The 57,848-nt window shown below is 36.7% G+C and overlaps 3 protein-coding genes and 1 long non-coding RNA gene across 7 annotated transcripts; 3 read left to right on the top strand and 1 right to left on the bottom strand.

Annotated features, from left to right (window-relative positions):
• The first annotated feature begins 2,905 nt into the window (after positions 1–2,905).
• On the top strand, positions 2,906–4,848 carry LOC131438033 (uncharacterized). Its single transcript, XR_009230871.1, has 4 exons — positions 2,906–3,043; positions 3,178–3,212; positions 3,727–4,453; positions 4,529–4,848. It is a non-coding gene; the product is annotated as an uncharacterized LOC131438033 (long non-coding RNA).
• Positions 4,849–8,126: 3,278 nt separating this feature from the next.
• On the top strand, positions 8,127–11,026 carry LOC131436893 (FACT complex subunit Ssrp1). The gene is made up of 5 exons (XM_058605867.1): positions 8,127–8,364; positions 8,424–8,587; positions 8,645–9,424; positions 9,511–10,636; positions 10,698–11,026. Exons 1-5 carry the CDS (start codon positions 8,308–8,310, stop codon positions 10,794–10,796), a joined length of 2,226 nt encoding a protein of 741 aa, XP_058461850.1. The 5' UTR covers positions 8,127–8,307; the 3' UTR covers positions 10,797–11,026.
• Positions 11,027–18,347: 7,321 nt separating this feature from the next.
• Positions 18,348–26,387, top strand: LOC131436387 (mobility group protein 1A-like). Of its 3 annotated transcripts, none has more exons than XM_058605091.1 (3): positions 18,348–18,506; positions 24,749–24,948; positions 25,263–26,387. In XM_058605091.1, exons 2-3 carry the CDS (start codon positions 24,799–24,801, stop codon positions 25,449–25,451), a joined length of 339 nt encoding a protein of 112 aa, XP_058461074.1. In that variant the 5' UTR covers positions 18,348–18,506; positions 24,749–24,798; the 3' UTR covers positions 25,452–26,387. The 3 variants fall into 3 exon arrangements, with proteins under 3 accessions (XP_058461074.1, XP_058461073.1, XP_058461075.1); XM_058605090.1 differs by lacking the exon at positions 18,348–18,506 and adding an exon at positions 21,875–22,027; XM_058605092.1 differs by lacking the exon at positions 18,348–18,506 and adding an exon at positions 21,880–21,978.
• Positions 26,388–36,196: 9,809 nt separating this feature from the next.
• Positions 36,197–42,654, bottom strand: LOC131436755 (SET domain-containing protein SmydA-8). 2 transcript variants are annotated; one of them, XM_058605645.1, is made up of 4 exons: positions 42,395–42,654; positions 38,118–38,144; positions 37,129–37,882; positions 36,197–37,067 (listed from the first exon to the last, which is right to left on the bottom strand). In XM_058605645.1, the coding sequence occupies exons 1-4, from the start codon at positions 42,542–42,544 to the stop codon at positions 36,280–36,282; spliced, it is 1,719 nt and encodes a 572-aa protein (XP_058461628.1). In that variant the 5' UTR covers positions 42,545–42,654; the 3' UTR covers positions 36,197–36,279. The 2 variants fall into 2 exon arrangements, with proteins under 2 accessions (XP_058461628.1, XP_058461629.1); XM_058605646.1 differs by lacking the exon at positions 38,118–38,144.
• Between the last annotated feature and the right edge of the window lie 15,194 nt (positions 42,655–57,848).

Here is a 57,848-nt window from a genome sequence, read left to right as displayed (position 1 = left end):
GTCTGGCAACAATGCAACAACCGTTTCCGGCAGAGAATTTCGCCTAGCGGTTATTAACGGTTTTTGCTGTCGGAGTCTTGTTATACAAGATTGGCAGAACCGTTTTGAATCGGTTCTACATTTTAAGCGTCTTGGTTTTATTTTTTCAATAAAAAGTACATATGAAAGGCAACAAGTTATTGGCCTTCATATATATTGATCATGGGAAATGTTATTGCCAATAACATTGCATTCTCACTACCAAGCATACCAATATTTCAATCTCGTTTACCTCGGCTCAAGATTCGTTTTTTGTTTGTACGCGGGATTGACGAATATCAAATGAAGTCGAATTAAAAAAAAAAGAAGGAGGGAAATAAACAAGGCACGTACGGCGAGATAATGACGCAATTTCGCCTGGACAATTTTGACAGCAGCTGGAATGCTGCCAGCCTTCTGACGGTTGCCAGAATTGCTCACAAGCGGGAACCAGAGTGACGACATCTCTTCCGTAATGTAGTTATCAATTTAAAACATTTAATCCGAAATGTTGGTAGTTTCGTTAGCTTTACATTGTAGTTGACAGGTCGTATGCTCGTTTGGAACAAAGCTGTCATTTCAAACAAACAGCTATCGTCACTCTGGTTATAGACACTCTAGTTATAATAAGATTCCACACCACCAGTTGCTAAACTGGTTGTAAAATAAAACGAGTGGATCGATTATCAGCGGATTAACATATTTGGCAACGCTCTCTAATTGAATCAATCATTTCTATTTTGAAAGAGAGAATCAAAACAAAGACAAATTTCAAGTTCATGCAGCAACTTGTTTTTCTACGCGGATAAAGTTGACGTGGATAAATTGACAGTTCTCTGTTGATTTTTCATTAGGGCGTATAAGCAAATGACAGTCAACTTTTTGCATAAAATGATACCCGAAACTTTCGACTTACACTGTCATTTGCTTATACGCCCTAATGAAAAATCAATCGGGAACACGTTTCCATGAGAACCATTTAAATTTCATTCCACTTGTATGATTTCCATAACCAAAATTTAGAGTAGATCCCGAATAAAAAATATTGTTGAAAAACAATACGATTTGCTGTTACAAAACCTGCCACAATTTTGCTTTAAACCATTGAAAAATATTTTAATTTTAAAAATATTTTATTAATAATCAATTTTAAAAATATTTTATTAATAATCAATGCTTTTTACAATAGAATGTATAGGTTGTTAAGTATCGTAACAATTCAAATCATAAAGTTTTCTCATACATGTTTTCTTGGAAAACAATAAAATGTACAGTTTGCATATTGTTTGAAACACCACGTGTACAATAAATTCAATTGTAGAATCGTAGGAACAATATATTGAATCGTTGGAAATGAAAAAAATCTTGTCAAGATACAATAAAATTTATTGTAACCCATATATCTAATTGTGAATCAATTGTTTATGCTGTAAAATCAATGGTTTATTTTTTTACGGGATTGGACATGCGTATAAATTCCACTGAATCGCCTTATGATTGTTATATCGGTCACTAGTGTATAAAAAAAGGCAAATTTTCTAGTAATATAAAATATGTTTTACTTAGCGTTTTACTTGACGAACTTGTGCGTAATGCTGAGAAGATTACTCAGATAAGTTGTTGCACTCTACCTGGGTGTTTCAAAAGCTAATATCTGCTTTTAAGACTAGTAAAATATAAACGTTATATAATAATGTTATATAATGTTATAATAACAAAAAATTATTACCTCTTGGTGAAAAATTGGCGCGAACGGAATAATATTAAAATTCAAAACTAATTTTGCACATTATTACTGATATTTCTCTAGATCGCTGGATTTATTTAATAAGTTGTTGCCGAGCTTTTCCAATGCGGTACCGGTGATCCACAGATCTACGTTTTCTAAATCAATGAATATTTAACATCCCGATTATTTCATGTTTCATTTGATTCCGACTATTCATGAGAACAAATATTCAACAATTCATACGGAATTTTGCTCAAAATCTAAATGAGAAATGATACAATTTGTATAATTTAATGTTGATTTGCATAAATTCGATTTATTGAAAATTATTAGGTTATTTGTGAAATTTCATAATGCTATTTTATGAAAAAGATATGATAAAATATAATTCTGTTAAATTCTTAAAACAAATCAATGAAAAGCTTACCAATTCCTTGTAACTAAAAACCATAATGAATTTCGCTAGTTTTTGGTAGGGGACACATCTTTTTTTAATTTAATTATATATTTAATAAGGCACACTGCATTAGCTCAAAGACGCCGAGTGCAGAATACATCTTTGTTTTCGGTATAGGGGTGTAAATTAGAAATTCATGAGTAAATACATGTGGAAATGTGGCCACGTATTTTCAATTATATATGATTGAAATTTTGATTACTAGCGAGTAGTGTCCGAGAAGCCTGAAAGAAAGTTTTTCCAATTTGATACCGGTGAAACGGAAGACAGTTCTACCAAATATAAATTTGACATTTGTATTTGGTTCTACCGACGACACGACCTGCCACTCGTCTACCAAAATTGTATCGTAAATCTAACTACCCCTCAGTAACTGATAATGTCAAAACGACATAGCTTGGAAATTTATTGAAACTGGCAACAAATACCGAAAATTATTTATTCCGAATAACGGTTACCTTAGTTACCAATGTTATCAAATTGAAAAATATAAACAATTAAAAAGGAATAAAAATGTAATTTGTGTGAATCGGAAAAATGCTAGTATGCTCTTTGTAAAAGCAGAATGTTCCATCGAAAGAATTCGAAGGTTTATAAATTAACGATTTATCCAGATAGCAGAATTTTCACAAGAAAAAAATATCCCCGGCATGTTTCGGGAAACATTACCATCTAACATCAAACTGAATGAATCACAGGTGATCGCAGAAAAATTAATACCAGCCTCTAAAAAATTTTGCGACTGTCTCCGATTCAGTTTTTGTGCACAATTTCTAAATTAAAATGTGAAAGGAACAAATAAACATGTAAAATACATATTCATTACATGTTATGTTTAGGTAATAACATAATTAAACCAAATTTTATTTTTATTTCTTTTTTTCCATTTTGTTCCAAATTATCAATTTTAAGTACATATTTTTCTGTTTTCCTTACTTCTAACCTTTCCGAGTTATTCTTTGCTATTTCCCAGTGAAACATAACATGAATATGTCGTGAAATATGAAGGTATGATCATGCTGATTGTATATTTATAATGCGTCCTTTTCGAAATTACTTTATTAATTAGCATTTATAACTGATATCTACCCAAGTAACCATATGCATTATATCACTGCACATTTACAACTCTATTTTTACATTATTAATGTATAGTTACACTAATCCTACATACTTTAAAGCAATGTGCATTAAATTTGCATTCAAAATGTAACTGAGCATTATTTTACAACAACCTTCTGCCGTGTTGTATATCGACATTCGATGCTATATTTTGGAGCAACGATACTTTAATAATAACTATAAGAGTAATAATCCTCTAAGAGTCTAATAATCGCCCTTTTCAGCTTTATAATAGCATTGTAAAAACATGTGTAACTCCGCTGCTTTTATTCAAATTTTACGCGAATTTTTGAAGCCGAATTAATGTAAAGTTATAATGCGTCGTGGTTACTTGGGTATGCAGTTTATATTGATACTCCATAATATTCAGAACCACACATTCCTTGTATTTGTCTTTCAGGCAACTAGTATTTTAAAGATCTGCCTCGGAATTATTTTCTCAAATTCAACAGTTTGCACACAATTTCTACAACACCGTGTTTTTGTCCAGTGCTCAATCGAAACCTTCGTTAGAATACCATCCAAACCAACTGAATGGATTAAAGTTGTAGCCATACTAATCCCTTACAAAATCTTTCTGCTTGTCACGGAACTGGAAAAGTCAATATTTTAATCCATGATTATCGAAATATTAATAATATTTAACAACTTAATTCAAATCGTTTGGACAAACGGTTCCTGTTTTCGGAAAAAGCACTTACGCTTTTTACGCTCCCTCTGATCGGTAATGTTTTGTTTGATCATATTATAGAGGTTCCTTGGTAACCTGTTCATAGAAACCAGAACAGTGTTGCTCGAAAAGATTATTTTTATCATGAGCAAGGGGTCTTTCGATATTCGATAACTGATGGTAATTCATTAACAGACAGTTTTAATACCGATTTACCGACGACACGAACTGCCACTCGACTATCAAAACTGTATCGCAAATCTAACTACCCCTCAGTAACTGGTAATGTCAAAACGAAATCGCTTGAAAAAATGTTGGAACTGGCAACACAAGTTGGAAAATTATTGATTTTGAAAAACAGTTACCAGTAGCCTTGGTAACTACATATGGAATGTAAACAAAAACAAAAGATTCTCACTTAAAACCAAACCACTGAATGTAGTTGGCCCGCTGGCAGGTATTAAATTTATTCTTTCAGAGTTTTGAGTCATTTTTGCACAATTTTGATTTAATTTGTTTTCTTCGTTTCTAGTTTTTTCCATAAGGTTTGTAATCAACTGTGAAAAAGAAGCACCCACTGATTAACTTGTTGGTGTCATCTGTATTTGGATGTGATAAAGGACAGTTTGTTATATACATTAAAACAGAAAATGACATTGACCTAGATATTGGCAATCATTCAAAGCTGTTTGGTGCCTCTGCAGTACTCAAAATGAAGGTGGCGCGTGGCTGTTTATGAAGATTGATGGTGTTATACTTTGCATGTAATATTTTAACACATAATTTTCATATACATATTCAACAGATTGAACAGTTTATCGAATGTGTGAATAAAGTTTATGAATAAATAGATGACAGAAAAAATGGTCAAGTACAATTTTCGACTTTAATTATTCCATCATAATTATAAAATATGATGACTGTAATAATTCAGTTGAAAAAAAAATTAAAATATAAGTATTGAATAAATCTTTTACTGTAGACTACGATTTAACCGATATAATCAACTGCGCAACCGGTTGAATGTATTACATGAAATTGAGTATATAAAGGTTAAATGTGATAGCTTATTAAATTCTACACAATAAACGGAGCGATCGTATTTTCCGTTCGGATGATACAGTTAATGCTAACTGTTTTATTTAATAATGCACATGAGCAAGAGTGTATGATTTGTTTTAAGATTTTCCAGTTTCTCACCCTTTAGAAGTGTTTAATGGATCCCTAAAGTAATTCCGGCAGAAATGAGGTGAACAAATCCGTTTGGTATGAGCTTCAGTGATCGCACAAAAAAGAATTGAATTAATCTGAAATTAACTAAATTATGTATTTTATTATTATTATATCGTTTAATCGACGACACGACCAGGCACTCCGAAGAAAAATCGAAATAAAACGTGTCTGTTAGCGATTCACCACCAGTTACCACAAATATAGCGACCCCTTGATAATGATAAAAATATTCTTCTCGAGCAACACTGTTTAAGTTGCTACGAACTAGTTACCTAGGAACCCCGAATAAATAAACAAAACTAAGTTGAGGAACAGTTAAAATTATTTAACTTTTGGTCCCTCATTACCACTTTATAAGAGCAACTTAAGAAAGTAGAACGTGCAAATGTTACAGCCATCATGAGTGCAAGCGGTAATAAAAGTGAGTGCTTGAAATTTTATTTGTGAGCTTTCAATATAGGTATGTTGTGGTATATAAACATACCATGATTACGTTCCAAAAGGTATTTTGATATTACATCATTTTCATTCAGCTAACACAGATTTTACTCTTTGCAGCTCATCGTATTCGGAAATGATCTTAGAGTTGGACATGTACGGCACAAGGGCGATATACTAGAAAAGGGCGATTTTCCCTAGAAAAACATTTGCCAAAGTTCATTTGTCTGATAAAATTTTGCCAATACAATGAATAAATGAGAATTGAAGGATTCGCTTAAAAATCATTCACTATTTTTATTTCATACTATTACGTACATTAAACTATCTGAGGAGAATGACAACAAAATGACGAATAAAAACAAAAAGATTTTCCCTAGTGAGTCCAAGCTTCTGCAAAACATTCGATCATTTTAAGATCAGCTTAGTTTTTGGTATGTCCGTTTCCTTCAAGTAGATTTTATTTCAGGTATCATTATTTATCGTTAGTACCATGGCATAATTATTTTGAATGCCGAATCCGTGTATTCTTTTCAAATACAGTAGTACTTCGTAGTCCTATCCAAAGGCTAATTTCAAACCACAAATGTGGCTAAAATTACTACACCAAGACCGACTAATTGATCCACTGCTCTAACAGTAACTGCATAAAACGGATCTTCCACTTGAACCGATGAATCCATTCTAATTTTTTCGTAAAAATATACCCGTTTTGCAGTTTCATTTGTTTACATTTCATAAGTCTTCAATATACAGTAACCAAGGTTATGGTAACTGTTATTCAAAATCAATAAAATATCAACTTATGTTGCCAGTTTGAATATTTCTCCAAGCGATTTCGTTTTGACATTACGAGTTACTGAGGGGTAGTTAAATTTGCGATACAGTTTTAATAGACGAGTAGCAGGTCGTGTCGTCGGTTTAATCATACTCGGTTTTAACCTAGTTACGGTCGTTCACCGGGTTTGTATCGAGTTTGGGAAGGGGGGGGGGGTAGGTTTAGGGGGGAGGGGGGGTGCAAATGCTGGTTATGTTGGGGGGAGTAGGGTGTTTACAGTGGTACATTACAATTTACAATTTTGTATACATTTCATGAGGGGTATTCTTGTAGTTCGGTCCTGGTCGGTTTCCGCTTCGGCCGCGGGGAGGTCCTGGTCGGCATTCCAGTAGGACATCAGCTGACGGATGGTTCGTAAGGGTGGTGTCCTGTATCGGATGGGTGTAGATCGGTCGCCGGGTTCCGGTTGGCGAGGCTGTATTGTTGGAGGGTGGTGCCGTGGTCAACATCCTGGGGGGTCCTCCCCCGCGGATGGCACACAGTGATGCGCTGAATCTCGGGCGATTGTGGCTGTCAGTGCTGTGGTTGTTGGTGAAGAGCCGCGGGTGCTCGCGGGACGATAACATCGTTCTGTTGATGGTGAGGCGGCTGCCGGAAGGTCCGATGAAACGAAGACCGGCGGGCAGTGAGGCCGTGGCCGTGCATTGGTAACCTAAATTATGTATATCTAAACTATTTATCTACCATCTGGTTTAAATTTACAAATAACTGTTCTTAGGAAACGATTAGAAAGATGTTGTATCTCCTTCTTCAGAAGCATTTTCGAAGGCGGCGAAAGAGTGTTAACTGCAAATAATAGAAAAATAATATTTAATAATAAAATTCAAGCACTCACCTGCACTCAACTTTATCATAATTTTCATTGATGATGATCCACATTATTTAATATCTCTCCGGAGTTCACTTAATTAGAGGAGAAGACACAAAAATTCAAAACGGTGGAATTACTATTTCAAACTGTTTGTTTATTTATTGTGTTGCTCCTTGGTAACTAGAGCATAGCAACTTAAACAGTGTTGCTCGAATAGTTAGTTTTTGTCATTTTCAAGGGGTCGCTATATTTATGGTAACTGGTGGTAAATCGCTCACGAACACTTTTTATTCCGATTTTTCTTCGGAGTGTCTGGTCGTGTCGTCGGATTTACTTTCGGAGTGTCTGGTCGTGTCGTCGGTTCTACCGTCTACGTTTTCAGAACCAATCAAAGACTGTGCTGAAAATTAAATGTTCCGATTATTCAGTGTATTATTTGCTTTCGATTTTCTTTCAATTCATCACGATAATAAATGTTCAACAATTCATGAACAATTTTGTTTAAAACCTAAATGAGAAATGATATACTTTGTATTTGGTAAAAGTAGAGTGACTATAATCAGAGTGGCGACAGCTGTTCGTTTGGAATGACAGCTCCCAGTTCCAAACGAGCAAACGACCTGTCAATTTAATGTAAAGCTAATGGAATGTTTTGAATTGTTGCCAAAATTACGGATGAGATGTCGTCACTCTGGTTATAGGCACTCTAGGAAAAGTCTGTATAATACAGATAATTCTGTATAAATGGCATCTCTGCCTACAAATGAAGTTTCCGTATTTATTTCACACCGGGTGTTGTCATCAGGCTGTCATATTGGAAACAAAGCATCACAATTTTGTGCGCGTCCTGTTATGTCTGCAGCTGGTTTTGAGTTGGCGTGATCCGCATTTTGCTATTCTTACAAAATATATTAAACATTTTGCAGCTTGATAGACGCGTAAATCTGCGGGTGTTTTCATACACTCCCACATCGAGATATTCGATACGAAAATGGCGAAAGATTTTCTTGAATATTCCTCTATTAGCTCAGAGGTTCGGGGTGCTATGGTATGTACCGGTACTAACTTTTACATTCGGGAAATACATGTTTCTACTTGAATTTGCAGTGTCCCGGTAAGCTTAAGATGACAGAATCTGCTATCGTTTTCAAAAACGATAAAACCGGTAAGGTGGAACAGATAAACTCGGGTGATATCGATCTGTTGAATTATCAACGTTGCGTTGGAAGTTTCGGTTTGCGAGTCTTTATGAAAAATGGCTCATTACATAGGTAATATGATGGCGGAATATGATTCGAGTTTTTTTTTACAATTGGGTTATATTCCAGATTTTTGGGGTTTACCGGGGATGAACAGAAGATTGCCGATTTCGTCAAAAAGAACTATAAGATGGATGTACTGGAGAAAGAATTGTCGACGCGAGGTTGGAATTGGGGAACAGTTCACTTCAAAGGTAGTGTTCTTTCATTTGACGTGGAAGGCAAAACTAGTTTCGAGATTCCGCTGAATCATGTTTCTCAGTGCAACTCGGGCAAAAATGAGGTGACGGTCGAATTCCACCGCAACGATGAAGCACCAGTTAGTTTGATGGAAATGCGATTCCACATTCCAACGACGGAATCTGCAGAAATTGATCCTGTCGAGGCATTCCAGGAACAGGTAATGAAGCAAGCATCCGTGATTTCCGCTTCCGGCGATGCAATCGCTATATTCCGAGAGATTCATTGCCTCACACCACGCGGTCGCTACGATATCAAGGTGTTCCAGAGTTTCTTCCAGTTGCACGGAAAGACTTACGACTTTAAAATTCCAACGTCGTCTGTACTGCGATTGTTCCTTTTACCACACCAGGATAACCGACAAATGTTTTTCGTTATTTCCTTGGATCCACCGATCAAGCAGGGCCAAACTCGGTACCACTTTCTGGTGCTAATGTTTCAGATGGACGAAGAAACCAATATTGAATTACCCTTCACCGAAGAGGAGCTTAAGGAAAAGTATGAGGACAAACTGACCAAGGAGGTCTCTGGACCAGTCTACGAGGTACTCGGAAAGATTATGAAGGTTATCATCAATCGGAAACTGACGGGACCGGGAACTTTCATTGGGTGAGTTACAGTTTTTATCTATGGCACTTTTTTGTTGTTGAATGTCTATCGATATAAAAAACTGAAATATGCTCTTCCATTTCCAGTCACTCAGGAACTCCTGCAATCCAATGTTCGTACAAAGCAGCCGCTGGCGTTATTTATCCGTTGGAAAGAGGATTTATTTATGTGCATAAGCCTCCGGTTCATATTCGCTTCGAGGAAATCGCTTCGGTGAATTTTGCTCGCAGCGGTGGATCAACTCGGAGCTTTGATTTTGAAATTGAACTCAAAACTGGAACCATCTACACGTTCAGTAGCATCGAAAAAGAAGAGTACGGAAAACTGTTCGATTTCATTTCATCGAAAAAATTACACGTGAAAAACACTGGAAAAGATGGCAAGAACAACTACAAGGAAGACTTTGATGATTCGGATAACGAGGGAGAACCGGATGCTTATCTTGCAAGGGTAAAGGCCGAGGCCAAGGAACGTGACGACGACGATGATGATGACTCGGAGGAATCGACCGATGAGGATTTCAATCCGAACCAGGCGGAGTCGGATGTAGCGGACGAGTTCGACTCGAATGTAGAATCTACGTCCGACGATGACTCGGAAGGAGCTGGCAGTGGCGGAGGTTCGGATGATAGTAGCAAGAAAAAGAAGAAGGAAAAGAAAGAGAAAAAGGAGAAAAGGGTGCGCAAAGAACGCAAGGAAAAGAGATCGAAAAAGGCAAAATCAGGTGGACCGAAGCGACCGGCAACGGCCTTTATGATGTGGCTTAACGCAAGTCGGGATAAAATCAAGAAAGATAATCCTGGTATTTCCATCACAGAAATTGCCAAAAAGGGTGGTGAGTTATGGAAAGAATTGAAAGACAAACAGGAATGGGAGCAAAAAGCAGCCAAGGCAAAAGAAGAGTACGCGGAAGCGTTGAAAGCCTATAAGGAGGCAGGAGGTGGTGGAACCGACGACGAGGGCGGCAAATCAGGCAAGAAACGCAAGAAAGAATCGATTTCTCCTAAGAAACCCGTTTCGGCTGCTGCGATGAAGGGAAGTGGTTTTAAGAGCAAGGAGTACATTTCCGGAGACGATTCGAGCAGTAGCGGCGACGGTGACAAGAAAGACGCTAAAAAGGCGAAAAAATCCGCGTCGGGATCAGATGTGAATAAATCAGACACAAAAGAAGATAAGAAGAATGACAAGAAAGACGACAAAAAGAAAGAAAAGGTAAGTTTGGATTCTGAAAAAAAGTGCAAAATTTTATCAACACTCTATCTTCGTTCAACAGAAATCTACAAAGTCCGACTCGGAACCAGCATCAGAGGCTTCGGCTAGTGATTCAGGCGAAGAGGAAGAAGAAGATGAGGATGAAGCGGCCAGCGACTAAAGGAAGTGAATGTAGCATCTATGTGTTTTATTCGATCTATTGTAGCGTCTTCTCGGTGTCATCAACCAACTAAAAACCCAACCGAACTTCCTATTCTCACGTTGTACGATTTATTTTTGAGCAGCGAAAGTTCCCTCGAACTACAAACTAACTAGTATTGGCAAACCTATTTGTTTTATTATTACCTCTAAGGTTATGAAGCAAACAGATTAATTTGTACAAGAATCCAACATTGTTTAATTGTTTTCAACTTCGAAAGTCTCATTTTTCAAGTGTTTGTGTTTAATTTTTCGATACGATTCGTCATGGATGTTTCGTGTATATATCATGTCTTACTTTACTACTTCTTAGGCTCGGACGACGGTTTTGATGTAGTGTTTCATCTACAAGCTAGCTATACAAAGTAAAAATTTGATACGTTTCATTTATTCTAGCCTGTGCAGTTGGCAGTACGATTCAACCCGTGCACTATAAGCACACAATTTAAGTCTATACAGGTCCAAGTTGAGTATTCAGTTCCAGTTCCCGCATTTTGTTTTAGAATGTAGATGCAGAAATAAATTCCATGGGTTTCGGAAGAGGTTGAACTTAGTCAGACCATACCGAGACCGTTCGTTTAGTTTTTAATTGAACTCAGGATGTATTAATGTGTTTTACAATCAATCAACAGACACAATGTGGTCCTAATGATAATTCTTATGTCGTTTTCACTTTATACCAAGCTTAACCCATTTTTCACCCTAACTGCTTTCGAACCGAACCGTTTGTTAGAAGCCAGCTTCGAACCTATTTTCAACGTTAATGATATGAAATTTAAGTCAATTTCAAACCTGATTCTTCTATCGGGTACTCTAGGTCTAGGTCGTTACTGTCGGATAATTTTCGTAATTTTGATGAACTAGGTCCACAATTGAAAAATGCAGATGCACTTACTTGACTTGACATGGTGAGCCAGTTGTCGACAAAGTTCGATCGTTAAGTTTCTTGGAAAATGCTACCTTTATGCAGAGGTTGAATTCAAGAAATCTGCTTGTACCAAGGCGAAAATTCGCTCTGGTCTGACTCAGATTGCAAAAGATCTAATAGATAAATAAATTGATCTAGTTTCCGGATTGTATACAATCAGTAAGAAATCTTATGGGTGCGATCAGTCAATGAATTTTAAGAAATCCACGATCGAGATGATCCGTTCCATAAAGTCCGCGCTGAAGATGATGAGATACTTACAGTAACCAAGGAAATGAATCGTTGAAGGCAAGCTATACGTCAAAGGACATCGATATACGTTCACTTCCATTCTGAATATCGATCGAATCGGAATATTGCATTCTGTATCTCGATCGAGTTCGAATTTTTAATACAATGTCATCACTCAATCGAAATACAGAATGCAAATTTTAACATTCGATCGAAATACAGAATAGGGGTTGTCATTCGGACATGTACTATTTGTCAAAAGATGTCTTTGGTAAGAATGCAGAAAACGGGAGTGCAGGTGCAATGTTCATTGAAGGATAGTGAAACCATCGGCATTGCCAGTTCGAAGAGCAATTTGTTCTATGAATGAATGCAAAGTGTTTTCATTATAGCCAAAATGATTTTTAGTGTCCATACAGAATTTCATTATTACGGGTGAAAAACAATTTATCCAGTTAAATTTCAACCAAGTATTGACATACACCCCAAAAACACTCCGAAAGAGTTATTAAACATAGTCGGTCAGTTGTGTTAACCATTCGTCGAAAATATCGTGACAGTACGGCGCCCAACAGCGAGACAATACGTCGTTTTGTCTTAATTTTTGGGAGCACTAGCCAGTGGCAGATCGCAGACCACAGTCATAATCCTGTTCAAGCACAAATGAAATGTTTCGGCTGGTCTTTGAACCGTTCATTGTCATAACTGGAGGATCGGTTACCGGAAATGGAGAACTAGAAAATTTTTTTTTTCATTAAGCTAACACAACATAACATACAGTGTACGCAACAGTAGACTATTTATATGGGAAATGTTGACAACACTGTAATTTTTACGTTTTGTTGGTTACGTCACATATAATATCATATCTCCGGAACCAGAAGTCACAGTCATTTGATCTTTGAACTTGACCAATGACCTGGCAGTAGCTTTCGAACAGTAGCTAAGTTTGTCAAAATCGGTTCAGCCATCTCTTAGAAAATTGAACGGAAAAAATATTTTTGAAAAGTGCACACACATCCACACACACAAAGACATTTTCCGATCTCGTCGAACTGAGTCGAATGGTATATAACGCTATGGGTCTTTTAGGCTCCGTTCGAAAGTCGGTTTTTCCATCAATTCTAATACCTTTCTATAGAGAAAGGCAAAAATCGGTTTTAGTCGACTCTTTGAGAGTTTCAAAAATTTTCTTTCGTGATAACACCAGATCTTGACGTTTCAATCATTTCTATAACATCTGGCATAAAAAAAAGAATCGTTTCTTTTCAAAACAAAATTTTTCGAAAAAACGCCAGATCTCGACGTTTCATGATATTTTAATACATCTTTGCTTTAGATTTGCTTAGGTCCTTCTCAAAAGTAAGACTAGAATCAAAATTTTGAACTATATCATCGAAAAAATAATTTATAATTCCATAAGTTGTGACTTATGAATCAGCACAATTTCGATTTCATTGAAGACTTATGCATTCAGTAAGCACACATATGAACGGCTGAAAGCAAAAATCGGTTAAGTGCAACTGAGTTTGGAAAATCCGTTTAAGTATTTTTGAATGCTAAAATCGGATAAAAACATTGAGAGCAAAAACCGGACATGGATTTTGCAATGCAAGAATCGTTTGAAAATATCTTTTCTGCAAGAACCGGACAAAATAACTTTGAATGCAAAAACCGGACAAAAACTTAGCCCTGTTCTTCCAAAACAAATGTATTTATCCGGTTTTTGCATTCGAAGTTCTTTGTTTTGGAAGAACCGGTTAAGTTTTTGTCCGGTTTTTGCATTCAAAATTATTTTGTCCGGTTCTTGCAGAAAATATGTTTTTAAACGATACTTGCATTGCAAAATCCAGGTCCGGTTTTTGCTCTCAATATTTTTATCCGATTTTTGCATTCAAAAATACAAGTTTTCCAAACTAAGTTGCACTTATCCGATTTTTGCTTTCAGCAGTTCATATGAACTTCATAAGCATGACTTATGAAGTTCATATCAATGACATGTGCATTCCTTAAAACACAATTTATGATTTTTATAACAGTCTACCTTGTGAAAATGTCATATAATTATTCCTTATAAAAACAGTCGAACCATAAAAAAGGAAAACGAAGACTCCGTTCTTTTAAATGAGCAAATTTTACTTCAAAACTTTATGCAAAGCACATCATATGGAGCGTGCAAAACACTTTTTCAAAATTCTCAATTATAATTGATAGAATTGATCGCCTGTGGAAATGAAGAAATAAATTTGTTGGTTTCAAAATATTCTGTTCTTTCAGGATTTTTTTGGAATTAGATTGCGGATTGGAGGAAAAGACATACACTGAAGTCTTTTTTTATGCGAATTTACGTACCGCATAAAAAACCGCATAACTCTGAAAATTCGCATAAAAAAAATCGCATAACTCTGAAACTTCGCATAAAAAAAACCGCATAACTCTGAAACTTCGCATAAAAAAAGACCGCAGAAGGGTAAACCGCATAACTCTGAAAATTCGCATAAAAAAAACCGCATAACTCTGAAACTTCGCATAAAAAAAAAACGCATAACTCTGAAAATTCGCATAAAAAAAGTCGCGTAAAAAACCGCATAAAAAAATACCGCATAAGAAAAGACCTCAGTATATAGGTCTTTATTCATTATTTTATTTCATGATAGTTACAGCAAATACAAATAATTTGATCGGAAGCTCTTGTTAATCCGGACTCGTTTTCACATGATTATATCCTTTGGAACTGGATAGTTTTCTATAAAATGCACGCATTGTATGAAATACACTAAGGTATTTTTAATGCGGTTTTTTATGCGAATTTTCAGATTTATGCGGTTTTTTTTTTTATGCGAAGTTTTAGAGTTATGCGATTTTTTATGTGAATATTCAGAGTTATGCGGTTTTCTTATGTAAAATTTCAGAGTAATGCGGGTTTTTTTATGCGAAGTTTCACAGTTATGCGGTTTTCATGCGAATTTTCAGAGTTTTGCGGTTTTTTTTATGCGGTACCTAAACTCGCATAAAAAAGACTTCAGTGTATGTAGAAATAGGAAATCGTTATCTATTCAGACCAAATGAAAATTTTTTGTAGTAGGTAGGTGCTTTTTACCTTTTTTTATAACTATAAAAAATAGGTATTGAATTCGCTCAAACTTTAGAAAAATTTTCCGAATGTTATATACCAATCGATTCATCTCGACGAACTAAGCAAATGTCCGTGTGTGTATGTGTGTGTGTGTGCCTGTATGTGTGTTGTCAACTAAGAGGTCGAGATCTCAGAGATGGCTAGACCGATTTTGATCAAACTAGTCGCAAATGAAAGGTCTCCCCGTCACCCTGAACGCTATTGAATGGTTTTGAGATCGGATGTTTACTTTCTAAGTTATACAAAGTTTTATGTCAAAATTTTCAGTTTTTTGACAGTATCTGTCACAATTGACCTTGAAAACAGAATATATTTTCAGACTTAGATTCCGCACGGTAATACCTATCCAACAAGCCATAGATTGTTAAAATCCGTTCATTTTTAACGGAGATATCGAAATTTTTGTGTAAGCGACTTTTTCCCCTACTCCAGCAGTAGAAGTTTTGAGCGCTGTCTGGCAAAGAAATGCTTGGGAGCAACATAAAACACGTTTTTTTAGACTGTCACATACATTTGTTTCTAAGTACCCAAAAGACTGTGTACAGCATGATATTTTGCCCCGGACCGATTTTAGCACTGTTCGTTTTTGGCAACATAATCGTTCGAATATGCCAAATGTAAACCAGATGATGACAGAATTTTAGAGTTGAAAGCAATTCCATTATTATATTGATTTAAACTACTTACACCTATAAATGCTGGAAGAACATAACACCCATATACCATTCGAATCAGTTCGTCGAGATCAGCAAATGCGTGTGTGACTCAACCGTTTTCTACAAACTCAGATTCATATGAAAAGTCGTATACTCCCAAACAAGGTTCCTGAATTATGTTTGGTTCCGACCTCTGGTTCCGGAACTACAGGATGTTATGTGAAACGAAATTAAAACTATGTAACTCGTTTTTCAAGTAGATGGCTAAACCGTTCTAAGATTCAAATGAAATATAACCATCATCTAAGATTCAGATGAAAAGTATTCTATAAAACATTATGTTTTTCAGTCAGATCCAACTTCCGGTTTCGGAGATACAGGGTGATTAGTATAAAAATGTCTATTTCACATAAATTAATCGGGTTAGTAGATTTGGATAGTGGATAACTAAATAAACTTATTTCATTTTTTATTGTATTCAGTTTTCGTTTCGGAAGGCACCCAAAAATATAATTCGCACTACGATTCCTCAAAGATGTCTACATTGATTTTCAAACATTTTGAAACAAATGTAAACTATACTCAGGTGAATTTGTCTGACTTCGGCTACACCAAATTTCTAATTCCGGTTCCAGTATTGAATCGTTTCTCAAAGCTCAATCGTCTTTTCAAAAAAAAGCCAAATCGAATTTCAGAAACAAAAGTTCAAATTAAAATAAATCCAATTTTATCCAATTCTTATTTCCGATTCTGGAATTGTAGGATGATGAATTTTTAAAATTCAAAGCGATATAGAAGATGACAATCCCGAAAAGCTTTAAAGTTGGACTCAAAAATATTGCAATTTATTCGTCATATGGCCATACGAATCGGTTTGGGTTATACTGGTTCCTGAATACCGGCTCTGGAAGTACCTTAAATTATCCAAAACTCTAAAATGGAAATTACTTCGACATATCATGGAATGTTTAATCGAACACTTTTAGATTCAAATTCGATCCGATTTGCAGTTTCGACATTACAGAGTAAAGTGTGATTAAAATGTCAAATTGCCACTTAAAACGACGGACATTAGAATAATGTCATGAAAACTGAAACACCGAAGAATATTCATGCAAAAAACACATGCGGATTGATAAAAAAAAGGTATCATCTCACTGCTAGGTGGATTAAGCACGTTTTAACTAATAAACAATGTAAAGAATAAATTCTGTACTATAAAATAAAGTTTTTTAGTTATGTATATATATATATATATATATATATATATATATATATATATATATATATATATATATATATATATATATATATATATATATATATATATATATATATATATATATATATATATATATATATATATATATATATATATATATATATATATATATATAGAAATCAGTAGCAATCGTCATTAAAATCATTAGAAAGTAGTAAGGAATCTCATAAATAGGGGTTATGAAATATGTAAATAACTTATTACATTCATATCTACACTTCTACATTAATCAAAAGTCTACCTCACAAACTTCGTAGGTATGATTTATGAAATCCATAGGTAAGTCGATGACAATTTTTTCTGAAGATCATAAGATATGATTTCCATATGCGAAACTTGTAGCGCAATATCATAAGTATTTATTATGAATTTCAACAGCTTTTTTGCATCCTTGTAATTATGCATATTTCCCTGTTTGATTATGAAGTATGCCTATATGCAATATTTGAGCCAAATAAAAAAGTACGGCGGGTCGGCGTGTTTCGATTCAAAATGCAAATGCAAAAATGTTGAAGGGTCGAATTTTGTACAAAGTGTCATATGTTTATAGTTCTGCTGAAAATTGTGCGAATATTACGATATGAAATATATGAATATCAATATATGTAGATCTAAATCTCGGTGTAAAAGCCAAACACGAAATGGCATCCTAAGCAAACTTCCGTGTTGGGTTGATATTGTTTTCGTTTTATTGAATACTATTAGATGTTTTAACCACAAAAAGCAACTAACGAAAACATGCATAACAGATCAATCCAATTCAATTAATGCACATAAATTATTTTCGTTTACTTTTGCCGTTAAAACTATTAGTATCGAAATGCTTGCCGAAACAATTCTCATTCTAGCTCCAGGAGGAAATATACCTGAAAAGAACTATGATGCTGTTTATTTACAACTCTGGAAAGAGTCTGGAGGATTCTCGTTTGAAATTAGATCGAGTTGGTGCAATATATTACATCTGGACTATATTCCCATAAACAATAATATCCCTCGCATTTGAATGAAAAGCATCAACACGGCGCGCTTCTCTGACAGCAGCTGTCAATTTCTTGACGCTTCAATATATCACATTCATTCAATCGAGCACTTACACATCAACATATGGAATATACACTCTGATATGTTCATTGACTGGTTCAATACATATACGGAAATATTTCTGAACGATGAACCTCCCCGGCATGAAGCAAGGGAAAACAAACGCGCCACGCACAAAAAGCTTATCGGTTTCGAATGTGTGCGTGTGAGGGCCGTAACGAGTCGAATAACCTGCCCAGTACAAGCCAGGCCAATCCAATTCCATTGCCTCGTTCGAGCTTCTCTTCTGTTCATACTAGCCTGAGTAAGCAGTTCTGTTCGAAGTGTTCCTCCATAGGAAAAAAGTGATCATAAATTAGTGAGTTTTGAACAGTGAAATTCTCTAGGAACTTGCTCCGGTAAGTCGATTTTCACATTCTAGGTCCTGCGGCCACATCTTTCAAAGGGTTTTTTCTGCGCTAGTTCCAAAAATCTGGCACGATTTTCAAGGGTAAAATGGCCATTTCCGAGTGGTTTGTTAGCGTGGGTCCCCGAACAAATTTCTTCTATGGCCGCCATAGAGATTTGTTCGCAGCCGAGCCGCACTCGGAAAATGTATTTTTTTGATGGAAATACGGTTCAACCGATTTGGGAACTTGACCAGGGCGTTTTAATAACCCTCTACTACGAGCTGGGATACTATTCGAGAGCCACTTCTATTTTCGGCCGAACAAAAAAAATCACCTAAAAGCAAAATGGCTCGACCTGCGAACAAATGTCTGCCACTCTAGTACTAGCCATCGAACAAATTACAAGGGGTGAAATTTAAAAAATAAATTTCTTCAACCAACTAGCTTGGATTCGAGAACCGTATTCCACGATCGTCCTAATTTTTCGAGCCCTATCGATTGGTACCATTGTTCCAGGGTCTCCGGAGGAAATTTTCGGAGTTTGACCCATTTCGCGCCAAAATAAATTTCCTTCGCAAAAAGATGAATACTGTTCTTCGGTAGCCATATAGTAAAAAATTTTGTTCGAAGCAGTCAGCGGTCTCCTTGTACGCGACCGATGAGTATGGTGGCAACCGAATTTCATTCATTACGTGTGCACGCTCACACATAAAGGACCTGGCTCTTACATCACGAGTTCACCGATGAAGGGAACTCTGACTGTATGCGTGGGGTGGGTCGTCTGATATCGCAAGCACATATTCAACAACAGGAAACCCGTCGTCGCACATTCACGAATGCGAAATGAATGGATGATGTTCAAGAGATTTTGGGGTGTTCATTTTATGTTAGCTGTTTTCGGTTGGAATGGCGCTTGTGCTTGGAACAACGGATCGATTTAAGTTTATAATAAACGACTTGTCTGTTTTTTTTACAAGCGATTTCTTGCTACCTCCACGCATAAATAAATGTCTGCTTGTGTTTTGGTTTGGAATCTTGAAATTATATACGGGGTAGCGCAAAGGACCTGACACATGTTCTCCGGTTATACTGGAACAACCAATTGATTGACATACTGATAGAGTAACGGTACACATGTCCGTAGTAGAAGCCGCTTGATTTATCCCACGCGTCCTGAATCCATTAGTCCAAGTGAGAAAAGCATAAGTTCAATGCGTTGGCTTGAGAATACTAGACTATATGATTTACGATTTTTGTGCATTTTAATGCTATTTTTACTGTAATGTTGCTTCATGATCTTCTCCATATTATGAAAGAGAAACATATTGTAGAAGTAACAAAAATTTGAATTTACGCAATGATCTATTTTGAAATAGTGACAAAAGCAAATTTGTTTGATGTAGCAAATGTTGCTTGAATCTACAAAACTAGATATTTGATTTTTCTCAAAAACTTCTAAACTTTTTAGTTAAAATAAATGATAAGATATAAACCTGAAGTGATTAGTATTTCAACATAAGTTTTTGTTTGGTAAAATCATACATTTTTGTTTGTCTGTAAGATATTTAAAAGATTTCTATCAAACTAATGTTCAAGGTCATCCATGAAACTAATTTCATTTCGATTTTTATTCTTGTTATAAATGTAAAACATGATTGAACCAACAAATACATTACCAATAACATCAAGTCAAGTTTTGTTGACATTTAAAAAAAGAGTAAATTTATTTCAACAATAAAATCAGCCGAAACAAATCATTTTTTCATTAGCCAGGATCAGCATTTTGCTTCAAATCAAACAGATGTAATTGTTGATGTAGAAGGGAGAAATTGCTTCAAAACAATCATATTCCAGCTTGAAATTAACAGAAATCATATTGAAAAATTTACTGACTGCTTTGTTATTTTAAACAAGATCAATTTCTCTGCGTGTATCAATAAAATACTGCATTGTCTTATAAGATCTGAATTGGAACAATTGAATATGTTGTCTACTGCGATTCAACTTTTTTGTTTCTACTTAGAGCGTCTGATTTGAATTTTCAGGAAGCACGGTTGAATAGCCTTAACAGATCCGCTGACTGAAAAGTTTATGATGCTGTATAGTTCTATTTAAAAAAAAATGCAACTGGTTTTCAAATATAACATCATTTGTATTTTATCGAAAAGATATTTTTGCTTGGATTTCAGCTTTCCTTTTCATAAACTAAACAAACAGAGACAATCAAGTATGAAATTTAAACTGATACTGATGCTTAATGACAGTTTTTGTACCTATATTTTTAGAACACTTAAGACCGTTGGTTAGTACATTAAAAATACGAATAACGTTGAAATGGATCAAAAAAGTTTCATATTGTACAATCCATCGATTTATGAACTAAATGAACTCTAACATTCATCCCATCATTCACCAAGTTGATATCCTGATTGTAAATTCAGAAGCATCACGGTGCGAGAAAAGCGCGCTTGGATGCCTTTCGCATCGTCGCATTTTACTATACGTACAAAATGCATGAAGAAAATCGCTTCTCGGTCGATGCTTCTCCTCTGACTACCCGGAGAAGCGGTCCAAACCCATCGAGAAAAGTTGAAAAGCACTTTTGAATGAGGCTACCAACCAGCCGAAAGATCTGGCTGTGTCTCGTTCGTACGCAGGAGTGGCGACTTTTTGAATTGAGCTGCACTGGTATAATTTTGCCGCTACATGATGATAGCGTTGGCAGAATGGCGGTTATGAAAAAAGACCCGATAGCGATTGATTTTTCACATTTTTTCTTATTTTACATATTACTAATCGGCTGTAGGTACTACAAAAGTTGGCTGGCTATGTGGTCTATCTGATGGAGTATATCTCGACCTTCATTTAAATGTTCTATCGTCACAGTTTGAGTTTTTCATTTTTGCTTGAATATGTGGGTTTTCTCTCGTTTAAAGATTAATTAGCGTTAAAAGCCTATAGCAACCCAAGCTTAGCTTTCTTTTGTGTTGACTGAATCATATTTCATACGATTGCTACCTATTTTCTGTTGTTAGTTTGAAAAAATAACATTTCCCGCTTCTCAAATAATAATTCAAGCACTTCGACTCAAGCACACACGAGGAGGGCTCACGAGTTCAACGTTAGTTCGCCGCTCAAATGGCTACTGACGCCTCCGGTCGGTTGGGATACTGGCGAAAAATTCATTCCACACTGTCACACAACCGGCCACTTTTGCTAGATATTCATCCGTACACATGCGGCTTACCGTGCTGGTGTGTGTGACGGAGGGAGAGCTTTCACGTAAACCGCATACGACCGAAGGCTGTGTGAGAAGGAATTGATGTAAAATTTACCTAAGCGATTCAACTACCAGTCGACCGGTGGACTCGATTCGCACTGAGCATTCAGTCGTAGCTTCATTCGTCGATCCAGTCGGTTGTGTTTTGATAATTGCTCCTCGGGTTTTCCGGCCAACAAGAAAAATAGTACAAGTCCCGTGGTAAATTGGTGTTAGTGTTAGAAGCTTTCTCTACTGTTTGTAGAAAAAGGTGCGTTTTTAATTCGTTTGTGTTGGTGGTGTTTACGTTTTTATAACCGGCAACTGTTTGTCAATTGTTGAGTTTACTATTGAAACAAGTACACACGATAGTACTGTACTAATTGTGTTAGGAATTGGAACGGATTTAAACCGTATTTTTTACATCGTTAAAAATCGATTTTGCCTTCAGCAGCAGGCGTACATCGAGCGTCCTTTTCCCGGATATGGCTGTTGAAGAAAGAAGAGTATAATAACGCCACTGGTAGTGGTAGGCGTTGAGCGTATATCAGAGGTGACCCTCTTGCTTCAGACAGTGAATTGAATTGAAAGGATGAAAACGCGCGCTTGCTTCATACAAATTTGGTCGTCCATTTTGTGTATGAAACAACGGCTATGAGAAGCAAGCTTGAAAGCACGCGCGTCAGCATGTTATTGCACGACGGAAGAAGGAAAAATAAAAAATTGATCATGTAACGGACAGCGTTTGTCACCTAGTGATGCCTGCAGCGGCATGTTCTGAAATGGAAGGGGGATTATCAAGAATCTAATGACAATGAGCGGTTTTTGTCGTTTCCATATAAAGCTTAAACTCTTCGTTTTCAACCCTATGGTTTAGCAATCATATAATGGTTGTAATGTCTAGCGTTTCGGACGGGTTATTTCATTCTGAACCGAAAACGTTCTCGGGGGCTGCACAGGGCACCGGCGTTGGTTCTGTGACGATTCTTGGTGAAGTTGAAAAGATCAGAACAACCCAAAAAATAATTTATTGTGAATGATTCTGTAGTTGCAATAATCGCGCCTATAGAGAGAAATAGAGCTTAAATCATCTTTAATGTTAATGTTAGTTTAAGCGCATTTTTCATAATTTGATTTAGAATACTGGTTAGCAGTTTTCCGTTAAATTCACACCCGTTTGTTCATGCCAATATCAGGCTTGTTCTGAACTGCTCGATTTTAATTGCAGCAGTTAGACGATAAGGCGCGAAATCGATAATCTATTTGCGTTGAACACCATACTTTTCAAACGAATTTAAAGTTTGGTCTAACCTGAAATAGCAGTTTCATATTTGTGGGAAACATTAATGGTTGTGGTTTGATTTTTGAAATTACTGCTTTTTGGATGTTGGTTGAGAATAGAGTGTGAGTTAGAAGTGAGCAATCCGTTTGCGAACGGTTTGAATGATTGATCAAATGTTTTTTTTTTTTGTTGAAGAACGGTATTTCTCTAATAAAAGTGCGACATTACGAAACCTTATTCGAGTGGCCTTTTTCTTTGTTTTTTTTGCTCGCTAAACCTAAGCTCTCGTGTAGTCTTTGCAAAACATACAAAGAACGAACGAAAGAACTAGTTCTTTTGATTGAGCTTTCTAGTTCTGAACGGTTCTTTCAAAATGAACGGTTTTGCCCATCACTACATCAATCCTTACAATGGTCCTGTGATGTTTTGGCGTGTCTGGCAAGCTGTCACTACATAGGAGAAGTACTAGAATGGCTGAACGGTTTTTTAAAAAATGAACGGTTGTACCCATCACTAGTATGAATGGAATATTAGTGCATCAATTACCCTAGAAATCCCTCAAAAATTTGTTTCGTTTAAAGTGGCCATCAATTAGAGCTAATTCAAGATCTATTTTGTTTCAAATAAATGAAGTAGAGCCACACTGTGATAATACATACATACTTTGGTTACGACACCTATGAGCACCTTTATGCTTGGTTTTGACATTCAGAAATTGATATTTTCATTTTTACAAAATCTGTTCATCAGTAACAATCTGTTGTTGACCATTTTATAACTTCGTCTACTGTATTGGCCTTGAAGTTGAATTTTTAAGAACTCAACATCAAGATCGTGGCGAAAGAACTTACAAACTGAAAAACAAGACAACATAATTTCGTCCTTCAATATTGTGGTTGAGATTACAATCGTCAAAGCTGCTACTACACTTCTACTGAGATCATTGTGTAGTTGAAAAAGCTGGTGTACTTCAAAGGCAGTGAAATAGACAAACCAAAAAATTTCAAAATCAGTATCCAGATGAATTGAACCTGTAATGCGCTACTCAATTGGTTGAACGACTACCACAAATAGGAAAATACGTACTCGAATAACGCCCCTGCGCTATCTTTTCGCAAAATCATCAACGTATCTGTTGTTTCATTTGTCAGCCTTTTTCCAATCTGTTTTCTTCGTTAGCAGGCCCGTACCCAGGATTTCTTTTCGGGAGGGGCACAAAGATTAAAAAATAATGTTACTGAAGATGGCTTATGTACCTAATTCTCGGTGTGCCTTTTACGGGTGTTTTTATCAGACAAAAAGGAATGTTTTGTAAAATTTGGCCTTTCTGTTTCAACAGGCTTCGCATCCGATTTTTAGCGTACAGAATCATTACATGGCTATCACTACGATCCTACTGACACTATGAATCCTTCCAGTTCGGGGCTCGAACATATGACAACCCGGGGTTTTAACAGACACTAAACTTTTCCACTGGAACTGATATTGTATTACATTTCATTACGTTTACTGTCTCGTAATTTGTGTAACACATGTCTAAGACCTTCTAAAAAATAATATATCTGTTTTTGACTTCGGCAGAAGCCAGGGCCAGGGCTCGTTAGGTATAGATGAAAACTATTTAGTCGCAGATATAGAACTTGAAAGCGTTCCCATCGAAAATTTCATCAATATTCTAATTCAGTATTCGATTTCGTTTTGCTCCTGCAGATCCTACTTTCGTATCGACAACTCTGTGTAAACACCTAACAAACAGCACAATGGCCGAAAAACCAAAGCGTCCTCTGTCTGCCTACATGTTGTGGCTGAACTCTGCCCGCGAACAGATCAAGAAGGAGAATCCCGGCATCAAGGTGACGGAGATCGCCAAGAAGGGCGGTGAGCTGTGGAGAGCAATGAAGGACAAGAGCGTAAGTACTATTTTCAGTTATTTGAAACACTTTTCCGCTTCCGATTTCATTTTTCATTTCGTCTTGGAATGATCAGAGCGTTAGCAGGTTTAATATGGAATATATAAAACTCAGCAGTTCAATATAGCCCGATGTAAATTTAATGCTATTTGCAAAACATTTTTTGCTATAGCAGCAAAATACAATGCCTAAACCGAAGTTTCAAATGAAATTTTTTTCAACTTTGAAAAATCTTCGCAAGCTCAATTTGTCTTATTTTTTGTTTAATTCGGTTGTCATCTAAATATTTAATTTTAATTTTTTTCCGTGCATAGGAATGGGAGAACAAGGCCGCTAAGCAGAAGGATGAGTACAACAAACTTGTTCAGGAGTTCGAGCGAAATGGTGGTAGCAAGGACGCCGGAAAGAAAAAGAGCAAGGGTGCAAAGAAGGCTGCGCCAAAGAAGAGCAAAAAGAAGGACTCCGATGATGACGACGATGAGTCCGGCGAAGAAAGCGACTGAACTAATCACCCTAAAGTAAAATAAACAAAAAAAAAACTGACAACAGTAAAAAAACGTAAAAAAAAACGATTATTTTTAATTTATTGTATACATGTTCGGGGCCTTACTTCTCAAGAACAGCAGCAGCAGGATCGGACTAAAACTGAGTCATCAGATACAAAATTCTCATCAGGTACATAATCTAGATCAGCACAATTCAAATTCATACAAAAAGCAGATGAAACACGATCATCAGACTTTCGGAATGCTTTCGAAATGGTGATATCGTCTGGCTCAAAAATAACTGAAATTGAATAACAAAAAATAGGCAGCATCTCCCGACGTTTGTTTTCTTGTAATACATTTCACATGAAGATACATACATCCCCTTTATTTTTTTAAGGAAGGCCATGTAATATTAACGCAGGAGAAATAAGAAAAATTTTAAAACTCGAAAAAAAAACAAAAAGCATACTTTTAAGTTAATTAAATGTGTATGAAGAAAAAAAAACAAAAAATGTAATCTTAGCTGAAAAATCGTAAGACGTAAGTGTGTACTCACAACAAAATACACAAAACAAAGCGTTAAAATTGCTTAGGAAATGGAGAAGTTAATCGCAGTGACAAGTAAACAAATATTTTTTCAACAAATAAACGCTAAACAGTCTGGAAAATATTTTCTCTTTGCGTTTTCTCTCTCAATCGTGTCGATTGATTACAGATACAAATCTATTGAATTAATCACACACGCACTAAATTGAGTTTTTTTTAGCAACTTGATGAATGTAATAGATTTCTCTCTCAATTTGTGTAGTAGCAAGTGTTTTTTTTTCTCTCGTCTGTTTGAAAACATTTTTATCTATTAACCCTTCGTGTACCGTGCTTTTAGCGGTTCATGGAATTTCATGGAAACACTATGGAGTTAGTTGAAATAAAAACTAAGATTGTAAAAATTAAGTCACGATATTTATTTCTTAAGTCGAGTCCGATCATTCTGTTCTGGAGAGGCTTGGTCACGCACAAGTTCAAAGAAACTGTCCCTGTCCTAGCAGCCTAGAAACGTTGGGTTATATCCAAACAAAAGGAGGTGAAAAATTTTGGGTTTTGTTTTCGGTTTGGCAACCATTAGGAGCCACTTTTTTCATAATAGTTATAAATTTCGTTTATGCCCCGTTTACACTTCTGCTGGCTGCCAGCATGCTGGTGTCAGTGTACTGCCCTCTTAGGAAAAAACGTTCAACTGTGGTCCAATGATCCAAAGTATTAGACCAACGAAGGACCACCGTTGAACGTTTTGTTCCTAAGAGGGCAGTACACTGACACCAGCATGCTGGCAGCCAGCAGAAATGTAAACGGGGCATTAGGTTTCACTACGAGTGCCGAGTGAAAAATAGAAAAAAATGCTGATGAGGATTGCAGGCGCACGTTGACTCGGTGGTAATTCATGGTCGTCGGTAAGAAAAATCAAACAAGTCAACATTATTTTGGGATATACATTCTTGGTTAAATTGCACTACCAAGTAGTTAAATAATATAAAGTTCAAATTGAAGAGCTACGCAGTAATAAAGCTTTAAATCTACTCAAGTGGTAGCTTTATATCACCCTCATTCTTGTTTATGTCCGTATCGACCATACGACAAACGGATACTTTCGAACGAATACGAATAAATTATTCTTGTTTTTACTCGAATGAATGTTAACGCGACTCTTTTGTCACGTGATTTTTAAATAACAGTAAACTTTTTCGAATAAATGCTAAGCCATGATGAGATCACTCAAATTCCCTGGATTACCCATATGTAAAACGCTAGAATGTCTGCCAGTTTAGTTTCGAACAATACGTGAATTCGAACATCATTCGTACGAATGAAAAGTCTTTCGTGTTTACAGACGAATAGCCGAAATGCAGTGGTTTAAATTCGTCAGTCCAATGTTGCGAATCATCCATACGAATATATTAAAAACAGTTTTACCGATTTACAACAATCTTCCTTTAGAATGTGAAGGTGATTTGCAATCAAATGATAATGATAAAGTTTTTTTTCTGGTGAGCCTTCAAATATATGCGCGGTTCCAAGTTTTTCACATTAAATTTTACCATATGGATTAGGTTAGGTACTTTATAAAAAATACATGCTTTATTTTATATTCAATATTCAATGTATTATTTTACCAATGTAATAAGACTATGTAGACTATCAAAAGTATGAACATATTATTTGCATATACTACTGGGGTGGAATCATGTAAGGTGATTATCACTTTTGAAAATTTGGAATCATGTAAGGTGATAATCACCAAGTTCTGTCACCACTGCTGAAAGGCTAACATCACTATCAAATGTTGGCATTACGTAAGGTGATAGTCACCACGATTTAATCACCTTCATGTCAAAATGGAGGTGATAGCAATTTAGTTATCACTTTTAGTAGTGATTTGATTTTTTGAGAAGTGGCTTTATAAATTATTGTCCGTTAGGTAAATTTTAAGCCACTGAAATAAACTACCAAAATTGGTCGGAGAGGATAATTTTTTAATAAAATTCGTGCTGATATTGTGTCAAAATTAAACACCAAAATTAAAAGTAACTTAGTTTGTATAGTTTAAAGAATTCATAGAATGAACAGTAGTATTCATCAATTAAATCAATTCATGTATGTTGTAATTATTATTTGAAGGAATATAATTGGGGTATTCGTAGAGTCAAAGATAAATTGCTTTCTGGAAAAGTGGTAAGTTTATGAATGTAGACATCTCCTGTTGCGCATAACGTTACAACATAAAAAATCTATGCTAACATTTTCAGTAGAATTAGATGGTCGTGACTTAGTGAGCGACATATCAGTCTCGTTCAACTGAACGAGTAAAAAAGATTAAACTGTGTTCTTAATTTTCTTCTTGTGAGTTGAACTAAATAAGGCAATATTTTTTGACAATTGATTGCTATTCATAGTGGATATTCGTAGTACCGGTGGGTAAAATTTCCAAAATGGAACTAGCATTCGAAAGCTCTGTGAAATGCCATAATCGTAAAGTGAATGAAACTATACACAAAATTATTTAACGGATCTTTCTCATTCGAGATGAATGCCACCCGTTGTGAAACATCAAGAAGATCTAACAATTCGTGTCATTTCAAAGCTAGCAAATTTATCCCAAAGAACTGACTGTGACATTGATTTCCATTGAAAAATAAAAATCGGCACTAAATTAAACCAACAAGTGAATTTTTTATTTGTTTGTGCGCAGTTTGCCATACTCGGGAGGCAATTTTTTTCAACGTTGTTCTTCGATCCATACAAATCATCATTGATAAACATGACTCGAATTAATGGAAAGGATTGAAAAATATAGAAATAAAAATTTAGATTTTCAAATATTATATGGGTATACTTATCACAAAATCTGCGAATAAACAAGTCAAATAACAAATGATATCAAATATTTTTGATTACAACTTAAGTCTGTAACAGAACTGATGGTTTAACGACTGAGGCCAGTAGGTCGCGTATAACCACGTGGCTCGCTCTGCGTATTGCATTTCCCTCCATGCTTCCATGCTCTCTCGCAAATGTCCAAAATGACTGTCGATGTGGCCGGGTGGCTAAGAAAGTTTTGATATTTTCGGTTTGACTACATCACATAAAATCCAATAAAGCTACCGCTTGTTTGGTAGCCTTGCTGAGCCGATTTTTTGTCTCTCTTGTTTCGTTACGTTACCAGGTAACAAGAGCAGAAAAAATGGTGCGTCTATAGAAATCGACTTACCTTCACAAAAATAACATTCACTTCATTTTTATCGCGACATTCCCTATGACATTTCAATGATAAAAGTGACCAAAACATACATGTTTTGAGCTGTAATTCGTATTTACACTGTGAACCATTTCGCAAATTATTTTAGCTTTTGGTTGATATTTTACATTTCGGTAGTTATTTTTTTATCGAATAGTTGACTATGACTATAACGGCGATCTAGTTTAATTGATTACACGGTAAATATAATATCAAGTTGTATAAACATTGTAATGCAGAGTTGACACAGGCCTGTGCCCCTCCATGGAAGATTTGTCAACATTAAGTTCCATGAACAATAGAGTACTTATTATATAAAAGTGCAAATAACTTGACAATTCATACTTCGTTCTAAGAACTTGTAAACAGTGTCAATATTGGGGATGACGCACTTTTCTTTCAAATTTTGCGCCTTCTCCACCTAATTTGAATCATGAATTGTGAAAATCAATTTAATCGTTGCTGAGGAATCGAAGTGAGTTCCGTTTTTGGAGCTTCTCTTAACTATTATCGGTGCTTTCGGAAGCGAAAACCGGGGCTAGTAGCACAGACTAACAGACAGGACACTCAAATTAGATTCTTCAATCATTTTAACGGTCATTTCGAATATTCCTTTATTTGGGACAGTACTCACATGTGTCATGATGGCGCCACGTTAACCTATCAAAAACATCCTGTCTGTCATCTAGACTGTGTTTATTTTTTTCATTTACCAACAGAGTTGCCATTCATGCAGAATTACCTGTAATGTATTGATTTGTATACGTCCATGCGAATTTCATGCAGGATACAGATTTAATACATATTCACTTGCTTCTGGTCTGCCGCCACTTAATTTCGGATGAAAACTACCAACACAATAAAAAATAGTCTAGATGAACAACGTTGAGTCAAATAAATGGTTACCTTCCAACATCGCGAAAAAGTTAAATATATTATCAACGTAATCCAATAATTTATTGTGACGATTCATTTTCAAAAATTTTGATGAAATCAGGCATCCCTGCAAGCAGCTGATCGGTGCTGACAAACGAGGGGAAACCAACTAGTAAAAAAACTTTTACGTAACACAAGGGGTGTACCGATAGTAAATAGTTCGCGCAGTACAATATAGGTGGAACTAGTGCATCACGAAAAATTATTTTTATAAGAATTTACTCATACTGTCATGTCTGTTAGTCTGTGCTAGTAGTCCCATAGTAGATTTAAATATCTACTTACTAACAAGATCTCCCAACTAGATGTATTTACCAGTCAGTTTTATAAAAAATTTCAACTCGTTTCGTCATCGCTTGTGGAAAAATACTCATGAAATTGAAAATTTTCCACTTATTGCACATTAATATCGGAACCGTATTTTTAAATACTTTTTAAAGTCTTCCCGCATTTGAAAAGATTCAAATTCATCCACCATCTTCACACGTATACGTTCTCTACTAGTAAAAAACACGTTTGATCGGTAATGAATTGACTGCTTTTTACAATTTATAATGTATCTCAATAGAGCAAAAAAGTAAAGAAGTAAAAAAAGCACGACGATTACCCGATGCTCTATAGCTCACTATTTTGACGGCATCGACCTGATAATGTCGATTCTTTTTAAGATTACCACGATTGTTTGATATGGCGCAAAAATTTGCCAGATGGCGTCCGGATCACATCGCTACGATTAAATGATTTTCGAATACTTCTACTTTCGACCAGCACTTTAAAATTCATTAAAATCTTTATAATCGTGTATAGTCGAAAGAGCAAATAAACAAAGACAACTGTCATGTGAAGCCGATTATTGGTTTGTGATTTATACATAGCTGTAATATTTCTTTTTTTTAGTTTGTTTCTTCGCACGGAATGTTTAAGAAGTTCATTATCGGGTTCGATGTAAAATGAACTTGTAGTCATCCAGACTATTTTTGATTGTGTTGGTAATTTTCACATGATGGATAACAAGTAGGCACAACTCTGTATTTAGTTTTGGCAATATGCATTAAAGGGCACTCCGCATTCGGCCGATCCGAGCTCGCCGACGTTGACTTTTTCTCTCTTCGGCTATGGCTGAGCACAGGCGTGCGCATGTATAGGTACGCCGGACCCGACACAGTGGCTACGGTGCGAAAAGCTCGGTGAGGAATATCGTTGCCAAAGATATGAATTTTATGTCGGGTCCGGCGTACCTATACATGCCCACGCCGGCAGCTCAGTCATAACCGAAGAGCGAAAAAAGATCGGCGATGGAAATGTCGGCCGAATGCGGTTTGACCTTAAATCGGTATAATGCATAAAATCCGCATGGACGTATACAAATCAATACATTACAGATAAATTTGAAACTCTGTTGGTACATGAAAAAAAACGCAGTCTAGATGATTGACTGGATGTTTTCGATAGAGTAACGTGGCGCCATCAAGACATATGCGAGTACTGCCCTAACTGAAGAAATATTCCAAATGACTGTTAAAATGTTAAATGAATCTAATTTGAGTGTCCTGTTTGTTAGTCTGTGATATAAGCTTAGCGAGCAGAGTTCTCAATAAAAAGGTCCAGACCGACCGATTCGGCTCGACAAAATTGACTGGGTGTTGGTTTGTCACCAAGCGGAGACAAGAACCTTTTCAGAAATCCGCTACTCTTGCGTTACCTAGTCGTGAAAATCTAAATCTGTCGTTCGTGCACGATGATGGTTGTAATCAGCGTTGCCAGGTCATTTTTCCAAAAATCTGTATCATATCGGTATCAGAATCTCGTCAACATAAGTTCATGGAAATGTCACCAAAGCTAATTTTGGTGAGCAAAAAAAAGTTCTCGTTGCCAATCTTTTCTCCTGTCTATCCATGCTATCAACAAAAATCGGTATTTATCTGTACGATCCGTGAATTATCGGTATTTTGGGAGTACATATCTGTATTGCGGTGTAGAGGTCGAATATCTGTATAAATACCGATAAATCGGTATACCTGGCAACGTTGGTTGTAATTTCATCTGACAAAAGACAAGCGAAAAATAATTTCATTATATTTCGCATTTTAAACATGATTAGAATCTTGCGGGAAAGTTATTTGCATAGTCCGTTACACTCACTACATATATACAAATAATCTCAATACACTGTAGTCTTTTTTATGCAAATTTACGTACCACATAAAAAACCGTATAACTCTGAAAATTCGCATAAGAAAAAACGCATAACTCTGAAACATCGCATAAAAAAAACACAGAAAGGAAACCGCATAACTCTGAAAATTCGCATTAAAAACCGCATAACTTTGAAACTTCGCATAAAAAAAACCGCATAACTCTGAAAACTCGCATAAAAAAGTCGCTTAAAAAAAACTGCATAAAAAAAGACCGCACAAAAAAAGACATCAGTGTATATGAAACCAAGCGAACCCGAATTTGCAGATTTATCTCTAAATTAACAGAGTTCCAATGAACGCTGCAGATATTCATTGACCCGCACTTTCACTTATTTTTAAATGTTAAATGAACAAAAAACGATATAATAAATTAACCAAAATTTAAAATGATTTTAATTTGTGCTGGCTAAAAACTTTCTTTTCTACTGCCATTGAGGCAGTTTTATTGCACAAACTGCTTAAAATTGGCACATTGTCGCAAAGTTGATTTACCGACAGCGACACCTGCCAATGAAAAATGGAACCAAGAAAAGGAGGATTCTTTCGAAAATTTTCATATCGGCAGTAGTGATTTGCAACATTTTTATCGTTTATTCAAGAGTACAGATAGATGTCAGCAATAAAAGTACACTCGGAGTAGAAGAAAATCGATTTCAAAGTGATTACTACTACTTTTTTTTAATGTAAACTACGATTAAACATGGAAAATATTCAGAAATGTGTGAAATTGGGTAAGGTTAGGTTTTTTCGGATCAACATTTTTTTAAACAGAAACCAGTGTAATGTTGATTTCTCGAGTACTAGAATGTATAGCGATCGAGTAAATTTTACTTTGGATACTTTATTTGTTATTTCCAGGCATTTGAAAAATGCTATCAACCCAAGTTTAATGCTCTATTCTGAATAACCGATAGATTTGGCACAATGAACTAAGATCAACATTACCACCTCAGAGCAAAAACTTTTTCTTCAACTTCTACTATGATTTTTAAAATGAATTTACCCGTTTTCATAAGAAATCTTTGAAAAGGTGGAGTAATTAGAAATTTTCTTACCGATTTGACAGCTCTTGCTGAAAGTATCATCTCTAAACAAACAGCGCCTCTACATTTCAGTTTTGCGACAATATGCCAATTAGCTTGAAAATTTAACCTGACATGCCTGATGTGAACGACATGTGACTGTTATACTAATATCAGTATGCGGGGTAAATTTGCTGTCTAAATTTTAGGCGCTACAGTTTAAGAATTCACAGCATTTGCAATTGGCACATTGTCGCAAAGCTGATTTACCGGTAGCGACACCTGCCAATGAAAAATGGAACCAAGACAAGGAGGATTCTTTCGGAAATTTTCATATCGGCAGTAGTGATTTGCAACATTTTTATCGTTTATTCAAGAATACAAATAGATATCAACAATAAAAGTACATTCGTAGTAGAAGAAAATCGATTTCAAAGTGATTACTACTACTTTTTTTAGTGTAAACTACGATTAAACATTTTTTTAATCAGAAACCAGTGTAATGTTGATTTTTCGAGTACTAGAATGTATAGCGATCGAGTACTATTTATTTTGGATACTTTATTTGTTATTTCCAAGCATTTGAAAAATGGTATCAAACCAAGTTTAATGCTCTATTCTCAATAAACGGTAGATTTCGCACAATGAACTAAGATCAACATTACCACCTCAGAGTAGAAACTTTTTCTTCAACTTCTACTATGATTTTTCAAATGAATTTTCCCGTCTTCATAAGAAATCGTTGAAAAGGTGGAGTAATTAGAAAATTTCCTACCGATTTGACAGCTCTTGCTGAAAGTATCATTTCATAAATCAATGGACGATCTGACGTGTTTCACAACTAGAGGTGTTCGTGTGCGAGGATGATGATGGCATGTTTTTTTTGTCAAAATGCAAGGGAAAACAAAATTCCACTTATAAAATCATTTATAAATTATCACAACATCATTTGTTTATGCGAAATATAATTTTCGTGTTAGGAAAATCATTTTCTACCTCTGTTATTTTTGCAGTACACAATATGCTGCTTCATACAATGAACATTTTCAGTTCCGATTAAAATATGTGAGAAAATTTTATGTTTTTTCACGCACATTATGAAATGTCACTATGGACGAACCGTACACTCGCGCAAACTTAAATAATATGCAATATTATGATTGAAAATAACCTTTTACAGCCGTTTGATTCCATTCGCGAACAGTTCAAATGAGTGATCAATAGTTCTTTGTTGAAGAACGGTATTTCTCTAATAAAAGTGCGACATTACGAAACCTCAGCCGTGACCTTTTTCTTTGGTTTTTGCTCGCTAAACCTAAGCTTTCGTGTAGTCTTTGCAGAAACATACAAAGAATGAACGAACGAACGGATGAAATAACTAGTTCTTTTTATTGAACTTTCTAGTTCTGAACGGTTCTTTCAAAATGAACGGTTTTGTCCATCACTACATTAATCCTAACAATGGTCCTGTCAAGTTTTGGCCTGTTTGACAAGCTGTCACTACAGAGGAGAAGTGCTACAGGGGCTGAACGGCCATTGTAGCAGGCACCATTTTTTGTTAGTGGGATTTTTATTCAGCTGTTCATCTGTAGGAGAAAAGATGAATTTTTTACGCAAATTTGAAATGTGTGAAAAAGGATTTCACTCAAAATTTGAATATGTACATGTACAAAAAAAAGTATTACTTAGTAAATGAGTAGATTTTACCCAAACATCGTTTCCATTGTAAGAATTCAAATTTGAGTAACTAAGGAGATACTCTAAATTAGAGTTGTTTAACTTTTTCTGTTGATGAGTGTGATCTTACTCATTTTTAAGCGTGTAGATGGCCAATTGGCATCAACGTTGCCAGGTATACCGATTTCTCGGTATTTATACAGATATTTGACCTCTAAACCGCAATACAGATATGCACTCCCAAAATACCGATAATTCACGGATCATACAGATAAATACTGATTTTGATTTTTAGTTGCAATAGACTGAGAAAAGGTTTTCGTGGGACCTTTTTTTGTCACCTTAATGGACCTTGGTGACACTTTACTGGTACCTACACTCAGGCAAAAAATATATGGAATTTCATAATGATGTCGTATGGTTTTTAGCCACAAGAATATTGTATGCGAATCATAAGATTGCCTTATGAAGTCACGAAAATTGGAATTCCAATAAAACGCCTTATGAAATTCATACGAAATTTTTAGGATCATTGTGCGAAATTTCAATGACAAACATAACTTCTCTCATATACTGTGGAATTCATAAGTTGTTCGTATGAAAACTATAACAGTGATAGATGAGATGTATACTGCAGAGGTATATTTTTCATATTAATCTTCTGAAACGGTGATTTTAGTGATTTTTGATGCATCATAAGATTTGCCTTATGATTTTCACTACTCAATTTGCCTGAGTGTATATTGAAGAGATTTTAATACCGATATGGTACAGATAATTTTTTGCGCCGAATACAGATTTTTGGAAAAATGACCTGGCAACGCTGATTGGCATGTTGTCGCAAAATGCATTTACCGGTAGAGACCTTTGCGTACGAAAAATGAAACTATGAAAAGGATGATATTGGTAGAAGTATAGTCATCCTGAAGAACTGTTCACACCCTTCAAAATCTGGTTCAGAGCCGGCATGGCACCGTGCACGGACACTGATATTATTTCATTTGTTTTCTATGCGCTGATCCGCTGATCTCTGATTGAAGGGGGATCATTACGGCAAACAATATCTGCAGGTCATGGTAGAAAGTCGGTAAAAAATTGGGAATTAGAGAAAAAAAGTTCATCTTAGCACGCAACGTGTTTATGTTTAAAAATAATGAATATTTTCCAAACTTTATAACATTCATGCAAAACCAAGTGATTAAAAATCATTATTCATTGAATCAACACAGGATCATTGCTTCTAACCGCTCCGTTGCTTTCTGCACCTCCTCCGAAAGCTTCTTGCCCTGCCGTGTGCCCATTTCATAGGCAAGGACCTCTTTGGCGCGTTTTAAACAGTTCAACGCGTCGTTATAATTTTTCTGAACTGAAGAGTCCTCTTTTGGAACATTCGATCGCAGCTTCCGCTCGTTGATTTCGATCAGGGCCGACTGTTGCTCGAAGAAGATTACGGCGGCGTACAAACTGAGCCGAAAAGAGTCCGGATCTAGAATGTCAATAACCTTCATCATTTCCCGACAAATTTCGACTTTGCGGGCCAGTATGGCATCAGAGAGTTGACTAGTTAAGTAGCCATTAAGGTGTCCGTACATTTGAATCAACGAGTGTTTAAGCGTAAGCAGAAAGTAATGATTTGGATGCAGAAACGTTGATAGTTTGGATACCAAGTCATCCATCTGTTTAATGGACGATTTGCGGTCCATGGCAAAATCAACTTCCTCGCCTATTTTCGACAGCAGGAAGTTGACTTGATCGGCCTGAACGTCGATCGCGCATTGATTGCACTTCCAATTGCTGGTATCATCCAGTGGGTATATCGGAAGCTGAAATCCATTGCAAGCATTATCATCTACTCCCATACATCTTAGAGCGCTCAGGTAGGTTCCAAGTTCAGTTGGATCCGAGCAACGAAGGCAGCTACAGGCAAAGTATTTGTTACTTTTTAGGTGATCGCGTCGCTGCTGGGTTCCCCACAGGGAGTGTGTGTAGGTTGTACATAGATGCTCACCTAGCAAATGATCAACATATCGTTAACAATTTCTTAGATGAAGAAGTAGTGAACAACTCACCCCTTTTGATAGTTTTTCCTGCCTTGAAATTTAGCTTCATTCCCTTACTGCAGTCAAAGGTGTAGTAACAATTTGGCATGCAACAGTGTTCCAACATACAACCGTTCGGATATAACCCACAGATCTCTCGTCCATTACTCAGCGGAATTATCATTGCATTGACCTCGAGAATTCCGCAGATCTTATGCAAAGCCTTGGTGTCGCAAACCGGCAGTACAACTTTACCCTGCTTTTGTTCCAATTTCTTTAGCGGTTCAACGAAATTTTTCAACAAGTACTTTACAGTCCGTTCGTCAGCTTCCTTGTAGAACTGAGAACCCATGCGTGCTTCGTAGTGGCTTTCAAGCTGCATCATTTGCTCGAACCGTTTCCTATCGATCATCTGTAGAGCCAAACATTTGAGCGCAAGTAACGAGTCATACCGGTAGTAGTCAAACATGGCATTCGGATCATCCCGTGGCTTGGGTCCTGGCCCAAGCCGTAACATACCGCATTCGAGGACGTGCAGGTTGGCATTCTCTAATCCGGGACAGTCAGGTTTACATGTTGGCCAGTGGCAATTTTCGCATCGGTACAAACCCAACTGACAGTCGGTAAAACAGCCTACACACGGAACGATCGTCGATCGCAGCTCGTACTCGGCCAGATTCCATTTGGGTCCGATAACCAGTGGGCTTTCGATGAAAAGAGTTGTCCCCTTCGGAATGTTTTCCGTTGCTCGATAGTAACGACCCACTTCCTCGTTGCGATTAAGCTGATCATGGTTTGGTGAAGGAAAGTAAACAGATGAATTAGAAACGTGACGAATTCGAGAATAAGAAAAGCCAACATTCATGTTAGTAGCTAAAGTGGAATATAATGACGTTCACATCGAGTTTTAACAACAACTAGTTGATACTGTACATCACACGAAACGAACATGGACAGGAACAGACTATAACAAAATACACGGAAATCTCGATCAAATAAAAACAAAAATAAAAAAATACCTTGTTCTTTTCAGAGTGTTGCACAATCTGCAATCGATTAGGTTTATTTATATATATTCATGTACTGAGCAAGTTTTTTTTTTGTTCGAAACAAGCTAATCAAGTAATTGTGTATCTCTCACTGGTGTACTAAAAATGAGTCGGTAAATTTTCCCTGGAAATTGTTTTTCTAGATATTCTTAGAATTTTCGAAACTTTTTATTGATAATTATTATTTAAAAATGTTCAAATTATACGATATGTAAAAAATTATGTTAAGCCCACTCAGATTCAGTTTGATTGCTTTTAAGGTGACTGTGAGCGAGCCACGAATGGCAACCAAGAAACCGCCTGCCCTCCCACTCCACCTTCCGTTATTTTGCCATGCTCTTGATGTAAACAAACCATTAAACAATTTTTTTCTACGTGTAGGGATAAATACCTTGCGTGAAATTGCTACTGCAAAATGTGTGTGTGTGTGTGTGTGTGTGTGTGTGTGTGTGTGTGTGTGTGTGTGTGTGTGTGTGTGTGTGTGTGTGTGTGTGTGTGTGTGTGTGTATGTAACGTTTTTTTGCACTAACTTTTCTCGGAGATGGCTGAACCGATTTTCACAAACTTAGGTTCAAATGAAAGGTCCTGTGGTCCCATACGTAATTCCTGAATTTCATGCGGATCCGACTTCCGGATCCGGAAACATAGGGTAAAGTGGGTTAAAAATTGTATACCATCACTGAAAATGAGGAAAAACCGTAAAAAGTTTTCTAAATCGACCTCAAATCTTTTCCAATTGATAGTTTTTATCAGTAGACGGTCAAACAAACCGATTTCGGTTATTCTTTTAAGAATCGAAGAAAATTATTATGAAGATATGAGAAAGGCATCATTACACCACTAGGTGGATTAAAACAGGTTTTTTTATCCGTTCATTCAATTCTCAACATGGAAAAAAATCAAAATCAGACAAAATATCAAATCTGTAACGTAATGCAGGCTAATGACGCTGGATACTACATTACCATCATAACATAATTTATTAGTGAGAAGTGATACATTTTTTCAGAAAGAATGGTTTCCCTTCTTCAAGAGCAACTTGGAGAATTGATAGCAAAGTGAAACTATGGTTACGATAATTTTATGTCTTAATGAAAGAAAAAGAAATATATCAACTCAGACAAAACTAGAACAAAACTAAACCACAAAAGGGTGTAGTATCACGAAGACAACCCGATTTTTAGTTCTATAAGTCAATTCAGCTACAGATCTATGGTCTAACTTGGATTCAAGTAGAACGATTGTTAACAGTTAGTTAAGAAGCGGAATTAGCTTTTCTTTCGTGCGAAAACGATACGGCTCGAAATGCCCGAAATGCTGAATAAAGTTTGGAAGCATGAACAGTTTTTGGTTGTGGCAGGGGAAGTAAAAACGAAATGATGTTATATCACAGACTAACAGACAGGACACTCAAATTTGATTCTTCAATCATTTTAACGGTCATTTCGAATATTCCATTATTTGGGACAGTACTCACATGTGTCATGATGGCGCCACGTTACCCTATCAAAAACATCATGTCTGTCATCTAGACTGTCTTTATTTTTTTCATTTACCAACAGAGTTGCCATTCATACAGAATTACCTGTAATGTATTGTTTTGTATACGTCCATGCGAATTTCATGCAGGATACAGATTTAATACATATTGCCAAAGATAAACTGAAGATTACAATGTTCCATACGTTTCATTGAAAAATGTTGGGTCAGTAATCGTGAACCAGTTGGTTCAGTAATAATGTAATTTTATTGACCCTCCGTTAACAAGCGTCGACTAGTTCCGACAAAATGCCATGGAAACAATACAAGTTAGAAAGGAAGCACACATATGTTTACATTCAGCATATAATGATTTCTTGCCACAACTGATGCTTCATGGGATGAGGCTATAACAAACTAAATAAATTCTAGACAATGGTTCTAAGTAGTTTTCACTTTCTTATTCTAAGAATCACTGATATAAAGCGAAATTTCTCAATATCGTTCATACTGTAACTTGATATTTTTCCAAACATAAACAATCATTGTCATAGTTACGACGCATCTAGTGATCAGACACTTGTTGTTTTGCTTCAAAATACTCAAATTGACAGTGAACCGAGCTCATCGAGGGGTCCTATTCAAATGATACCTAAGAAATCGCAGACTACTCTATCTTGAGTTTATCTTTGATATTGCCTAAACTATATACATAATTGCGCCTACTTCTCATCCTCCAACTCAATAAAAAATCGAACCCGTTTTGTTACAATATTTACTTGCTTCTGGTCTGCCGCCACTTAATTTCGGGTGAAAACTACCAACACAATAAAAAATAGTCTAGATGAACAAATTTGAGTCGAATAAATGGTTACCCTCCAACATCAAGAAAAAGTTAAATATATTATCAACGTAATCCAATAAATCATTGTGACGATTCATTTTCAAATATTTTGATGAAATCAGGCATCCCTGCAAGCAGCTGATCGGTGTTGACAAACGAGGGGAAACCAACTAGTAAAAAAACTTTTACATAACACAAGGGGTGTACAGATAGTAAATAGTTCGCGCAGTACAATATAGGTGGAACTAGTGCATCACGAAAAATAATTTGTATTAGAATTTACTCATACTGTCATGTCTGTTAGTCTGTGGTTATATCATTCATACTCTCTTCCGAGAGATACACGGTCTGGCATTACAATCAACTGACAGTATTCGATATTGTTAAATATTGTTAAAATTTAGAAACTTTTATTTCAGTGCGCTTGCGACATGGGATATATAAATTTTTTGATGACGCATTTTCTGTTTTTTATTTTTCAAATTATGCCAAATATTTTACAACCGCACCACCACTACAAACGCAAATACTCACATCCAGGGTTGCCACACATAAATCTGCATTTTTCAGAAGAAAAATCTGTAAATCTGTATCTGGAGCTCAAAAACCAGTATTGAAAATCTGTATATAGAAGTGATAAGAAATCGAAGCACAACGGAATGAAAAAGTCTTTAGACCCCAAATGTAAAAAAAACCAAAACTTAGTCTTAGTCTGATTTTGTAGTTGAAAATACGCTGGAAGTTGTTTTTGCGTTGGAGCCTCTCGAAATAATGATTTGACGAAAAGCTTTCAAAATCCAATCTGAAAGTGAAACTTAATCTGATTGATCAATTGGCAATCTTTCTTCTTTACTACCTTACGTTATGGCCGAGGCCATCATCTTTTCATCTTATCAGAAGCAATTTTTGAAAGCGTAAGCAACACGTAAGCTACACTAGTTGTAAATAAAACTAAGCATAAACAAATCTGTATTAGCAGATAGAACATTTGTGTTTACTGTCCTTAACATACTCTTTTATATTTAATTTTATCCTCTTTTTAAAATTAACACACAATCAGGATAATGTTTTCACTTTGAAAAAATAATCAATACCATTATTTAATATATTTTAACTTGATCTTAATTCAATTTTTAATCCACGCTATCAAAAATCTGTACAAATCTGTATTTTTTGCCAAAAATCTGTAATCTGCATATACAGAATCTTGATCACAAATTTATCTGAAAAATCTGTAAAATGCAGATTAATCTGTATATGTGGCAACCCTGCTCACATCCTTTATCCATCATACTTGACGTAAATTCAAATCCTCATAAAGTACGATTCAGACGGTCCGCCACTGTCAACCTCCGTCATCGTCACTGTCAAACTTATTTGAATGTATTCTTATGGAAACATATACACACACAACGCCACCATCACGGAACGTCTTGATGACCGGCACGTGTGAACGTTCCGGTAAAGAAAGTATTAAACTAATTTCAATTAACTTTGACGTTCCGGAGACGGTGAGGGAAGGAGTCGGACCGTCTGAATCGTACACGAGGGATCTCAACAGGTGTTAATTTGTCTGCCCATTAAACACCAACGGATCAGTGAATGCGCCGAGCACAATACAATGCCACAAATCATGCCGGCATACTAAGTTCATTCAGATTCTTGCAATTCGGTTCATTTTCAGTGCAACTCATCTACGCTTCTCTCCCAGATGCACACCGAAGAGAGCGACCTTATTTCCTAATATAGTTCTAATAATAGCTGTTCATGGAAATGGTGAAAGTGCATAGATTTTTGTAAGACGCAGTTCAAGCAAAACGATTACGGCTGCCAAAAATTTCTATCTATTTTAGCTTTTCTATCGGAAGAAGCGCATTTTGTCGGATCCAAAAGCCGTTTGCGATATCTAGTCGGCCGCGTTCACCTCATATGGCTTAGCGCAGTCGTTCTTGTGCTGCTGTCTCCAGTGTTTTTTCTGATGTTCCGGGCCGCAGTAGGCGATCCGTTTGCAGCCGGCGCACTTCATGTTGGATGCCACTCCGCAAAGGGCACACTTTCCGGGATCGTTATTCATTGCGCAACCAGAACGCGAAATGGTCTCAAATCCTTACGAATCAACACTGATGGTACCGAATCACGTTGATAATTTTCACTCCGCAGTAAAAACACACTTCCGAGCCGTTTCAGTTCAAGCTGAGAACTGAGTTCGGACGGGGATTTCTGAAATGAATCCGTAACTTCTGTGCGCATGCGAATCCGAAACCCTTCCATCAATCATATCAGCGTCTCTGTTTAGTTTTAGCATACTGTCACTAAAAAATACGCATTGGTGGTTTGGTCCATTGTAGAGGTAAGATGCTTGAAATTGTGCCTCTCTAGAAAAACTCGTGCAGAAGTCTGATTCGGATAGAATTCAATAGCAACAGCGCGGGACCTTTAATTCGAATTTAAGTTTGTGAAGCTCGGATTGCCATTTTCAAAAAAAAATTGTTGAGCCGCATTTTGGAGATATTAACCATAACCAAGATCAGTTTGGAGCGAAAGCAACGCCGTCGCACGGCATCACATTCAACATATCATGTCGATTGTATGGGTGCGCAGTGCTGCTATTTTGGCGTGCACGAATTTGACATTTCTCTCGCCTACTTATATGTAAGAAAAAAGGTGCGAACCAAGGGGAGAGTCGCTTAACACAAACTATATTGCGCCTGTAAAAAAAACACGTGATATACTGTGAGTCTAAGTGTGCCACGCTGTGCCCCATGGAACAGCTACTTGTCAAAACTGAGCCCTTTGTGTGTCGGAACTGTGCAGCTGTATGATAACGAAAGTGTCAATATTGATAAATGCACCAACGCATTGTGTTAATGTGTGATTGGCACATTGTTCTAATAAATTTTCAGCATTAGGTTTTTTACCGTCACTGCTAGCCTCAATCGAAAGAATACATTTTGACAAATATGACCTACAAATTGGAACAGTTTTGAACCTAGTTAAACCTAGACTTACTATCTCATGCTTTATTTCGATTAAACCAATTAGACAAAACCTAACAAACGAAGCGAACCTGCGTTTCTGTTACTTCTGCATATGTAAGTCAAGCTAAACAGCATGAATTAGCAGCATAAAACATGTAGTAGGATTATTACTTTTATTATTATTATCGACATCATTACACCACTGGCACGGTATTACTGCTCTATTGGCTGTGAGAATTCCATATTTTTTCAAATAAATTTGAATTCAATGACATTCGTTTATTCTTTCAATCGCACTTATCATAGAATATTTAAAATTTTTATCAACCGCAGCACCGTCTTTTACCAATATCACACACCATTAGCAAACATCCGTAACCGTTTCGATTCCTTCATAGTGTGTAAGAAATAGAACAAAGCCCGCATCGTTTGTTTTGTTTTCTTCTTCTTTCGGTGTTGTACATATTGTCAGTCTATATGGCGATTTGAAAACTTTGACACTCATCGGCCTGTAACTGCGGAACCGGAAGTCGGATCCGGATGAAATTTCACAGTATTCGTAAAGATTACAGATCGGCTGAAAAGTTCGTATCGTTTCTATGAGAGGGCGCCACTAGAATTAAATCCATACCATTTTCAGTTAGTACCAACCTTCAAAAGATAGGTGTATAAATTTGACAGCTGTCTGATTATTAGTTTGTGAGATATTGCATTTTGAGTGAAGCTACTTTTGTTATTGTGAAAAAAATGGAAAAAAAGGAATTTCGTGCGTTGATGAAACACTACTTTTTGATGAAAAAAAGTGCCGCCGATACCAAAAAATGGCTTGATGAGTGTTATCCAGACTCTGCACCGGGCGAAGCAACAATTCGTAAGTGGTTTGCAAAATTTCGTACTGGTCATATGAGCACCGAAGACGATGAACGCAGTGGACGTCCAATAGAGGCTGTTACCGATGAAAACGTGAAAAAAATCCACAAAATGATTTTCAATGACCGTAAAGTGAAGACGATCGAGATAGCTGACACCCTAAAGATATCAAAGGAACGTGTTGGACATATTATTCACGATTATTTGGATATGAGAAAGCTTTGTGCAAAATGGGTGCCGCGTGAGCTCACAATCGATCAAAAACAACAACGAATTGATGATTCTGAGCAGTGTTTGGAGCTGTTATATCGAAATAAAACCGATTTTTTTCGTCGATATATAACAATGGACGAAACATGGCTCCATCACTTCACTCCGGAGTCCAATCGACAGTCAGCTGAGTGGACTGCACGCGATGAACCGAACCCAAAGCGTGGAAAGACTCAACAATCGGCCGGTAAGGTTATGGCGTCTGTATTTTGGGATTCGCATGGTATAATTTTCATCGACTACCTTGAAAAAGGAAAAACCATCAACAGTGACTATTATATAGCGTTATTAGAGCGTTTGAAGGACGAAATTTAAAAAAAAAAACGGCCTCATTTGAAGAAGAAAAAAGTTTTGTTTCATCAAGACAATGCACCGTGTCACAAGTCGATGAAAACCATGCTGAAATTGAACGAATTGGGCTTCGAATTGCTCCCTCATCCACCGTATTCTCCAGATTTGGCCCCCAGTGACTTTTTCCTGTTCTCAGACCTCGAGAGAATGCTTGCTGGTAAAAAATTTAGAAGCAATGAAGAGGTAGTCGCTGAAACTGAGGCCTATTTTGAGGCAAAGGACAAGTCGTACTACAAAAATGGTATCGAAAAGTTGGAAGATCGCTATAATCGCTGTATCGCCTCTGATGGCAATTATGTTGAATAATAAAAACGAATTTTGGCAAAAAATGTGTGTTTCTATTAAACGATACGAACTTTTCAGCCGAACGTTAATATAAGCTTCAATTCAAATCATGATTTGTGAAAATCGGTTCAAGCATCACAGGGAAAACGAGGTGAGTTCTATTTTTGGAGTTTTTCTTCACCACTTTCGGTGCTTTCGGAACATGAAAAGGGGAGAGCAGTAGTACCGAATTAAGTTTTTATGCCCATAAACAAACAAGCTCTGCAAACTAGAGTAATTTATCATACATTTTTATGGGATTTGTACCTGTTTTTGACCATCGTTTGTGAAAAACTACTAATGAAATTAATAATTTTCCACTTATCACGCTTTAGTTCCGGAACCGGAAGTCGGATTCGGATGAAACGTTCTAAAATTTTTTAGAAAACTATAAGACCTTTCATTTGAATCTTAGTTTGTAAAAATCGGTTGAGCCGTTTCAGTGAAAAATGAGTGCACACTTCTTCTCTAATGTTCACATATTAGCATGTAACTCCGAAACCGGAAGGTGGATCCAAATAAAATTCAATAGCAGGCTATGGGACTGTTAGTCCTTTTATTTGAATCTAATTTTGTGAAAATCGCTTAAGCCTTCTCTGAAAAAAGTGAGTGCATATTGTTTACATTTTTTCGGTACATATCATACTATATCTCCGGAACCGGAAGTCGAATCGGGATGAAATTCAATAGCAGGCTATGGGACCATAAAACCTTTCATTTGAATCTTAGTTTGTGAACATCGGTTTAGCCGTCTCTGAGAAAATTGAGTGCATATTTTTGTTACAAACATACACACGCGCACACACACACACACACACACACACACACACACACACACACACACACACAGGCATATGACTCGGTTAAAAAGTCGGTTTTCACAGTGATTGCATAGCCTTTCTATATGAGAAAGTCCAAACTACAAGGATCCAACTCATGGGGTTGCTCGAGCCATTGATGTGAAACAAGGCAACCGAAATTTCTAATGATCGATATTTTCAATCAAACAGGTCGATCAATCGTCACACTTTTGAATCCGAAATTGCACGAGAGTCTGCTTAGATTGATCTTTATTAGGAACCAATACCGAACACGCAAACCCAGAATATAGACTCTATTTGTTTTGATTTGCATTTGTTTGGTAGTCGATGAAATTAAGAATATAGCCCAAATGTATGCATTTATATCTTTCTACATACTTGAGATACGGATTTCGATATTTTTTTTGTTTCAATTATAGAGGCTTTAACATCTTAGGTCATTCGCCTCTTCGGACCAGAAAATCTTTCTGACCCTATGTGCGGGGTTGCGTATCGTCCCCTTCGATATTTAAACTTCCCGTTGCCAAGCTTTTGTTCAAGTTTGGTATGCACGCAATTATTTTTATAGCGTTAAGTTTCTCTATCATTCTGCGATTTCGATTGAAGCGGTAAACTTTTTCTCATTATTAATCTAGTTCATCTTATATAAATGAGAAATTAATCTGAAGCACTCAAATTTACCCTAGGGTAGTTACAAATTTCTAATTTCTCCAACAGCTTCGCTTTTGCATCGATTGACCAATCAGAGCGATGCTTATGATATATCGTTTTCTTCCTCAAACCCGTCGTCTAAAGACTGTCCCAGAATATATGGACGCAACCAAAAACCGCTGCCATTTCGCAATGGTTCAGAATCTGTCAATTTTTATGGCTGCGTTCTGTTGTTCACACTCTTCTCTAACCACTAGTGCAGTTGTTTACTCATTTTCATTAGTTTGTTTCGAAATGTGTGGACTTTCAGCAGAACAACGTCGAAAAATTGTGTACAAGTGGTGCACAGAACGCGGACTGTCACTGAGAAAGATAGCAAAAATGGAAGGAGTAAGTGAAAAAGCCGTGCGAAATGAAATCAGGAAGTTCGGTGAGGATAACACCTTTGAGGATAAGCCGAAAACGGATCGAAAAAAGGTCCTGCTAACCCTCAGTTGGATAAACGTATACTGAAGGCGTTCGAGCAAAAGAAGGAGGTTTCAGTTCGGGATGTGGCCAAAAAAGTGTGCACGTTCGAGCAAAAGAAGGAGGTTTCAGTTCGAAATGTGGCCAAAAAAGTGGGCACTTCGAAGTCAAATGTTCTTCGTGCTAAAGAACGTTTGAATCTTCGAACCTCTAAGAAGCAGAAACAACCAAAACGTAGTCCGAAACAAGAAGCATCGATCAGGCCGAGGGTTCGAAAGCTGTACAATACGATTCTTGCTGGAAATTTGAACTGCATAATCATGAACGACGAAACCTACGTGAAACTCGATTACAAATCCTTGCCGGGACCACAATATTATACGGTGCGAGAAGGGCAAGTGTTAAACCAGTCCGAGACATCGATTGAAGTCGAAAAATTTGGTAAGCAAGCTATGGTCTGGCAAGCATTTTGTAGCTGCGGTAAGATTTCGAAACCCTTCATCACCACTGCTTCAATGAACAGCGAAATATACATCAAGGAATGTTTACAAAAACGACTTCTACCCATGATTCGAAGCCACAAGGATCCTGTTGTCTTCTGGCCAGATCTTGCATCTTGCCACTACTCGAAATCAACGGTAGAATGGTATACTACCAAAAATGTTACTTTCGTCCCAAAAGACATGGATCCACCAAATTGCCCACAACTTCGACCAATTGAGGAATTTTTGGCATTAACGAAGGAAATCTTAGGAAACATGTCTCGGCAGCCGAAACCATTCAACAGTTCGAAAAAGATTGGAAAAAAACTGTCAAAACTTGTCGCCAAGAAGTCTGTACGGAATTTAATGAGGAACGTTCGCAAGAAGGTGCGCCAGCTAGTCTACAATGGCTAAGTAGCAAATGTTGAGAATAATATTCTGTTGTTGTAGTCTAATATTATCAGTATATCGAATAAAAATTGAATATCTAACACTTCTGAATTATTTACAGCGAAATCAAAGTGCGTCCATACTTTCTGGGACAGTCTTCACGTTAGGGAAATCGGATAAGCCGAAGTTTTTTAGCAGGCAAATAGGACACTGCTAGCTAATAATCAACATTTAAATGATATATAATTGAAAATACATGAGCATTCAAATCAATACGTAGAAATATTTCCAATCAATTGGTGAAATAATATTACTGATTGAAATTAAACTGACTGAGCTGTAAGGGTTCAAAAGCTGGCCACATTTCTACTTGTATTTAACCATCAATTTCTAATGTGCACCCCAAAACAAAAAATTGTTCCACATCAAAATAATTAAACAACTTGCAGATTGTTTTGGAACGATTTTGAAACATTTTTGAAACAAATTTTAATACGGTAAGGAATATTTCAAAACAGTGGACCATTTTCTGTTAATTTTGAAAATTTTGTTGAGCAATGTTGGAGAAAACTCGAAATACATTAAAAAAAATGTTTAGACATCTTCTAGGCAAGTCTAACGTACTTGCTTTCGAATTTCGCCATTGACTCATCAGTGCCTGTATCGAACGAAAACATGTGACGACTTTCTGATCGAACTTGCATATAGCTGTTGAACAACGAGGTAGCATTAAAAGTTTGACATTAACTTCTAATGCGCAGGTGAGTCGAAGACGAATCGTAAAAACATGTAATTTTGCTGTAATTTCGAAACTTGAGAAAATATTTTAGCGAATTCTAGTTCATTGATAAATATTTGTGAAAAAATTATTGATTGTTTTTTTTGCACTTATGTTAGAAGTTTTGTAACCAATTTGAAGCAAATTTTTTTTTGTCTTATTGTTGATACAGTTTCGAAACATTTTTGGAGCAGATTTTGAACAAAACAAGAAGTGGTGAGCTTAATTCGCCCGCGTTTCTTATCCACATTTCTACTGTATCGATTCGTCAGAAATTTTGAAACATTAAGCTAAACTTAATTTTGCTGATTCCAAACTTTCCTCATACTGCCTTATTTGTTTTGTTTCAATGTTTTAAGTCGTGCGTTAGTAACTACAAAATGGCTCCATTCTAATGAAGTAAATTGGAAATGAATCAAAAATTCATTTACTGTTTTGATGAAAAACAGTTTTCTTTTTTCCTTTGCTCAAAAAGACACATGGTATAGAAGCGGGGTGTGCCATCGCCTCTATTATCCACCAACTGATTCCAAACATCGGATGAGGTCACGCAAAGCCACAGCAAATCAGCCGTTTCCGCTAGATGCTCACTAATGGCAAGGTGATAGCTCAAAAACGAAGTTCCACCATCATCGTTCCTGTCCATTATTGAATGCACCTTCCAACTTCTACGTACACCTGCCCGCTAGTCCAAAGAAGTGAAAATCTAATTTCCTCAATTTTTTACTCTCTTCGTCGAACAGCTTTTCCAGACTGTAACCTTACCGAGTCGAGTAACTGTTCTTAGCCGTCCCTCGTCTGATCTTTGATCCGAATGCGATATCATCCTAGTACGTAAGACGTCCGATAAACCAAAGACCAGTTGTTTGTGTAAATAGAAGCCGACATCAACTAGCTTTAATGACTACGCCGAAACGTGAGTGGCATTTTAGCCTACTGACTAAAGTAAGGGCTAACCTTTTGTCAGTGTCCAATTTCGCACGTGCCACATTTCATTTCCTGCGAACCCGGTGTAGCATAAAACGGGTAACATCAAAGCCGAACGACCTGTTTTTTGTTTGCGAATTAGTTCTACCGGCTGCATAAAACCTCATCAATGTCAACAACAAAAAATCCATTGCTGTTTTACGAATTAGTGCTGGTTTATGGAAACACAATGACCGACTTTTCGAATTTATTTGATCTGTATTTACCCACTGATGAAGAACACAAATTCTACGGTTATTTTTTTTCAGCTTTCGCGGTTATCGTCATTCTCTTCGGTTCTGTTAAATGTTCCAACATTGTTTCTACGAATTAAGAAGCAATTTATAATCTCAGGAAAACATCCATTGTTGCAAAACGCAATTCCGAAGTGGAGTTGATCCTTGGTGCTTCTTTATGAATAACAAGATAGCCAATCTTCCGTGTAAATCGCACCGTTGGTTGTTTCGGAAGTGATGAAGGGTGTGCTTATCACACCACATCCGCAAATCGCCTACCAGATCAGGTACTTCCTTTCTAATTTCGAAAATTTTTTCTTCCGAAAATCCTCCAGAACATCGTACTTGACAATAGAATATTTATATATGTCTTGAAAGCTGACGAAATTGTCATTGACGTAAGTTTCGTCATCCACGTCACTTACACGAACTTCGTGTACAATTTCTGGGTGCATGTTTTTACAGTGATGGTTTGTTATTCACCCCGGTTGTGTAAGTTCACCAAACAGGGTGATTAGTGTGGCATTCAATTGAATGACTGCAGTCGTCCATTCAACTGAATGAGTGCAGAGTCCACAAAAACAGGAGCTCCCAATTCAAGATGTATTTTCGTGGCGGTGACTGAAGCCGTGAACGAAATATTTTTTTCTGTACATATCTAAACCTAAACGAGCAAAAGTGGGGCCTCGTAAGTCAAATCTGTTCTTGGTAAAAGTTTACGTTACTTGGAATTTGCTTTGTAAAAAACGTTTACCTTATCTCTTTTGGTGATATTCGCCTAATCGTTTGTGAACACTCGATACTAAATCTTCAAAAACTCACTGTCCCTCAACATCTCGCACTTCCTACACACTAACTTAATCGCACTTTATTTATGGTAGCTATAGAATAACTCTAATTGCCACAGTTTGGTGTAATGAATGTTGAAAATTCCAATCATATGGATATTTTCAGAACAGATATGAGGAGTAGCTGCTGGCAAATATTGTTTGAAGTCGTTCCGAAATTCAAGATGGCGACTTCCGGTTCATCGATATTCCTTGAAACTCATTGCAATATGGGTATTTTTGAAACGGATTAGATGGATAGATGCCGGAAAATGATGTTTGAAAGCCAAAGTCTTGGCATTGCATTCCATTTGTGGAATTTGGCCTTTCTGTTTAAACAGATTTCACAGCCGATTCATAGCGCACAGAATCATTGCGGTGACGGATATAGCGTGATGGGTAAGTTGATGCCCGCCTGGGTTCGATTCCCAACCCCGCATATAGAGTCAGAAAGTTTTGCTGGCCCAAAGAGGCGAAGGTTAAGGTTAAAACCTTCATAATAAAAAAAAACATCGCATGGCCTAAAAATCCTTCCAGGTCTGGGCTCGAGCATACGACATGAAACAACTAGTTTCAATTCAAGCAAGAACGATTGCATCAGCTACTGATGGTTTGTATTGAAGAGAAAGAAAAGAAGAAACGAAAAGTGGACAGCATTATATAAAAAAAGCCGTTCTAATGGCTCTAAATGTTATCTAAAGAACTATTAAGATTACGTCTTTGCAAATCGAAGGTAGAAATCATCAGTTCAGTGAAAATCCAAATTAATTTGATTATCTTCGTGCACTTTTCGCTGTGCGAAAATCGTTCGAGAAAAATGTTCCGAACTGTGCTAAATATTGTAGAGAATTCCACAAGTTGGTCCTTCTAAAAGGCAGAAATGATTCCTGTACTGCACCTTGATAGTTTCTTCCAATAAAATATGCAAATCCGAAATGAGATAATCGACGTCGAAAATCGTTGAAAATTTTAGTAGTGAAAAAGGCGGGTGGGTAATGTCAGAGACATAACTGGATGTCGTGAATACGAAAACAACTGACATGTTCCTTAATACTTCCGAATATCAATTAGTTGATCAATTGTATGAATTATGCAAGCATTCCCCTTTTCCACCTTTTTCACGAAATCAAAGAAGGCTTCACTTGATCTCGATTACTGTGAATTTCACAGAGCGAAATGTGCACAAATTTAACCAAACTGTTCTAGATTTGCACTAAACTGAGGATATTTTTCTTCGATTTGTGAACAACAAATCTCAATAGTTCTTTAGAAAATTTTTAGAGTCATTAGAACGGCTGATTTTGTGTGATGCTCTCCGCCGTTGCTTTTTCACCAATGCAACTGACTGACAGCTGTGACGTAATCGCTCTTGTCGGAAGCGAAACTAGCTTTGCGAACGACACAAAATACATCTGCTCGCAGTGGCGATAGAATCCAAACTGATATAATTTTTGTTAGGAGCTTTCTTTTTACGTGATTTCGTTTGTAGCTTTTTCACTAATGGGCGGTTCTAACGGCTATAAAAATAGGCGCATACAGAATTTTAATGTCGATTATTTCATTTCGGATTTGCATAATTTATTGAAAGAAACTATCAATATGCTGTAGGGATTCGGTTCTAGCATTCAGAAGGACCAAATTGAGGCACTCACTACGATATTCAACACTTTTCGGAGCATTTTCCTCGAACGATTTGTTGTATAGCAGCAGATATTTTGTTCTCTTCCTCAGAACGCGTTCTGATTGGCTGGTGTTGACATGGGTCAAATGAGACAGGTTTTTCAATAGTGTACTATTGAAATACTTCAATGCTGTTGCTATACACGTTTAAGTTGAGAAATTTTGATTCTATTGGTAGTTAGATTATATAAATCCTTTAACAGATTTACTTAGCCATGAGCTTTATAAATACGAGAAAGAAAACGCACCTTATGAATTATCCTCTTTGATACTCGTTTATACCAAACATTTCAGAAAAGTTTAATTTTGAACTATTTGAGATTATGTCACAAAACTGAAAATTTTATCATAAAATTGTGATCATATTTCCGATGGCATGTAGCAAAAATTATGTTGATTCGTTAGATACAACAAGAGATATTCACGATCAAAAACTTATCACTCTCTCAGAGGGTAAATTTTGAAAAGGCACACCATAGTAAAGTAAGTCGTATTCACGACAAAAGGAGGAAAGTTTCGCAATTCACACAATCGATCAACTATCAAATCGAATTCGAAAGTATAAAGAAATCGTATCAGTTTTATTCGTATTCACGACATCCAGTTATGGCTCTGACATTACACACCCGTACATTTTTATACAAAAATATCATCAATTTGAGAAAATGAACATTTACACTTGAAAAATAAATCACGTTAATTTTACCCGTAAAAAATATGCTATTTTTAGAACTGCCCAAGACTGCTCGAAATTTTCCTGAATGTCACCTACAGAGTTTAAAGTTTGAACTAAACAATGTCAATTTGCAACAGAAATTTGTTCATTGGAAACATAACAAGTGTTTCGAAAGTATACTTACGGTCAAACAAATCCAACAAAGAATGTACAAAATCCAAGTCAGCTAGCAGAATGTCAGCCATTTTGGTTCAGATTTTTTTTCATACAGGTATGTGTTTTATCACTTAAATTTTATGGACGAAACATATAGCTTGTGCATGCATCCCATATGTTATTATACAGGAAACATAGTATCAAAATACTGCTAAATCATGCATTTACGTGAATAATCCCGTGAAACTGAAGCGATCCCACTGGTATGCTTCGGGCAGATTTCTCCCCAGACGACTGGCTATGTCTATCATACATTTTTGCCGGAATTCTGGCAACAATGCAAAAGCCTGGCAACAATGCAACAACCGTTTCCGGCAGAGAATTTCGCCTAGCGGTTATTAACGGTTCTGTTTCTGTCGGATTTTTGCCATACAAGATTGGCAGAACCGTTTTGAATCGGTTCTACATTTTTAGCGTCTTGGTTTTATTTTTTCAATAAAAAAGTTATCAGTTATCAGTTATTGCCCCTCATATATACTAATTATATAAAATGTTATTGCCAATAACATTGCTTTCTCACTACAAAACATACCCATGTTTCAATCTCATTTTCGTCTCAAGATTCGTTTTTTTTGTATGCACATGCGGGATTGACGAATATCAAATGGAGTCGAATAAAAAAAGAAGGAAGAGAAAAATAAACAAGATACGTACGGCGAGATAATGACGCAATTTCGCCTGGACAATTTCGACAGCAGCCGGAATGCACCCAGCCTTCTGACGGTTTCTCACGAGTGGGATATATTTTTTGAGTGTATCCACACTGATAAAAATCGACACGTTGGGCCGAAGTGTTTTCCACCTAATATCGCCGCATTTGACTCGACACTTTAATTGCAAGTGTAAGTCTTTTCAAGTCTTATTCAAATGAAATCTTATTGAACTCTATTGGTAATACACCTAAATTCCACCCACCGAACAGCAGATAAATTCTAAATATATGACACTTCTTTTTCAATTCGCTTGACACTTACAGTCCAATTGTCAGACAAGTGCATATGAATTGATGAAAATTCTTAGATTTGACCAGATTTATACCTTAACTCTCATGAAGAACAGAGAAATTTGAAAATAAAATGTCATCATTTAGATATTGGGTTCTTAATAATAGGTTATGTTATATAGTTTTATAATTTTAAAGTCTAATTTTCATTTTCACCGACTAACACAATCGATTTTGTTTAGCAATCCATAATTTCATTTAAGCTGGAAACACAAACATTTATGAGTCATGCAAATAACAATAGAACAATTTCTGGTACATGTTTAAAAGACGCTTCAGCAAATGTCGGTTACTTTTTGTTTCTTTTCTCCTTCAAGTTCAAGCACTAACTGATAGTTTTTATTTTCATGTTCAGTTTCATGCATGGTGAAAGAGGTCAAAATAAACAAAAAGAATCTCATTTAGGGGTTAGCCAAATTTTGTGCTAGGGCACATAACCGTTTTCATTATTTTTACGTTTCGTCTTTGACTCATCAGTGCAGAGCAGTTCAAACTGAACTGCTTAGTGCTAAACTCGGCAGTTCAATTTGAACCGCTAAGCAGACGTAAAGTTTCTGCTACTTACAGAACACTTTTTGTTTTGCAACGAAGTGCAATGTCTTTTCTGACGTGCCGAACGAAAACGTGTTTTCGACTATTTCTGGCCGATGCAGGTATGGTCATTTAGGGGTTAGCCAAATTTTGTGCTAGGGCACATAACCGTTTTCATTATTTTTACGTTTCGTCTTTGACTCATCAGTGCAGAGCAGTTCAAACTGAACTGCTTAGTGCTAAACTCGGCAGTTCAATTTGAACCGCTAAGCAGACGTAAAGTTTCTGCTACTTACAGAACACTTTTTGTTTTGCAACGAAGTGCAATGTCTTTTCTGACGTGCCGAACGATAACGTGTTTTCGACTATTTCTGGCCGATGCAGGTATGGTTATTTAGGGGTTAGCCAAATTTTGTGCTAGGGCACATAACCGTTTTCATTATTTTTACGTTTCGTCTTTGACTCATCAGTGCAGAGCAGTTCAAACTGAACTGCTTAGTGCTAAACTCGGCAGTTCAATTTGAACCGCTAAGCAGACGTAAAGTTTCTGCTACTTACAGAACACTTTTTGTTTTGCAACGAAGTGCAATGTCTTTTCTGACGTGCCGAACGAAAACGTGTTTTCGACTATTTCTGGCCGATGCAGGTATGGTCATTTAGGGGTTAGCCAAATTTTGTGCTAGGGCACATAACCGTTTTCATTATTTTTACGTTTCGTCTTTGACTCATCAGTGCAGAGCAGTTCAAACTGAACTGCTTAGTGCTAAACTCGGCAGTTCAATTTGAACCGCTAAGCAGACGTAAAGTTTCTGCTACTTACAGAACACGTTTTGTTTTGCAACGAAGTGCAATGTCTTTTCTGACGTGCCGAACGAAAACGTGTTTTCGACTATTTCTGGCCGATGCAGGTATGGTCATTTAGGGGTTAGCCAAATTTTGTGCTAGGGCACATAACCGTTTTCATTATTTTGTCGTGAATACGACTTACTTTACTATGGGGCGCCTTTTCAAAATTAGCCATATGGAAGAATGGGCAGAACTTAATCGCGAATATCTCGACTTGTATTAATGGTAGCAACATAATTCTTTCACCATTTCATCAAAAATATGATCAGGAATTCAGGATAATATTTTGAACAGTGTGCGATAACCACAAACAACTCAAAAATTAAGTTTTCTTAAAATTTGAAAACAACGCGGAAAACTTTTTACTTTCGCTTGGGTTTTTCGCGCAAGGACGACGATTTTGAGATAGTCAGGCACATATCTTCAACTGAATCCGTATAAAAGGGGAACCGTGGTCGAAAATCGATCAATTCGTCATCTAACACTCGATGTGGATAGACGAATAACCTACTACGACTAATTTCGATTTTGTTTTATTTTTTATTCGCAGTTGTCTACCTACCCAAGCTATGGGTAAAAACCGCCATAGATCCGAGAAGGATCCAAAGGATGCTAAGCGTCTGAAGCCAAGTGATGTACAGGTAAACGACCGTTTGCTGAGTAAAAACCAATATGCTGATCTGCCAGTAGATGTCGAAGAGGAACTGCAGAAGAAGGAAAAAATGCCGCCTTTCTACCTGAAGGGCTTCCCACCAACTCTACGCTCGGATTTCAACACACTGATCAGCAAAGGACTACAGGCAACAATCCGTTTATGTACTGAAGGCTACAAAATAACTGTTCCGGCTTTGAACCACTACAAAGGAGTGGAATGCTATCTGAAGCAGACAAAAGCGGAATACTTCACACACGATATTGCCGCCAACAAACCTATGAAGGTTGTACTTCGAGGACTACCCGACATGATGGAAGCCGAACTAAAGCAGGCACTGTCGGAGGCTGGACTAAAGCCTTTGATGGTATTTAAAATGAAGCGCCATAATACGGACAAAAAGTTTAGAGATCAACTGTACCTGATTCATCTGGAGAAGGGCTCCATCACCATGAGTCAACTGAAAACGATTAAATCGTTATTTCACATAATCATCGAATGGCAAAAGTATAAACCGGTACATCGGGATGTCACACAGTGCACGAACTGTTTGAACTACGGCCATGGAGCGAGGAATTGCCACATGAAAAGTCGGTGCGGGAAGTGTGCCGAACCACACAATACCAACGATTGCCTACTAGATGACATCGCTGTAAAATGTGTGAACTGTGATGGCGACCATCCATCTACTAGCAAATCGTGTCCCAAACGTGCTGAGTTCACAAAAATTCGACAACAGGCGTCCCGCAAACAATCAACGCGCAAGAATGTTCCACAGAAGGATGAAGTTAATTTCCCACGGCTCCCACCGAAGAGGGATATTCCGAATTTGCCGCCACTTCCTCGCCGCAATCCAAAGACTTCAGCCGCTGGATCTCAAAAAGAATCTTCCTCAAGAATCCCTCCTGGATGGGGCAATAATCAACCACAAGCAAAGGATGACTCTGGTGATTTATTCTCTGCTGAACAACTGATCGTCATTTTTGAAACAATGACAACAAAACTACGAAACTGCAGAACGCGGTTAGAGCAAATCAACGCCTTAGGCAAATTCATCATCGAATATGCAATATAATGAGTTGGTTATAGTAAATTGGAATGCTTGCTCACTCAGGAGCAAAACTGCTGAATTGTCCGACTTTCTTCAAGAGAAGAATGCCGATATTGCTATTTTAACTGAAACTCATCTTAAACCTGAAATTTCTATTTTTATTTCCAATTACAGGATTCACAGGCTCGACAGGGCAACTACCAGAGGAGGGGGAGTTGCCATTGCCATTAAACGATCCATTCAGCACAGGCTTCTGTCAGCCTTTAAATTGCAACTCATAGAAGCCATCGGAATTGAGATTACAACGACGATGG

This window comes from Malaya genurostris, chromosome 3, assembly GCF_030247185.1.
Source record: "Malaya genurostris strain Urasoe2022 chromosome 3, Malgen_1.1, whole genome shotgun sequence".
Lineage (NCBI taxonomy): Eukaryota > Metazoa > Arthropoda > Insecta > Diptera > Culicidae > Malaya > Malaya genurostris.
The sequence above is the reverse complement of the archived record's forward strand: the minus strand, read 5'-3'. Positions and strand labels throughout refer to the sequence as shown.

Coding starts and splice junctions, on each gene's coding strand:
- LOC131436893 (XM_058605867.1), top strand. CDS start 8,308: ATGGCGAAAGATTTTCTTGAATATTCCTCTATTAGCTCAGAGGTTCGG. Junction 8,365..8,423: donor CAGAGGTTCGGGGTGCTATG/GTATGTACCGGT, acceptor TTGAATTTGCAG/TGTCCCGGTAAGCTTAAGAT. Junction 9,425..9,510: donor GGACCGGGAACTTTCATTGG/GTGAGTTACAGT, acceptor TTCCATTTCCAG/TCACTCAGGAACTCCTGCAA.
- LOC131436387 (XM_058605091.1), top strand. CDS start 24,799: ATGGCCGAAAAACCAAAGCGTCCTCTGTCTGCCTACATGTTGTGGCTG. Junction 24,949..25,262: donor GAGCAATGAAGGACAAGAGC/GTAAGTACTATT, acceptor TTCCGTGCATAG/GAATGGGAGAACAAGGCCGC.
- LOC131436755 (XM_058605645.1), bottom strand. CDS start 42,544: ATGAATAACGATCCCGGAAAGTGTGCCCTTTGCGGAGTGGCATCCAAC. Junction 38,145..42,394: donor ACTGCGCTAAGCCATATGAG/GTGAACGCGGCC, acceptor AATCGATTGCAG/ATTGTGCAACACTCTGAAAA. Junction 37,068..37,128: donor AGGAAAAACTATCAAAAGGG/GTGAGTTGTTCA, acceptor ATCATTTGCTAG/GTGAGCATCTATGTACAACC.